The sequence below is a fragment of the Monodelphis domestica genome, chromosome 3, assembly GCF_027887165.1.
Source record: "Monodelphis domestica isolate mMonDom1 chromosome 3, mMonDom1.pri, whole genome shotgun sequence".
In the NCBI taxonomy this organism is placed as follows: Eukaryota; Metazoa; Chordata; class Mammalia; order Didelphimorphia; family Didelphidae; genus Monodelphis; species Monodelphis domestica.
The window spans coordinates 1,017,519-1,084,961 of record NC_077229.1 but is presented as its reverse complement, the minus strand read 5'-3'; the positions used below and the strand labels follow the sequence as shown (position 1 = coordinate 1,084,961).

Below are 67,443 nucleotides of genomic sequence, written 5' to 3'. Positions count from 1 at the left end.
TATTATATTCCTTTTGTCTATGGTTTAGATTAGATCGCTGCTAAGATCCCTATTTAACCCTCTCAAATTCTGTGATTCTATAACTTCTTGGCAGTATGTCCTAGGAGAGTCACAGAAATCAATCAGAACCTCAGTTTCCTATTTTATAACAGGTAGTAACTAACCTGTTGACCTCACCAGGGTCTTTTATCCATGGGAAAGATTTCTTTTGGTGTACCTGACTTTAGTCAAAATCATTGACATAATCCTTTATGGAGTGGCTTCTTATCCTTAGTATATAGTGGACACCTTTGGCCAGGTGGTAAAGCCAGTGGACCTTTTCTGAGAATCATGTTTTTAAATGCATGAAGTAAACTACATAGAATTTACAAGGGAAACCAATTATATTGAAATAATTTTTCATTTTTTTCCCATCCAAGTTCATAGTTTACAAAGGACATTTCTCTCAAGGCTCTAAACCTAAGGTTATAGTATAATTTGTTGTTCTTTTTATAATATTATAATCTTGTTTCTTTATAGAAGACACAGGACACAGGATTCCATATGTGTCAGGGGTATCATGGAATATTGGCTTGTTTTATTTCTTTCAGATTGGGAAACTAGACTTGAAAACCAAGAGTTAAATCCAGTGCTGGGCATATTTATGGAAGAACCTTCCAAGGGAAAAATCAGGAGGAATAGTCCTTATTTCTTAAACTTGAGAGAAGCCTGGGAATATAGTACCAGCCTAAAGAGTCTACAGAATCATGAGAATAAACATTCTAGCCAAGTAAAAATCACCCAGAGGAAACATTCCAATAAAGCAAAAGGCCACAAATATCACAAGAATGGCAGAAGCTCTGGTGTAGAATCAGTCTTTTCAGAATTGATCACTCCTAAGGGAAATAAGTATGGGAAATCATTTAGTAATCACTCAGACCTCATTGAAAATCACAGATTACATACTGATAAGAAATCTTATGAATGTAAGGAATGTGGAAAAACTTTCCTTTGGTTGACAGAACTTACTCACCATCAGAGAATTCATAGTGGAGAGAAACTTTTTGAATGTAATGATTGTGGGAAGCCCTTCCGCTGGAATTCACAACTTATTCTGCACCAGGGAATTCATACGGGAGAGAAACCTTTTGATTGTAAAGAATGCGGAAAGGCCTTCCGCCTGAGATCACAACTTGCTTTACATCAGCGAATCCATTCTGGAGAGAAACCTTTTGAATGCAACAAATGTGGGAAAGCATATAGGTTGAGCTCCCAACTTACTCTACACCAGAGAATTCATACTGGAGAAAAGCCATATGAATGTAAAGTATGTGGAAAGGCCTTTCACTTAAGTGGGCGGCTTACTGTACACCAGAGAATTCATACTGGAGAAAAACCTTTTGGATGCAATGAATGTGGGAAGGCCTTCCTCATGAGGTCACAGCTTATTGTACACCAGAGGATTCATACTGGAGAGAAACCTTATGAATGTAATGAATGTGGGAAAGTTTTCCGCCTCAGTGGACAGCTTACTGTACACCAGAGAATTCATACTGGAGAGAAACCTTGCGAATGTAAAGAATGTGGGAGGGCCTTCCGCCTGCAGTCACAGCTTACTGTACACCAGAGGATTCATACTGGAGAGAAACCTTATGAATGTAATATATGTGGGAGGGCCTTTCGCCGGAACTTAGAGCTTACTTTACACCAGATAGTTCATACTGGAGTAAAACCATATAAATGTAACGAATGTGGGAAGGCCTTTGGACATAGGACAAAACTTACTGTACACCAGAGAACACACACTGGACAGAAACCTTATGAGTGTAATGAATGTGGGAAGGCCTTTCATCAGAGTGGACAGCTTACTTTACACCAGAGAATTCATACTGGAGAGAAACCTTGTGAATGTAAAGAATGTGGGAAGGCCTTCCGCCTACAAGCACAACTTACTGTACACCAGAGAATCCATACTGGGGAGAAACCTTTTGAATGCAATGAATGTGGGAAGACTTTTCAGTGGAGGTCTTTGCTTATAGTCCATCAGAGAATTCATACTGGGGAGAAACCTTTTGAATGTAATGAATGTGGGAAGGTCTTTCGCCTAAGCTCACAGCTTACTTCACATCAGAGAATACATACTGGAGAGAAACCTTATGAATGTAATGAATGTGGGAAGGACTTTCAGTGGAGGTCTCTACTTACAGTCCATCAGAGAATTCATACTGGAGAGAAACCTTTTGAATGTAATGAATGTGGGAAAACCTTCCGCCTCAGTGGACAGCTTACTGCACACCAGAAAATTCATACAGGAAAGAAACCTTATGAATGCAATGAATGTGGGAAGACCTTTTGCCGGAGATCCCATCTTACTGGACATAAGAGATCTCATAGTGGAGAGAAACATTATGAATGTGATAGATGGGGAAAGGCCTTTTGAAACAGGATAGAACTTTACTGATCAGAGAATCTATATTGGATAGAAAACTAATTAATTAAGGTGGGAAATCTTTTTATCTTGAGCTCTGGGCTTTTTGATGCTCAGATAATTCATACTAGAGAAATCTTATGATTATAATGAATGTGAAAAGGCCTTCCACTGGAAATCCAATCTTACCATACATCAAAAAATTCATAATGAAGAAACCATAGAAATAAAATGAATGTGAGAAAGGCTTTTCATTGGAATACAAATCATACTTGGCATCAGATGCTACATATAAATGTGTGAAGACTTTTTGTCTAAAAAGAAAGCTTACTGGTCATCAGAAAATCCATATTTCATGGATGCAAAAGTATAGAAGAGTAATAAATATACATATACCTACCTTTGGAGCATGTTTGTTCAACATTGGAGAACTCATCCTGGAGATAAATCTTATAAATATAGTGAATGTGGAAATATGCTTTCCTTTGGAACACAGAATTTATCATCAATGAAACAGTTGAGAAATTAGTAATATTGAGGGAATAATATCTTTCAGAGCATCCACCTTAGGCTCCTCATACTTATGAGAAAACTATATAAATACTTTAAAAGGACCTTCATCCAGAATACTGCTGCAATCATATATAACTGCCATCATATAATATTTCAACTTCCAAAAATAAGAAAGCAGTAGTCCCTTTACAATGTGCACTGGATGAACCATATCTGTAGTATTATGTTTTGCTTGGATTCTCACAATTTAAGAACATTGAAAATATGAATAGCATTTGAAATATAGCAACCAACACTTCAGTGAGGCTCAGAAGGGCCTGAAGGTGTTTAGCATGGAGATGAGAAGTGTTGTGACAGTTGTCACGTGGAAGAGAGATTATACTTGGCCCCAAAGAGACAGAACCAGGAAAAACCAGTGAAAATTGCATTGGCAAGATCTAGGATATCAAGAGAATTAATGAAAAGAGATAGGGACCAAAAGAGGAATATATTCCCTCTAACCTCAAACTATATTATGAAGTACCAGTCATCAAAACTATCATATAATGATTTAAAAAGAGAGAGAGAGAGACATAAGGGGAGTCAACTAGGTGACTTAGCAGATCTAGAGATGGGAGTTCCTGGATTCAAATCTAGCCTCAGACATCTCCTAACTATGTGAATCTGGACAAGTCACTTAACCACAAGTGCCCAGCCCTTACTGCTCTTCTGCCTTGGAACCATTACTTAGTATTGATTCTAAGACAGAAGGTAAGGTTTTTTTTTTTTGGGTGGGGGCAAAAGGATAGTTAGGTAGCATGGTGGAAGAGCACCAGACATGCAATTAGGGGAATCTGGATTCCAATAAGGCCTCAGACACTTCCTGTCTAAGTGACCTTGGGCAAGTCACTTAACCCCAGTGACCCAGACCTTACTTATCTTCTTGGATATCAATACTTGGAATCAATACTTAGTACCAATTCTAAGATAGAAAATAAGGTCTGTTTTGTTTTTGGTTTTGTTTTTGTTTTTGTTTTTTAAAGAAAAAACTGGGAGCATATTTATTCCAAGTTTCTCTGATAAAGTCCTAATTTCTCAAATATGCAGAGAAATGATTCAAATATATCTGAATATGATTCATTCTACAATTACTAGTCAAAGGATATCAACAAGCAGTTTTCAGAAGAAATCAAAGCTATAGTCATATGGAAAATGCTCTAAATTGCTATGGATTAGAGAAGTACCAATTAAATTCAAGTTGGGAGCAGCTAAATGGTTCAGTGGATAGAGAGTCAAGTCTGGAGACAGGAAGCCCTAGGCTCGAATCTGGCCCCAGATACTTCCTAGCTGTATGACACTAGACAAGTCACAAGCTTACTTGCGCATACCTTACCACTCTTCTGCCTTGGAACAGATTCTTAGTATTGATTCTAAGAAGGTAAGGATTATTATTAAAATAATAACAACTCTTAAGGTACGAACTCACACCTATCAGATTGACTAATATGACAGAAAGGGGAAATGACAAGTTTTAGAAAAGACGTGGGAAAATTGAGACACTAATGCATTGTTGGTGGGGTTTTGAACTGATTTAACTCTGTATCCCAAAGAATTCAAAGGAAAAGAACCTGCAGATAAAAAAAAATTATAGCTGCTATTTTTGTTGTGGCAAAGAATTGGCAATTAAGGAGATGCCCAACAATTGGTGAATGGCTGGACAAGTTGTATTTTATGATTGTGATAGAATATTATTGTGCTATAAGAAATTATGAGCAGGAGAATGTCAGAAAGACCTGGAAAGACATATGAACTGATGCAAAGTGAAGAGCAGAACCAGGTGAATATTTTACACAGTAACAGTAATACTAATATGATGATCCATTGTGAATGACTTAGCCATTCTCAGAAATACAATGATTCATGACACTTCTGAAGGATTGACAATGAAAAATGATATCCACCTCCAGACAAAGAACTGATGGAGTTTGAATGCATATCAAAGCATACCTTTTTAAACACTTTTTTTTCTCTGTGTTTTCTTTCACAACATGGTAATAAGGAAACCCGTTTTTGCATGACTGCACTTATATATACATATATATATATATATATATCAAATTGCTTGCCTTGTTCAAGGAGGGGGGAGGGAATTTGGAATTCAAACCTTTAAAAAAACAAATGTTAAAAATTGTTTTTACTTGTAACTTGAAAAAATAAAATATAAAAAAATTAACATACCAATGAAACAGACTAAACAAGGGAGTCAGTAAATCAATATTCAATAAACTTAAATTATGTACTTAAAAAAAGAAACTCTATTTGATAAAACTTTGGGAAAACTGAGAGCAGACTTTCAGAAATTAGGTTGTTTTAGAACTGAATCTGTAAAATGGCTCCATTTGTCAGAATCTATTCACAGTGGTATACCAAATCTTGGAATGATCTCTTTCAATAAGATTTTGGCTAGAAAGCTTGATGTGTTTTTGCTAGATGGAAAAGTTTCTGGCCATCTAGTTAATTGGTCCACTATCACTAGTCACAATTTAAATTGTCCTGATTTGGGCATGTTGATACAATCTATTTGTAAATGCTCAAATGGTGTGTGAGCTAATGGATGACCACAAAAGCTTTTTGCTTAAATATGCTTTGATTGAATTGTGCACACACAGAGCAAGCTGAGCAGATCTTATTTGCCACAGTGCTAATTCCCGGAGCTATCCAAGTTCTTTTAACAGTATCAATTACTGCTTGTGTCCAAAAATGACCCTTTCTGTGTATTGCTTGACAGATGTAAGAGTAAAATGCTTTTGGAAGAATTGGTTTTCCCACTGATGCTATCCAAATCCCATTTTCTTTTCTAGCTCCAAAATTTTGCTTCCACTTCTGAACCTCTTTGTTATTGTATGCTTTTTCTAAATCCATGGTATCTATAACAGAGAGATTCCTAATGCAAGCTGGAGCATTTTGAGCAGCATATTGTGCAGCCATATCTGCCCTCTGATTTCCTCTGACAAGTCATTTATTATGACTTTCATTAAAGCAGTCAGTGGTGTCATAAGTTCACCATAATTAGGTATACATTGTCTGCAAAAACCTGTGGTTTCTAATATGGCTCCAAGTTGCTGTTTGGTCTTAGGGGCTCGCAGCTTTTGTATGTCTGCTACTCTCTTTTGGGAAATGGCTTCTGGACTCCTCAGCACAAACCCTGAATATTCTACACGAGGAAGACATCATTGAAGTTTAGTTTTTTTTTTATATTTTGTGTCCCCTCTTATAGAGCTTATAGAGCTTATACAGGCACACTTTTGCAGATGATGATACTAAAAGTAGATCACCTATTTTTTTTTCAGGTCTTTTTTTTTTTTAGAAAACAATGAAGGACTTTCACAGAATCCCTGTGGCAAATGGGACCATGAATGTTGATTTCCCTACCACATAAATGCAAATATCTTCTGTGAGTCTTTGTGTATCGGTATTGAGAAAAAAAGCAGAACATAAATCAACCACAGTAAAATATTTTGCATGATTTGGAATAGATGAAATGATGGTAGCAGGACTTGATACAACTGGGTAAGATTTTACTACATGATTATTAACAGCTCTTAAATCTTAAATAAATCAGTAGCTCTTAAATCTTAAATAAATCAGTAGATGATCTGTCCTTTAACACTAGCTTAGATTTTTTAACAGGTAAAATTGGGGTGTTATATTCAGAGATGCATGGTATTATTATGCCTTGCTGCAATGAGTTTATTTTCAGGGTGATCCCATCAATGGCCTCTTTGCTAAGTGGGTACTGTAGAATGCATGGTGGTGGATCTCCTTTAGTCAGTACTTTTTAACAGGGGGTGTTGATTTTAATAAACCTATATTTGTAGAATCTATAGCCCATAAGCCTTCTGGAATATCATCTGGTATCTGGTAGATGTTATTTCCTTCCCCCTCTGACTCTACTGTATGTGGGAATAATACAGAAAAAAAGTTTCAGGGATTCTTTTGGGAGTTTCACAGAAATATCTCCTGTTGGTGTACATACTATGGTTGCTCTCAATTTACAAAGAAGATCTGTAAAAATTAAAATTAAACCTCAATAATAAACATTATATATTTTAAGGGATTTATTAATGATCATTAGAAATCAAGGAATAAAGAGGATATCAAATAAAGACCACATACCCATGGCTAATCAACCCATTTAAAATCCCCATGCTTAGCTTACCACCACCAAGTTTGATGTCATCATGCCAAAGAGAGCCAGGCAGGACCACCCACTCAATATCTATCCTCCGTCTACAGGAAGTGCATAATGATAAGAAGTCAGTGGACTCCCGGAAAATGTAGTTCTTTTTTTAGGGTAACAGATTTTCAATTATACAGATCCCTAACCACTAGATTCATTGGGGAATCTGGCATTAAGAGGAAAGAGTGTTCTACACTTAGAGGTCCAAGCGAAACCATTCTTGGTTCTAATTTCTTTACTCTTTGTGATTTTCCAGTTACACCTATAACTACCATTGAACCCACTACTTTGCATTCTTCAGGGGATTTTTGCAACACAGATTTGATAGCACCTGTGTCCAAGACACAATCATAAACTTGGGTTCCTATTTTTAGGGTTAAATGGTGTTCTGTGCTATTTTTTAGAGAATGGACAGGTGTTATAGGAGCTAACATACTAGGATCAGGAAAATTCAACACTTGTTCCTGTTCCTCATTCTCTAATTCTTCATTGATTTCTCCTGTACTAATTTTCCATGTTTTAAAATTTTCTCTGTCATTTTCATTAGTTCTTATTCCATTGCCCATACTTCCTAGTCCATTTTCTCCATATACTAGATCTTTAACTGCATAGTCCTTGGCACACCTTCATAATGAAATTGCACCTTTTTGTATATCTAGTTTTTGGGGATTCCCACCAGCTACCTGGGAATGTTTTGGACAATCACCTGCTTTGATATTGTCTTGCATGGAATTCAGGTCTGGGGCTTGTTGTGAATTATGGTAATATCCGGTATTAAAATAATTTGAGGAGTTTGGTCTCCCATACTGGAATGTGTTATTAAACACATTATTGAATCTATTGTTAAACCCATAATTTCCATATCCATTTTTCCTGAATCCATCAAAGCAATTGCCTTGGTTTCCCCTGAAATTTTGTCCAAAGAATTGTCCCCTAAATCTGCACTCTCTCATGAAATTATCAGGTCTGTCACAAAGATAACATCTTAGGGCTTGTCTGTATTGTCTGGGGTTGTAGTTATTTCTGGGTTGTCTATATGTTCTTAGTGAAGCTATTATTTTTTTCCCGCACTTCATTGGATTTCAATTTTTGTTTAAGCTCTCTGATTTCTTTAAGTTATCAATTATATCATTTTTCTCTTCTGATTGCTTATCTTTCTCATCTTAGAAAACATAATTAGCAATTCTCCAAATTTCATCAAGGTTCATATCAAACCAATTTGGACAATTACTCTGAAAATAATTTCAGATCACAGGGCATACATTTTTCACAAACTGCCTGCGAATGTGATTTACATTTTCCTCTGTTAAAATATCCAACCCAATCCATTTTTCAGCACAATCATTTCTATCTAGGAAAGTGGGGGAAGTCTCTCCCACTTCCTGCTTTAGCAAAGTTGCAGGATACAAAATAAACCCACACAAATCAACAGCATTTCTATATATTTCCAACAAAGTCCAGCAGCAAGAGTTAGAAAAAGAAATCCCATTTAAAATCACTCTAAACAATATAAAATACTTGGAGATTTATTTGTCAAGACAGACCCAGGAATTATATGAACAGAATTACAAAGCACTTTTTGCACAAATAAAGTTAGATCTAAACAATTGGAGAAAACATTAATTGCTCATGCATAGGCTGAACTAGTATAAAAAATATGTTCTAAATCCCTCTTAATTAAAGAATGTAAATTAAAACAATTCTGAGGTATCACCTTGTAGAGTCCAGCTCTACAAAGATTTCTTGTGTGGGTTTGAATCACCTATGGAGGGAAGCTAAAGACTAGAAAGTAATGGGTGAAGTTTAAGAATTAGAGAGAGTGAGCCATAGAAGGAGCAGAGAGACAAGGAACATGGGAACAAAACTTTAGCTTGGTGTCAGTGGGTCAGCACTCCAGTGTCAGAGAACAGGCTGAGCAAGCTGCACTGTTTATTACAGGTTTCTAGGAAGGGGGGGGTTGGTTATGGGATGTTAATCAAACAAGTAAAACAACAGAAGTATTAACATAATATTGACAATCAATTGTGAGATAAAGGAATGGATAGCAAGAGCAATGGGGGGGGGGTAGGAGGGGAGTTCACTTATCAAACCTTCTTCCTCAGTTATAACATGTAATTGGTAATAAATAAACATTTTAAAAAATCAAAAATAAAATGTCTGAGACATAGACTTAGTAGTGGTAATGTTAGGTCAAAGGCTATATACAGTTGGGTTTTTTTTTTAACCCTTTCTTTCTGCCTTAGAATCAATACCAAGTTTTGGTTCCTAGGTAGAAGAGCAGTAAGGGCTAGGCCAAGGGGGTTAAGTGACTTGTCCAGGGTCACACAGATGGGAAGTGTCTGAGGCCAGATTCAACCCAGGACCTCTCATATCTAGGTCTGGCTCTCAATCAATGAGCCATTTAGCTGCCCCTGGTATACACAGTTTAAAAAACCTTGCCCTTTGGGCATGGTTCTATATTGTTCTCTAGAATGATTTCATTAATTCACAATTTCACACGCAGCACATTAGTGTCCTACATCTCCTCTAGCATTTATTATTTTCCTTTTTTTTGTCATATTAACCAATCTGACAAGTGTGAGGTGGTACCTCAGGGTTTTTTTCAATTTGAATTTCTCTAGTCAAGATCAATTCAGAGCATGTTTTCATGTAATCATATCTTCATCTGAAAACTGTTTATTATCAATTTGAGAATGATTGGTATTCTTATAAATTTGATTCAATTCTCCTTATATTTTAGAAATAAGGCCTTTGTCAGATACATTTGCTATAAAATTTTTTCCCCAGCTTTCTCCTTTTCTTTAAAACCTGTACCTTCCATCTTAGAATCAATACTGGGTATTGTAAAAAATAGACTTGAATCCAGGACTTTAATCCCCAGAAGCCCTTGCTCCACTTCCCCAGAATGCTTTGTAATCTCACTGAAAACCTCACCTGGGCTGAGAACGAGATGGGGTATTTAACCTGATTGCAAAGGCTTTTGTGCCTCTTTTCTTCCCTGTTTTCTGCTTACAAGCAGACATGGCTCTTTTCATAATGTAGGTGAGGTTGTGTCTAGGCCTCTCTCTGGCCTAGACACGTGCTTTCTTATCCTATATTTTCTGTAATCTTTAACCTTTAATAAACCTCATAAAAATATAATACTCCTTGTAGAGAGAAACTAATTTCTACCTGCCTCAGTCTCTTCTAAATTTTAATCTTTACAGTTGGCAACCTAATGGGAGAAAAGACTCATTTTTTTAAAGAAGGATAGCCTAGATAATGATTTTTAAGCCACATTTCTCCAAGATGCTTTTTAAGAAAACCAGCTTGATCAGCTCCTGCCTGCAGCCCCCGATCCTGACCTCTCTCCGTCCTCACCTGGTCCCAGCCCTGCCCACCCCGGCGGCCCGCTCCAGCTCTGGCTCCTGCTCCTGGCCTCTCACCTGGTTCCCGATATCCCGGCCCTGCCTGCCTGTTTCTGTGCCCCAGACCCACGAGCGCGACCCCAGCCCGCTCATCACCCAGATCCTTGGAGCAGATCGCTCAGGACTCATTTCTACCAGCTGGTAACAAACGGGGGTATTGGCTCCACATGGGCGGATCAGAGTGTAGGAGGGGAGAGAGAAAAGGGAAAGGAGAAGAAACAGACTTTTCCAAACAGGAACTTAAAAGCAATGGGCTATTTAAAAGGATACCTTTTGACTGTTGTGGTGATTTTATTGACTTCACCTGCGTACAACTTTGTCTCTGGTTGAAATCTGGCCTGAAACACTTCATGGCCGTGTGGCCCTGAGCAGATCGCTTAGACATTGCTTACCCCTTATCACTTTGCCTTCTGACAATAGACATTTAAATGGATAATTAATAATAATAATAAAACAACAACAACACACCTAAGGAACTTTAAAGGGACTAGAGGTTATAATTTTGAGGCATTTCAGACTCCAATGGTTTATACAAATCTCTGTATTTCTATTGCATTTTCCTGATTGTTTTGTTTAAGATATAACTTTGTGATTTTAAGTTCATATATCACTGGATTCAATATTATTCTGTTACACTGAATCAGTTTAATGTACTGAGTTTTAACTACTGTTATATTCTGTTGTTTTTCCCCTATAACTACAGTAAACAAATATCATTGTAATTAAGCCCATATATGAAAAAACAGCTTTTCTATTTTGACTTTGTAAATTGTCACATAGAGGATAGATGGACTTCATCAGAACTGGTTACAATTGTTATAACAACCTTTGGAAAATTTAATGTGCTAAATATCTCAACTGATTTTAAGGGTTTTTTAAAATGTGATTTTTGTAATTTTTTAAAACAATCTCTGGTTATTTTGCCTGCCCCTACCAGGAGGTGTAAGGCTCACTCTAGTAGCTGAAGTGAAATATATTTTATAACCCCCAACCTTCCCCCATTTGCAAATATGTGAATGGAAGTTGGGGCAGTTAATCTCAGGGCATTTGTATCCCTAAAAAGCCTCCAAAAAAGGAGCATCCCTCATTTATACTCTTCAGTTCATTACTTTACTTCCACCAGAATGATATATAGATTTCTTGATTATGTTCTTAACCCAAAATGAGTTTTACTTTGTTTAAAAATATGTTTAAATACCAAGGTTGAAAGATTGCTATGTTTGTAAAAACTTATGACAGATATCCATCAATTCATATGCTTTTAAAAATGCCATATAGCAACTTATGTGAAATATGATAGTGTGTTTGTTTGCTATTGTAATTAATTGGGCTATTGAGAATTTTGGGGATATTGATACCACATATTTGTACTACTGCTAAACTCATTTGCTTGGATCGTGGCCAGATATTGAAGAGGAAATGGATCTCATTTTTGGTGAGAAAGCCTTGCATTTTATATTTTCTTAGCTGACACAGAGTGTCAATGATTATAAGCTACATTTTTGAATTTTTAAAGCTCTTTTATTATTATATTTTCTTGCATGTGCAATATACTATTTCAGTGTTTTTCTCTCTCCTTTTATATTTGAAGCACATGTCACCAGCATTAAGATTTTCTTTAACTTTTTGATTCTGCAGTACTATAAGTTTAAGATACATTTGCTAATGCATGCCCTAAAAAGCTTGTGACTATAAAAATGATGCCACTAATTATTTAAATAAATTATGGGACTTTGCTTAATGATTCTGTCTGATTCCAGGACAAGATATACACCCAAGAGCCATTGCACAGAGCCAAAGAAAAGCCAATCCAGGATGGATTGATGCACTTCTAGGCCAATGCAAAGGTCTTGAACCTAGTGTGAAGACTCGAGGTTACTGTGTTTAACATGCTACACATAGGCTTTCCTTGTGTCCACACTCACTCTGGAGTATTCCCAAACTTGGCTCCTATAATCTGGTCCCTTTCTTTTCTGCCTCTCATAGTGTGGCAACTTTCTGTAGTCCTGGCTACTGACTGGGTAAATGCATCATTGCTTAGATCATTTTATTGGGCCCTAATTCAAGGACCTGTTATAGATTTATTTTTCTTTTACTTGGAATTTTTACACATAAGGCTTTGATAGTCTATATTTTCATCCAGAGTTTTTTCTTTTTTTATTTGGATTTTCTGATGTCTTTTTAATATCTCTTGCCCATTGATTCATATACCTCATAACTCAGCCGTGCATCCCAAAGTGATCCTGTATTTTTCAATCACCCACAACATGGGTAAATGTAAAAAAATATATTATTTAAATTGCAAAGTTTAAATTCTTTTTGAGAAGAATTTTAGGTAAAGATGATACTTCCCTGAATCCAAAAACTGAACTGTTGAAGATACCATGAAGAAGCCTCCAGACCACAAGTGCACAAAAATGAACTTTGGGTGTAGTTGATTGAACATTTATTTGTATGTATACTTTCATGCCAAAGGGGACTGATGTAAAAAATAGACTCGAATACAGGACTACAATCCCCATGAGCCTTTGCTCCACTTCCCCAGAATGCCTTGTAATCTCGCCTGGGCCGAGATGGAGAAGGTATTTAAGCTGATTCAAAGGCTTTTGAGGCTCTCTTGGCTCTTTTTGGACTTCCGTTTTGGAGCAGGCGGTCTCTTGCGTGATGTGAGGTTATTTTGTCTAGGCCTCTGGCCTAGGCACATGTTTCTTACTTGTATATTCTTTCATCTTTAACCTTTAATAAACCTCTAAAAAATATAATACTCCTTGCAGAGAGAAACTAATTTCTACCTGCCTCAGTCTCCCCATCTCCCCTAAATTTTAATCTTTACACTGACTGCCCCCTAACTGGCTTTTTGTCAATGCAACCAGCAATTACTGGTTTTGGTTTTTTTCCCCTCTTATCCTCACATTATTGTAATCTTTAAGTTGATTATGTTTTCATGATCCTTTTGGGGAAAAAATTAATTTCTTCCAAAAATGATCACATGGAGAAATGTAAAAAATAGACTTGAATCCAGGACTTCAATCACCAGAAGCCTTTGTTCCACTTCCCCAGAATGCTTTGTAATCTCACTGAAAACCTCACCTGGGCTGAGAACGAGATGGGGTATTTAACCTGATTGCAAAGGCTTTTGTGCCTCTTTTCTTCCCTGTTTTCTGCTTGCAAGCAGACGTGGCTCTTTTCATAATGTAGATGAGGTTGTGTCTAGGCCTCTCTCTGGCCTAGACACGTGCTCTCTTATCCTGTATTTTCTTTAATCCTTAACCTTTAATAAACCTCATAAAAATATAATACTCCTTGCAGAGAGAAACTAATTTCTACCTGCCTCAGTCTCCCTAAATTTTAATCTTTACAGTATTGGTTCCAAGGCAGAAGAGTGGTTAGGGCTTGGCAATGGGAGTCAAGTGACTTGCCCAGGATCACACAGCTGGGAAGTGTCTGAGAGCAGATTTTAATCCAGGACCTCCCATCTCTGGGCCTGGCTCTCCATCCACTGAGCCACCCAGCTGCCCCCTCTGCTTTTCTTCTAGTCTTTGTTACACTGGTTTTGTGATAAACTTTTTTTGTTTATTATCATCAAAGTTATCCATTTTATACCCCATAACACTATCTCTTGCTTTGTCATGAATTCTCTTATCCACAAGTTTGACAGGTAGACTATCCTATTCTATTTCTTGTCCTGGATGAAACACTAAATGACTATGGTCATTTATTTCTGTGTCCCATCCATCATTCCGCCACCTTCCCACCTCCAAGACCCCATCCCCCATGGGAGGCCGGCCCACCCCATAGCGAGCTACCATATCTAGCACAGTACTGAAGATAGTAGTGATAATGGTCATCCTTGCTTCACCCTTGATCTGGAAGGGATCTTGGGTATCTCCTTTACAGATGATATTGGCTGATGCTCTTAGACATATACTATTTATCATTTAAGAAATGTTCCATTAGTTCCTTTGGTCTCGAGTGTTTTTAATAGGGATGGACGTTGTATTTTGTCAAAAGCTAGTTTTGCTCTTCCTGGTTTAGGTATCAGCACCATATTTGTATTGTAAAAGGAGTTTGGTAGGATCCCTTTTTAAGGTATTTTTTTCAGATTGTTTACATGCTATTGAGATGAATTATTCTTTAAGTGTTTGGTAGGATTCATTTGTGAATCTATCTGACTGGGGATTTTTTCTTAAGGACTTCATTGATGGCTTGTTCAATCTCTTTTTCTGAGATGGGATTATTTAAATTTCCTCTTTTGTTAATCTAGCAAATTATTTTTTGGTAAATATCCATCCATCTCACTTAGATTATCAGATTTGCTGGCATATAATTGGGCAAAAGAGCTTTTAATCCTCTTCATTGGTGAAGTGCCAGGGACATCTGGAGTCACAAGAAAGAAAGACTGGAACATTATCAAAGCAGGAATAATGAATGTTTATTGTATGCAGCACACAAGATTTCAAGCTCTTCTCCAGAGGCACAATCTATCCTCCCCAGAGTGTGAACAGGGGAGTTAACCCATTCCCAGGATTTCTTGGAACTGTTTCTGCAGCCTTGAACTGAGATTTCTATGTTTTGGCGGACTCAGCAGGAATGGTATGTCACAAACACCTGGGAAGAGGAATTCTATTCCCATGAGGTCATGGAAGGTTCACTACAGTGAGGCATTCACTCTTTTCATTTCGATCCTGTTAATTTGGTTTTCTTCTTTCCTTTAAAAAAAAATCACTGGCCTCAGACACTTCCCAGCTGGGTGACCCTGGGCAAGTCACTTGACCCCCATTGCCTACCCTTGCCACTCTTCTGCCTTGGAGCCAATACATGGTATTGACTCCAAGACGGAAGGTAAGGGTTTAAAAAAAAAATCAGGGTCCCTATCGCCAACAATGACATCGACCTCATAATCAGAATTTCAGATCGTGGCGGGGGCATTGCCCACCACCATTTAGACAAAGTAATGGACTACCACTTCACCACGGCTGAGGCCAGCACCCAGGATCCCCGAATCAGTCCACTTTTCAGCCAGTCAGGACCTATGCATGGGTTTGGTTTTGGGCTGCCTACATCCCGGGCCTATGCAGAATACTTAGGTGGCTCTCTTCGGTTCCAGTCCTTGCAAGGGATTGGCACAGTTGTCTACCCAAGACTTTGTCACATCGATGGCAAGGAGGAGAGCTTCCGGATCTGACCCATCCAGCTCAACCTTTCCCCTCGGCCTTCACCCCCTGGGACTTACCAGGGGAAGCCATCTGCCTCTCCCCCTCTTCTCTGATCTCCTTCCGGGTCTTACAGCTTTGTCTGAAGTGTTGGGAGCCAGGAGCTTCCCTTAGGACCTTTGTTAATGGCTCTGCCTGGGGTCTCAAAACCTGTTTTCTCTGGCTGTTTGTTGCACCCTGGACTCTGGGCAATCAGATCCCCTCAGCCCACCAGTCCAGGGTTGGTAACTCAGAATTTCTACCCATCACATACTGCAATTCCTCCATTCATATCCTTCTTCCCTTTTCCTATCTTCTCTTCCTCTGGCTTTTTGGCCCAGAGCTAGGGAGGATGGGTGGGGAGAACCTTTGGGGGCCCCAGAGGCCTCCTGCATCATACATGTTTCTGGGGAAGTGAGTTTGGGGGTTCATGAACCCCCTTTCCTTCCTCTATCAACTGCTGTATTTGTAATATTAAAGTGCACATTTTGAAAAACAAAATCAGGGGCAGCTGGGTAGCTCAGTGGATTGAGAGCCAGGCCTAGAGATGGGAGGTCCTAGGTTCCAATCTGGCCTCAGACCCTTCCCAGCTGTGTGACCCTGGGCAAGTCACTTGACCCCCATTACCTAGCCCTTGCCTCTCTTCTGCCTTGGAACCAATACACAGTATTGACTCCAAGACAGAAGGTAAGGGTTTAAAAAAAATCAAATTACCAACAGTTTATCTATTTTGTTTTTCCTATAAAACCAACTTCTAATTTTATCTATTAGTTTGTTTTCTTGCTTTTGATTTAATCTCACCATTGATTTTCAAGATTTCCAATTTAGTGTGTAATTGGGGATTAACATTTTTCCCAGTTTTTTAAGTTGCATGTTCAATTCATTAATCTGCTCTGTCTCTATTTTATTGATGAAAGCAATTAGAGATAGAAATTTTCCACTAAGCACTGCTTTAGCTATATTCAATAAATGTTGGCATGTTGTCTTATTGTTGTCATTTTCCTTAAAAAATTACTGATTGTTTCTATGATTTGTTCTTTGACCCACTAATTCTTCAGAATTAGACTATTGAGTTTCCAGTTGATTATTAATCTCTCTTTCAACAGACCTTTACTAAATGTCATTTTTACCGCATGATGATCTGAAAAGAATGTATTCAACATTTCCGCTTTCCTTCATTTTGTTGTGAGGTTTTTATGCCCCCAGACTGTGGGGAGGGTGATTTAGGGATGGGACCAGATGGAGAGGTTTGGGCCAGGAGCAGCAGATTATCAGGCTTGGGAAGGCCAACAGAGCCCGGCTCGAAGATGACACACAAACCACTCAATGAAATAGGAAAGTGGGTTTTAATTAAAAAAAAAAAAAGAATGAGGTAGAAGGGCATGGGATAACCTAAACCCAATTTCCTGACTAATACCCCAGTGCCAGGGCCATCTACGGAGTCCCCAGAACGAAAGACGGACTGGAACATTATCAAAGAGGGATCATGAACGTTTATTGTGAGCAGCACCCAAGATTTAAGGCTCTCCTCAGAGGAACAACCGCCCCTCCCCAGAATGTGAACAGGGGAGCTGCCCGATCTCAGGAGTTCTTGGATCTGTTTATGCAGCCACGAACTGAGATTTCTATGTTTTGGTGGACTCAGCAGGAACAGTATGTCACAAACACCTGGGAAGAGGAACTCTAGTCCATGAGGTCATGGAAGGTTCACTGCACCCCAGGATCTACTATCTCTTCAGAGATTTCTTCAGTGACTTTCCCCTACTCTAATCCTCCCTAACTGCCCAAACCCCCAGTCCCTGATCTTGGCTAAACTACCCCCCCCCCAGCTGGGTTTAAGGAAAGGGTCTGTGTGAGCCTCATAGAGCCCAGGGGAGGTCTAGATCCCAAAGGACCCAGGCCTGGTCTCACAATCAGATGCCAGATGGTTCAGGATCGCCAGGAACTGCAGTGGATAAAACAGATCAGCAGAGAAGCAGAGCAGGCAAGGCAGCCAGACAGCAAGACAGGACAGGGAATTCAGAGTGTGAGCCACTAAGGAAAAGCAGCCCGAATCTCTAGGTGAAAGCTATAGAAAGACCCCGAAACCTCAGTGAACTGTCTCTCCCTTCCTTTCCTATTCTAGAATTCTCTCCGTTAGTCTCATACCTCTCCAAGCTTGCTCTAACCCCCTCTTCCTTATAACAATACATGGTCAGTTTTTGTGAAGGTGCCATATACTACTGAAAAAAAAAAAGATGTATTCTTTTCTATTCCCAATGAACTTTTCCCCAAAGGTCTATCATGTCTAACTTTTCTAAACTTTTATTCACCTCCTTAACTTCTTATTTTTTGATCAAATTTATCTAATTCTGAGAGGAGAAAGTTGAGGGCCCCCACTAGTTTAGTTTTACTCTCTTATTTCCTCCTGTAATTAATTTAATCTCTTCTTTAAAAATCTGGATGCTATACCACTCACTGCATGTTTATTACTGTTATTGCTTCATTGTCTAGGGTACCTTTTAGCAAGAGACAATTTCCTTCCTTATCTCTTTTAATTCAATCTATTCTTACGTCAGCTTTATCTGAAATTATGATTGCTACCCCTTTCTTTTTTTTACTTCAACTGAAGCATAAGAGATTCTACTACAACCTTTTACCTTTATTCTGTGTGTCTACACTTCAGATGTGTTTCTTGCAGGATTCTGGTTTTTAATCCATTCTGCCATGGACCTGACCTTTCCCATATATGCCCAACTCCCAAACCCTGCCAATTCAATGATCTGTCTCCTGCCTTTCCTGACTTCTGTATTCCTACTTCTAGGATCCTGCCAAAATTCCTCGCTATCATTTGTCTGGATCGTTGTAACGTTCCGAGTTTGCTTTTTTTTTAGTTCCTCTTGGCATCTGTGTTGACATTCCAATGATTTTACCCAGATAAGATTTCCTTAGCAGGGATAATTGGAAGTCATCTATTGAGAATATACTTGTAAAGCATGCTACAGACCTGAAAGCACTGCGTAATGCCAACTCGCATTATCTTTCAAGCATTTACCAAGCACCCATGTGACATTGTGCTAGGTCCTAGAGCTACAAAAATGAAAGCCTCTTTTCCTCTAGGAGTTTATGCTCCATCAAGAGAGATGTCTATTCAGAATAAATACAAATTAATAGAATGTAGTTGGGAGAGGAGGCATGAGTTGGGAAGACCAAGAGAGGCTCTACTTAGACCTTGTGGCATTTGAGTTGAGGCTGCCTGGAAGGAGGAGATTCTGTGGAGAGGAGGTGAGAGGAGTGTATTACAAGCATGGCTGACAGCCAAGGAATGAGGAGGAAAGTGGGGTGTTGTGTCTAAGGGTTAGCAAAAAGCCCAATCTGCCTAGACCACAGGGCTAATACCAGAATATACCTTGTTCATTGGCCGTCTCCCATGCAGGAAATGCCTTTCTTCCTCACTTTCCCTTCCTGGATCCCCTGGCTTCCTCTTCTTGCAAATCTCACATTCCATTGGAGGCTTTTTCCAGTCCCCTTTGACACTAGCACCTCCCCCTCTAAGACTGCCTCCAATTTATCATCTTATCTTGTATGGGGGCAGCTAACTGGTGCAGTGCATAAAGCACTGTCAGGCCTAGAGAAAGAGTGCTAGAGGCAGTAGGGAGCCATTTGGGCATCGTTTATATTACTGAGTCAGGGCTTTTCAGAGGTTCCTCATCTTTGCTTCTGACATGGATACCAGTGTCTTGGGTTTTCCATGAGAGTTAGCTGACAGGGATCGTATTCACCCACTCTGGGTATGGAAAAGGAAGAAAGGAAGACTATGGGGTCACTTAGGGCAGCATGAATTTCAGGTTCTAATCAGGGACTTATGGGAGAACATGCTATTTAAGGGAGTGGAAAAATGAACCAGCAAAGAGGCTAAAGAAGCAGTCACAAATGAAGAGGGAAAACCAGGATGGGATAGCAGCAAGATTTCTGGCCTAGGAGTCAGGATCCCTGGGTCTAAATTCCACAACAGACTCTCAATAGCTACTGACTCAAAAGCAAGTAAAAGTTGGAGGAGAGGAAGCATTCAGCAAACTTTAACAGTATCACTAAAATCCAACCAGTTATTATTTACTATGAGATTGTGTGAAATAAATATCTCAGGGGTGGCCTCCATTCCAGTCCATTTCCAAAAGACACACCCCAGTGAATGGACAGAGGAGTCACAGAGTCATGTGTCTGATACAATAACATGAGAGCATCATGGAAACCAGATGGCAAGCTTTTGCCTAATAGAAGGTTTGGGGGGAGCGCAAGGGGAAACTTAAGTTTGAAAAGTCAGCATGAGAAGCTGAGTTGCTTTGTTTGCTCCCCTTTTTCTCCTTGAACTGACTCTATCTGGGCTTGCTCTTTCTCTGAGTTCTTATCTCAATCTTGCAGTCTCTGGCAAGCTGCAGCACAGAGGGAACCAAGTCAGGCTGGAAACCAGGACCCGATCCTACTTGTTAGAAAGGTGGGAAATCTTATTTCTCTCTCTCTCTCTCTCTCTTTTACTAATAAATGCTCATAAATCTAGCAATAAGCCTCCAAGATTATTTTTTATTTAAAACAAGAGCATGGCATTTTGGAATGTGGGAGAACACAGAGTATCCAGATAAAAGGATGATCAGTTGTAGCAAATATTTCATAGAAGTACAAGGGTGACCAGGAAGGCCACTGTACTCTGCAATTAGTCACTGGTGTCTTCTGCACTTCAGAGGAGTTGGATAGAAAGCAGACTGCAGATAATAATGAAGCGGTGAGATTATGAAGGTTTAGGAGTAGCTATATGACAATAGACAAGTCACACATTTCCCCATCTTTAAAGATAACATCATGCCTGCCATCATTTCCTTGTAAGATTTATTTTTGGTGCTATCTGGTAATATAATATAGGTCAATGTAGTTGTAAACTTTCAAGTGCTGTGTGAATGCTATTTATAATTACTGAAAATCAGAAAAATATTCAAGAGATTTGGCTGTGAAAAAAGAGATAGGTTATTGACTGGATGGGTAGAGGTTTTTTGGTATAGTTGTTTTTTTGGAAATTGGGAAACTTGAACACAAAACTCAGAAAGAGCTAGTGGGAGAGGCTTAAGATGCAAGGGAGGCAGGGATGACTGAAGAAGTAATATCCTGGACTAAAAATGAACTGGTAGCATTAAAAGGGTAAGCAAAGGAATCAGTCTTCAGAAAGGAGAGGGAGGTTCTGCTTTGCTATGGCAATAGGAAGGAGAAAGTAGTTCAGAATTCTGAGCATTTGTCAGTAAATACAGGAAGTTCCTTTTGTATTTCTACAAGTTCCTCAGTAATTTTGAAAATACTTTTTGTCTTGGAATCAATGCTGTGTATTAGTTCCAAGGCATAGTGGTATGGGCTAGGCAATGGAAGTAACTTGCCCAGGATCACATAGGTAGGAAGTAACTGAGATCAGAATTGAAACCAGGACCTCCTATCCCCAAGGCCTGTCTCTCCATCCACTAAGCCATCTACCACCCCCTTCCTCAGTAATTTAAAAGTGTACAACCATATCTGCTATGAAGTGTGGGAAGTAGCTTTAGGAGAGTGAAAAAAATTAGAATTACAGTGGGGAATTAGGCATAGATTTGCTTCATCTATAGGGTTTTGCTTTAGTGTGAATTAGTTAGATTTCAGTAAAAGGTTTGCTCTGTCTACAGCCCTTCTCACATTCACTGTATTCATAAGGACTTAACTTTATAAGCTTCTCTACAGGAGATATTTTGTGGTGCTGAATAAGTAGTTTCTATGTGTGGAAGGCATTCTCAGATGTGTTATATTCAGGCGGTTTCTCTCCACTATGAATTTTCTGATGTCGAGTAAGCTGTGAGCTCCAGCAGAAGGTTTTCCCACACTCATTACACTCATAAGGTTTCTCTCCTGTATGAATTACCTTGTGTTGAGTGAGTTGTGAGCTCCTGCGGAAGGTTTTTGCACAGACCGTACATTCATAAGGTTTCTCTCCTGTATGAATTCTCTGATGTTGAATTAGTCCTGTGCTTCTGTGGAAGGCCTTCCCACATTCATTACATTCAAAAGGTTTCCATCCCGTATGAATTCTCTGATGTTGTGTGAGTCCTGTGCTTCTGTGGAAGGCCTTCCCACATTGGTTACATTCAAAAGGTTTCTCTCCTGTATGAATTACTTTATGTCGGATGAGTTGTGAAGTCTGATGGAAGGCTTTCCCACATTCACTACATTCATATGGTTTCTCTCCAGTATGAATTATCTGGTGTTGCGTTAGTTGTGACCTGCGGCAGAAAGCCTTCCCACATTCATTACATTCATAAAGTTTCTCGCCAGTATGAATTCTCTGATGTTGATTAAGCTGTGAGCTCCGGCAGAAAGTCTTCCCACAGTCATTGCATTCATAAGGTTTCTCTCCTGTATGAATTTTTTGATGTTGGGTAAGTCCTGTACTTCGGTGGAAGGCTTTCCCACATTCTTTACATTCATAAGGTTTCTCTCCAGTATGAATTCTCTGATGGACAGTAAGTTGTATTCTCTGGCGAAAGGCCTTCCCACATTCATTACATTCAAAAGGTTTCTCTCCACTGTGAATTCTCTGATGTTGAATAAGCCGTGAACACCAGTGGAAGGTTTTCCCACATTCGTTACACTCATAGAGTTTCTCCCCTGCATGAATTCTCTGATGTACAATAAGTTGGGAACTCCGGCTGAAAGCCTTTCCACATTCAACACATTCAAAAGGATTCTCTCCGCTATGGATTGCTTGATGTTGAGTAAGTTCTGCTAGCTGGCAGAAGGTTCTCCCACATACGTGGCATTCATAAAATTTCTCCACACTATGGATCCTCTGATGTTTGGGAGGTCTTATGCTTGAGCAGAAGTCCTTTTCATATTTATGGGATTCATTGGGTTTCTCTCCAATATGTATTTGCTGATGTTTAGTCAGATGAGAGCTCCATTGGAAGCCCTTGCCACATTTGTTACATTCATAAAGTTTCCTCCCGATATGAACATTCTGATTCTTAGTAAGGTCTGAATTATAACTGGCAGGTCTCCTACATTCATAAGATTTAGAAAATATCTTCTTTGAGCTGATTTGATTCTGTTTTCTTAGCAATGATCTAGAATGTTTCTCTTCATTGCACTCCTGCCTCTCTGATCTGGCTTTACAATCCCTGGCTTCCAAGTCTTGAGTCGACTCCTCTGTGTCAGATCTATTCTTCCAACCTGAAACAAAATGTTTCAAAAATGTAAGTCTCCAGGCTTCCAGTGGAATGCTATATTCTATCTTCTGTCTCTTCCCTCAAGAAAAACAATTGCCAGACTTTACCGGAAGAACAAGAAAACTCACTTTAGAATTGCAATGAGGAAAGTAGTTCCCTATGTTTCAAACACTACATAAATGGGAATCATTATGACTGTAGTCATACCTATATTAGATACAGAAACCACTCAGTACTTGTACTTTCATTCCTTCTACATATGTTTGGATACTTATAAAGAGCTTTTACCTTTGAACTCACTGTTCCCTCCATGATTCTATTTCTCCAAAAGAGGAAACTGAAACTTACCTTGATTTAGTGTCTCATCCAAGATCATACGTGTCCAAGTTAGAATGCGAATCAAGTCATTTGATTCTTAACTAATACTGCCCTTTCCTCTATCCCCAGAGACTCTGCCAACAGAAGGATACTAATTTTGTTGTATTTAGTCATTTTTCAGTGGTTTGCTATTTTCTTCTCCATACTAATTTTAAGTCCTTTAAAAGGGCTGAACTAGAACAAATAAATGCAAGCTACAATGAGTCCACTCAAACTTAAGAATGGATATTTTCACAGAGTACCCGAAAATCAAATGGGTTATTTAACACAATGCTAGGTACATAACAGACCTTGGAATTCACTTAGTCTTATCCTTTCATTTCAGAGATGAAGAAACTGAGGCCACAAAGATAAATAACTTCCATTAGGTCACAGATGATTATCAGAGGGGTCTCCATTCCCATGGGTCACAGAAACAGAAACATTGAATTATGGAGATGGAAGAAATCTCAATAGTCACTGAGTTGTGAAGATTAAATCAACTCCCCTGCCCATTTTTAGATTTAATCACCAAAAGTGTACACATCCCACTTAATCTTTAAGTGGGGCAGGTCTGTGACCCACATGTGCGATAGTGGGTGACGAATCAGAATCGATTGTTTCCTGAGCAGTCCTAAGCAAAACTATAGACTATATTTTGTCCATGTAAAAAAGTAGAGGAAGGCACAAGAAGTGATGCAAAGAAGCATCTTTAAAAGGAGTTAAGGGGGCAGCTGCGTAGCTCAGTGGATGGAGAGCGAGGCCTAGAGAAGGGAGGTACTAGGTTCAAATCTGGCTTCAGACACTTCCCATCTGTGTGACCCTGGGCAAGTCACTTAACCCCCAATGCCTAGCCCTTACCACTCTTCTGCCTTGGAACCAATACACAGTATTGATTCCAAGACGGAAGGTAAGGGTCCTTAAAAAAAATAATAAATAAAAATAAAAGGAGTTAAAATTTCCTGTGAAGGGAGGTTCTCTCATTCTTCAGAGTTCTGAGTTCCAGTTGGAGACTGGTGAAGAATCTGCTTACTAGATCTGAAACCTTGGACTTGGTGAGACTGTTCTTAAATTTTTCTCTTTGGACTGACACGTGGTGAGTGAAAAGGGCTGACTCCTTTCTTGGATTTTCTGAACGGACTAGCCTCAGGACAGGCCTACCATCTTGAGAGAGGCTCCCTGCCTCCCCAGGTCTTCAGCTCAAGGCCGAAGCTTCTCTGGCTAAAGACTAATTAACCCTGCCTGGGTTGAGCCGGGGCCGGAGCAAAATACTTAGTGCTTAGGCTAGATATCTTACCCTGTCCTCTCTCTGATTTCTTACTTCACTCTTCTATATTTTATAAATAAATTGTTAAATAAATCTCTTTGGAATTTCATAAAATTCCTGGTGACCCCATTCTTGAATAATCCAGTCCAACCTTTTATATAAACTCCTCACATTTCTTCTCCTTACAGAGTCCCACTCGTAGCCATAAAGGAAAATCCTCCGAATTTTTCACCAAACAAGCAGCCACCAGGCCTTGAGGACAAGGATTGGGTCACTTTTGTTTCTGTGTCCCCAAGGCCAAAGACAATCCTTCTCAAGGCAACCCTTCACAAGCCTAAATATGCACCTCTACAGCTTCTAGTCACTGGTTCTAGCTCTGCCCTCTGGGGCCAAACCCAACAAATGTGTCCTTTCTGCTAGTGCCAGCCCTTCAAGTGCTGGCCGTCATGGTTCCCGAGTCTTCTTGTCTCCTGGTCCTTCAGTTCAAAGCCTTTCACTACCCTGGTTGCCTTCCTTTGGTACGCTTTCTAAACAGCAAGGCCCAGAACTCATCCCAATACATGGGCTGTGTGTGGCCAGAAAAGGGAGAGATTATCAACTCCCTGCTCCTGGTAGAGGTAGAGCTGCTTTTCTCTACTCCTTTGTGCCTGGCCTTGGCCCAAAGCTCCTATTCAGGAACTAAACCTAGATAGGTAAGAAAACCCCAACCAATATCAAAAATGATTGTAAATCTAACTTCACAACAACTGCAGTCAGAGACTCAAACTGTAAAAAGTGGATTTTCTACAAGGATTACATCAGGGGAGCTTCACTTTTTGGTGTTAGAGACCCCTTTGGATCCTTTCTCAGCATAATGTTTTTGAGTGTGTAAAATAAAATATATGTGCTTACAAAGGAAACTAGCATTGAAACAGTGGTCAGAATATGAAAAACAGCCAGATATTCGTAGTCTTGGATTCAAGAATCCATGGACAACATGAGTACCTAGAAGAAATGAAGCAGGAGGGTAAAGACGAAGTCTGAAGCCCTGCGGAAAGAAGAGATTAATTAACTCAGAAGAGAAAATCATCGGGGGCAGCTGGGTAGCTCAGTGGATTGGGAGCCAGGCCTAGAGATGGGAAGTCCTGGGTTCAACTGTGGCTGCAGACACTTCCCAGCTGGGTGACCCTGGACAAGTCACTTGACCCCCATTGCCTAGCCTGTACCGCTCTTCTGCCTTGGAGCACAGTATTGACTCCAAGGAAGGTCAGGGTTTAAATTTAAAAAGGAAGAGAAAATTGTCAGCCTGATCCAAACAAGACTAAAGACTAAAAGCTAGAATAGACTAGCCAGAAGCGAAAGGGTCCATAAGGCCATGAGAAATATTAGGATAAAATCAAGAGGTCACAGAAATAGAAGAAAACGTAAAGTATCTGAGTCAACTGGCCTGGGAGACGGGTCAGAGACATCACGTCGGGGGCATCAGACTGCCCGAAATCACGACCCTCCTCGCGCCTCCTGAAAGGAGACTGCTCGCAGAGCAAGCGTCCAGGCAAGAGCAGTCCCAGCACCGAGGCCCACGTGCCCCCGAAGCACTGACCCTAAACCAAAGGGGGCTATGAAGTAAATGGCCCCAAAGCCACAGAAAGCCTATGACCAAGACCAGCCCATCCTGCAAAGCTGAGCCTAGTCCTGTAGGGAAACGACTCCACGGAAGAGCCCAGAAGGACAATGTAAGAGTGGAGAGAAAGCCAGGGTGTTTGTGAGGGTCAAATGAGATCCTATCTGTTAAAGCTCCCAGCACGCTGCCTGGCACCGAGCAGACTCCCTTGCTAAGGAAGGCAGATTAGTGGAGAAATGACAGAAACTGCATAGGGCTTTGGTACTAATATTCTAGGCAGGGCCCGGCAAGCGTGCCTAACAGAAGGCAAAGACTGTCTTGGGCAGAGGCTGGTTCAATTCTAAGGGCTTCAAGTGGGGGAAGGAGGAAGAAGGGTCAGCCTGGTTCTGGGAAGGAGGGAGGGAGGGAGAGATGTCAATGTTTAATTTGTTTAACCCTTGTTTTCTGTCTTAGATTGATGCTGAATATCGGTTCCAAGGCAGAAGAGCAGGAAGGGCTGGGCGAAGGCGGTGAAGTGACTTGTCTGAGGCCAGATTTGGACCCAGGACCTCCTAGCTTCAGGCCTGGCTCTCTATCCACTGAGCTACCTGGCCACCTTGACATCACCATGTAATTAGGGTTTTCTTGGCCAAGATCCCCGACCTGTTGGCCACTTCCTTCTCCAGCCATTTTCTAGACCAGGAACTGAGGCTGACAGGGTGAAGTGACAGCCGCTCCGGGTCTGAGGCTCCCTGATTCCAAGCCCCAAGCTCTGTCCGCTGCTTCAGCTGTCCCAAGCTGTCCCCCCTGGACGTGGGGCAGGACCCAAGGGCACCTTCTGGAGAACAAGGAGGGTGGAGGGAGGCCCAGGAGTGGAGAGGAGGCCAGGCACGCGGCAGGGCCTCTGTGGGCAGCTCGGTGTGGCTGCAGGAAGGGAGGAGGACGAGGGCCCCATGGGAGGGCTTGTGGCCGGGGAGGGAGAGGAGGAAGCGGAGGCCGCGGAACAGGAAGGATCGTGCAGCCGCCACGGGCTGCTGCAAGCCTGGCTCCACGGAAGGCAAGCTTCGCTGGCGGAGATTCTTCAGAAGCCGGCCAGCAGGGCTGGGAGCCGTGAGCGCGGGAGGAGCCCACCGGCCGCCCGCCACTCCGTGTGGATCCTGAGCCCGAAGGCGCCACGTGCCACGTGAAGGCAGGAAAGGCAGACCGGCCGCCCGAGCTCCCGCCAGTGCTTCCCAGGCCGCTGGCCCTCGCGGGCGTGGAGCGGCAGCTCACCTGGTCGGCCCCTGGCCGAGGCTCGTCTCTCCCCTCCGTCCAGCTGGGCGCTCACTCCGGGCTTGGGCACCGCCAGGCCTGCTCAACGGAAATGGGGACACGCTAGGGTCACGCGCCTCCCCGGAAGTGAAGGGCATTCTGGGAAGACATCCCAGGCCTCCCGGGGCGGGGCTCCTCACCCAGGCACACCAGGGTCCGGTAGGTCTCCAGCATCACCTCCCGGTACAGCTCCTTCTGGGCCGGGCCCAGGCGGCGCCACTCCTCCCACGTGAAGTCCACGGCCACGTCCCGGAACGTCACCGAGCCCTGGAACACCAGAGACCCGGCCTAGCCTGGGGCTGGGGGAGCTCTTGGGGACAAGCCCAGAGACCAGTCCGATCTCAGCCACTTCCCGGCTGGGTGACCCTGGGCAAGTCACGGAACTCCCACAGCCCCGCCCGGACACAGAACTGCGTCTAAGACAGAGGAGGGGCTCAAAATGAGAAGCCTTTCCCAAGGCCCCGCCCCTGTCCCTCGGGCCCACGTGATCCGGGCCCCGCCCCTATCCCTCGGGCCCGCGCTCACCGGCCCGGGCGCCGGGACCAAGCCGACTTTGCTCATTCTCTCGCTCGCTCCCGCGGCGCCTCCGACCCCAGATTCACCCGGGAGGGCCCGGGGCGGGACCGCCATTCTGCACACATTGGTGCCCTCTGCACCTCCCCCCAGAGCCGACCTATGAGAAAGTCTGTTCGCGAAAGGGGCGGTGTGAACTGCGCGCGCGCGACTTCCGTCAGCCCTGGACAGGCTGATGGCCAGAATGGGCTCTGAACGCAGGCGCGAGGAGGCGGAGCCGCACGCCCTGGAAAGGACCCCCCAGACTTCCAGAGGCCTTCTGGGAAATGGAGTCCGCAGGACTGGGAGGTGGCCCTTTCCTCCTGGAGCGCAAGCGCGGAGGTGACACACAGAGGCCTCTTCCCCCATGAGGCCTTCTGGGAAATGGAGTTCGCAGGACTTCGCCAGGGCGGTCCACTTCGGATTCCTTGCCCCTCCAATTCCCCCTTCCCCGCCCCCGGCACAAACACCGCCACCCCCACAGTCCTGAAACCCCTCCCCTCCCCCACAAAGGACTGCCACCCACACCGGCCTCCTCAGGAGCGCCCCAACAGCTCGGCTCGCCTCCCCCTTCCCAAAGCCTTCCCCGGAGCGCACAGAATGCCCAGGGGATTCTGGGTGGGACAGGCGTGGGCAGCGCCCAGACCCCTCAGGGCCGACCCTGGGCGGACCCCAAGACCGAAGGGGAGGGCTGAACAGAGACTGACAGAGAGCTGGAGGGGCGTGCCGGGGTGTGAGGGGGCGGGGCCTGCGGAAAGTGCCCTGCCCACCAGCGGAGAGCGGGCGGGACTTCAGCCCAGGGGGTAGCATCCATCCTAAGCCCCGCCTCCCCATCCCCAGAAGGCAGCCCTGGGTACAGAGGAGAGACTGCAGGATCTAGCCTAGAAGCCCAGAGTGCCAATCCAACCTCAGCCCTCCCCCGCCATGTGGGCCTGCCTCCTGCCCAAGCCAAAGAGATTTTCCGAAGGGCAGGAGCGAGCCCGGGCCCTCCCCCACTCCGCACCCCCCCCCAGGAGCAAATGCGGGGCCCTCCCAGCTCCCCCCTCCCCAGACGGTGAGCTCCACGGTGGCAGGCTCTGACCCACCTAGCCTAGTGCCCAGCACACAGTGGGTGCTGTGTGAATGCCCAGGCCTGGCACACAGTGGGTGCTGTAGAAATGAACACCCAGGCCTGGCACACAGTAGGTGTGTGAATGCCAAGGCCTGGCACACAGGGGGTGCTGTAGAAATGAACACCCAGGCTTGGCACACAGTGGGTGCTGTGTGAATGTCCAGACCTGGCACACAGTGGGTGCTGCATGAATGTCCAGGCCTGGCACACAGTAGGTGCTGTAGAAATGAACGCCCAGGCTTGGCACACAGTGGGTGCTGTGTGAATGTCCAGGCCTGGCACACAGTGGGTGCTGTAGAAATGAACACCCAGGCCTGGCACACAGTGGGTGCTGTAGAAATGAACACCCAGGCCTGGCACACAGTGGGTGCTGTAGAAATGAACACCCAGGCCTGGCACACAGTGGGTGTGTGAATGCCAAGGCCTGGCACACAGTGGGTGCTGTAGAAATGAACGCCCAGGCTTGGCACACAGTGGGTGCTGTGTGAATGCCAAGGCCTGGCACACAGTGGGTGCTGTAGAAATGAACACCCAGGCCTGGCACACAGTAGGTGTGTGAATGCCAAGGCCTGGCACACAGTGGGTGCTGTAGAAATGAACACCCAGGCCTGGCACACAGTAGGTGTGTGAATGCCCAGGCCTGGCACACAGTAGGTGCTGTAGAAATGAACGCCCAGGCTTGGCACAGTGGGTGCTGCGTGAATGCCCAGGCCTGGCACACAGTAGGTGCTGTAGAAATGAACGCCCAGGCCTGGCACACAGTAGGTTCTACGTGAATGCCCAGACCTGGCACACAGTGGGTGCTGTGTGAATGCCCAGGCCTGGCACACAGTAGGTTTTACGTGAATGCCCAGACCTGGCACGCAGTGGGTGCTGTAGAAATGAACACCCAGGCTTGGCACACAGTGGGTGCTGTGTGAATGCCCAGGCCTGGCACACAGTAGGTGCTGTAGAAATGAACTCCCAGGCCTGGCACACAGTAGGTTCTACGTGAATGCCCAGGCCTGGCACACAGTAGGTTCTACGTGAATGCCCAGACCTGGCACGCAGTGGGTGCTGTGTGAACGCCCAGGCCTGGCACACAGTGGGTGCTGTAGAAATGAACGCCCAGGCTTGGCACACAGTGGGTGCTGTGTGAATGCCAAGGCCTGGCACACAGTGGGTGCTATAGAAATGAACACCCAGGCTTGGCACACAGTGGGTGCTGTGTGAATGTCCAGGCCTGGCACACAGTGGGTGCTGTAGAAATGAACACCCAGGCCTGGCACACAGTAGGTGCTGTGTGAATGCCCAGGCCTGGCACACAGTGGGTGCTGTAGAAATGAACGCCCAGGCTTGGCACACAGTGGGTGCTGTGTGAATGCCCAGGCCTGGCACACAGTGGGTGCTGTAGAAATGAACACCCAGGCCTGGCACACAGTAGGTGTGTGAATGCCAAGGCCTGGCACACAGTGGGTGCTGTAGAAATGAACGCCCAGGCTTGGCACACAGTGGGTGCTGCGTGAATGCCCAGGCCTGGCACACAGTAGGTGCTGTAGAAATGAACTCCCAGGCCTGGCACACAGTGGGTGCTGTGTGAATGCCCAGGCCTGGCACACAGTAGGTGCTGTAGAAATGAACGCCCAGGCCTGGCACACAGTGGGTGCTACGTGAATGCCCAGGCCTGGCACACAGTAGGTTCTACGTGAATGCCCAGACCTGGCACACAGTGGGTGCTACGTGAATGCCCAGGCCTGGCACACAGTAGGTTCTACGTGAATGCCCAGACCTGGCACGCAGTGGGTGCTGTGTGAACGCCCAGGCCTGTCCGATGGACAGACTCTCAGTGTGATGGCGGTCCTGGCAGAGGGAAGGGGCCCCTCTGGAGTCAGGGATCTGGTGGGGGAGGGCCTGGGCTCGGGCTCAGAGCAGTGAGTCAGAAGGTCTCCCAAGAGGTCTCCTGCTTGTGCAGGCGGAGGGGGGATCCCCCGGGGTCAGTTTCCCCACAAGGCCCCACCCCTTTGTCAAGGACTCCGTGGGGGAGCCAGGAAGTCCCAGCCGCAGAGCGGGGTTCAAGGAGGGCCTCCCTGGCCGGGTGGGGAAGGAGTTCTGGTTGGCAGCAGAGCCCAGCCTGGGCTCGCCCATCCCAGCTGCCTGTTCCCCTGGCTGGGGAGGCTGACGGTCTTAAGCAGGGGGCTGAGAAGTCCTCCCCCCAAAAGGCGGGGGCCTGGATTCAAATCCTGCCCAGGCTGCTTTGGGGAGAGCCCCCCCTCCGATTCTGCGGGGGCTGGACGGGCTCCCGGGCTCTGGCGCCAGGCCGCTGGCTGAGCTCGGCGAGGCTGTGGGAACGACCCAAGGGGGGCTTCTCGGCAGGCCACAGTCCCCAGAGAGCGTCAGCTGAGCAGCAGCTGGCTTTGGGCAAGGGGAGTGTTTGCTGGGAAATTCTGGGAAAAGCCAGAGAACAAAGAACAAAAGGGGCCAGGCAGCCCCCAGAGCTCCAGCTGGGCCCAGGGAGAGGGAGGGGGAGGAGGGCCAGGAGGAAGTCTTGAGAAAGGGACCCTCCTGGGGGAGCCTCTCTAGTGCGGCCAGCTCGGGACCCCACCCCCACCCCCTCCTCGGCCCCTGCTGGAGAAACAGGCCCATTTGTCTGGCAGGAGGACAGGCAGGAGTCCCCCGCGAAAGGGTCCTGAAAGGCCAGCCTGTGCTGGCTCGCCTGATCGAACCTCAAGCAACAACAGATGTCTGAGGGATGGCCGACAGGGAGGGAGATGGATCTGGCTCCCGGGGCAAACCCTCTCCGGGGCCGCATGTCTAGGAACCCCCTCATTCGAGGGTATCTTCCCAGAGGCCCCCCCACATTCCGGCTGCCCCGTTGGTCGCTCTTGCGTCTCCATCATTCCATTTCACCTCTGTGTAAAATCCTTCTCTATCACGGCCCAGGGGCTGCCCCTGCGCGGTCCTGCCTCCCCCTGGGCTCTCACTGGGGGGAGGGACCCGTGGCGGCCCGCAGGCGCTGGGGCCCAGCCAGCCTGCCCGTCTCCTCGGTGGCGGTCCGGGCCAGGAACGCAGGAAAGAGACGAGAGCTCCGGCCTCGGCCCGCCGCCTTTCTGAGGCTCTGAGTGTCCTGCGCTGCCTGGGGCTCCGCAGTCCCTCTGAGCCCTTCTGGCCTCCCCGGAGGAGGTAGATGGTGCCAAGCCCGTGAGGCTGCTGAGTGGGGCGTAAGACCCTGGGAGGAAGTCGAGGGCCCTTACTGAAGAGGAGGACAAAACCACAGGAATGGGGGGCGGCACATGGGGGTTCGCTCGTTCCATTCGTCTCAAGACTTTCTCCACCATCTTGTCCAGCCACGTAGGGGCCGACCAGGTCCAGCCTTTGTCCTCGGCCCGGGAGCACGAGCTGGGCCCTTCGCCTGTGGCGTGAGGGCTGTCCCTGTGGCCGCCCCAGGGCCTCGCGCGCTCTCCTCGGAGCCCGGCTGCTCCCTCCTCCCGGGGGTGCTTCTGTTCGGGGTGGGCAGCTCCGAGGAGGGTGGGGCGGGGGCCCTCTGAGCCCCGACAGTCTCCTTCAGCCGCCCTCACAGAGCCTGCTCAAGCATTCCTGGCGACCCCCGAAGGGCCCCACTCCGTGTCTGGAGCCAGACGTGCCTCCTAAAGCCGTCGCTGCTGCCGCGTGACCTCGGACACGTCTCGTGCCCTCTCTCCCGCCCCCACGGCGTCCAGGGAAGGACAAGGCGCGCCTGGGCAGCTGCCTTCCCCCAAAGGAAGGTGCTGGAGGCAGAGCAGGAGCCCGAGGCCGGGGGAGCCGGAATTAGGCAGGAGAGCTCCCGGCCCAGGGCAGAGGGCTGGGACCCCCAGATCTTTGTCGTGCCGGTGGCTGCCTCAGTTTCCCCAGCTGAAAATGGTGGCAGGAAGAGTTCTCGGCTCATGTCCCCCCTCCCCCATGTAGCTCCCTTGCCGGGTTGTCTCTCTACAAGCCCGGGGGCCTGCTGAGTGGCCATCGACAGCGAGCACAGCCTCAGGGAGGGGGCACAGACAGGCCATTGGCCCATCCTGCGGGTGAGAGGGCAGGATTTCTTGGCCCCGCCCCCTGCGGCCCCTATCTGGGGGGGGGGGGGCACAGCCCCTGCAGTTTCCTGAGTCCAAGGGTGCAGGGTTCCAGTCTGACTGGGGCTGCCCGGTGCTTTGAGATCCTCAGGCCCTTCTGTACCTCCGGCCTGTGCTTCTGGGAATCATGGGAAAAAACGCCACGTGCCTCCGAGAAAGGGCAACCTGAGTGCAGCCCCTTCCTCCCTCGCCATCTTAGTAATAAGCCTAAGGACAAGGACTAGGCAAATGGGGTGAAGTGACTTGTCCAGGGTCACCCGGTCAAAAAGTGTCTGGAAGCAGATCTGAACCAGGACCTCCGGGGTGCTCTGTCCACCCACTGCGCTACCCAGCAGCCCTGGGAGCTAAAGTCACTTGGAAGGACTCCGGCCAATTCCTGCCTCACTCCCATCTCCCATCTCCCCACCTTTGGCCGGGCTGAACCCCCCACCCGGAGCACTCTCCCTGCCTGGTGCTTTTTAGCCTCGGCCTCACCAGAAGCCTCAGCTTTGTTCACCCTCTCTGGGCGGCTGCCTCGGCGGCTCCGCGGCTCTGGGTTCGGGTCCCAGTCCCGAGCTCCCTTCCATCTCAGACTGGACGTGCCGCAGACCAGAGTTCGGGGGAGCTCGTGCAGGAGGAAGAGGCAGGTGGCTTGGTGCAGAGCGTCTGGGTGAAGATCGAAGGAAGGAGCCCCCGCAGGCAGGAAGCTCTGGGCTTTAGTCACAAGCCCGGGTTCAAATCCTGCCTCTGCCCAGGGCACTCCCCAGGCCTTCTGCTCCCAGGTAGAATGATGGGGCTGGCCTCGGAGGTGGTGACTTCCTGCGGAAACCTATCCCCAGCCAGCTCGTCCGCTCCAGGAGGAGCCTCTGCTTCATCTTCCCTCAGGGAAGAATGAGCTTTGGAGAGAACTGGGTGGACAGCCTGGAGGAGGTGCCACACTTCCATCCAAGTACCAGGAGGAGAGCCGTGGAGAGCTGGGCCCGCGGGCCTTCGGCTGAGCAGGAAAGTCCAGGGAGCATCCCAGGAAAACGATGCTGCCAGGCGCCCAGTCAGTGAGCACTTGTGAAACACCTACTGCGTGCCAGCCGGGCCTGAGCCCCGGGGCAGAAGAGGACCCTGGAAAGAAAGAAGAGGCCAAGAGAGGGGGGACCTGGAGGTCTGTGATGGGCCTCTCGGAGCCTCCTGAAGAGGGGCCTGGGCTTCCCCCGGCTGGGGGGTGAGCTGGAAGGATGCAGGTAAACTGAGGCTGGTGATGAGTCCGAGGCGGAGACAGTTCTAGACTGGGGGTGAGGTCAGCCCCGAGTGGGTCACAGTGTATATTCTGGGGTGCGCGGCCCCTCTCTGTGTCTCTGCACACCAGGGGAGCCCTGGAATTCCGTTCGGCATTCAGGGCCCCCTTCGGACTGTGGGGGCCTGGCCTCCAGCTCGGCCCTCCCTCCTCCTCACTCTCCCAGCACCCTTCCCACAGCCCACCAGCTGAGTGAGAAGGCCATTCTGGGCCACCTGGGGCACCATCCCGGCCTCAGCGAGGGTAGAGTCGGGAGCCTCCACTTCCTCAAACAACCCCCTCCCAGAAGGCCTCCAGGCTTGCTAAGAATGAGGAAGGGCTGGGCAGTGTTGCCATCGGGCTGCAGGGGGCCATCCTCCCCATCAGGGAAGGTAGTGAGCTCCCCATGGGCAGGTCAGGGAGGAGCCAGGGGCACTGAGAGTGGACTCCATCCCTGTGCCCATTTCACAGATGCGTTCCAGGCAGTGGTAGGGCGAGAGCCCAGCAGGGGCTCACACCGGGAGCTCACTACCTGCACTCTCTGGGGCACGGTGGAGTCCCCCCCTCCCCCCAGCCTTAGGTCCTTTCTGGGCTGGAGCTTGTGGTCCACTGACTTCCCGGATCCTTTTCAGCCGATCCCTGCTCCCCTTCTCGGCTGACCTTGGCCTCGGCTGCCGGCGGGGGATGGGATCTGGGTCCACAGCCCCGCCCCCCGGCGCAGGCCCCTCCCAGCTGTGCTGGCTCCCGGGAGCGGGGCGCCGAGCCAGAGTCACTCGGAAGCGGAGCCCGCAAGAAGCGGCCATGGCCAGGCCGGGGGGCCGCGCCGTCTGCCTCATCCTGCTGGCCGCCGGCCTCCTGGCCGCCATCATCGCAGCCGCCTGCACCCTGGGCCGCGCCGCTGCCACGTGCCCCGCCGCCAGCTACCGGACGGCCGCCGTGGCCGCCGACACCCCGCGCTGCTCGGCCATCGGCAGGTGAGCGCCCCCCGGACCCCGGGATCGTCTTCGGGAGAGACTACCAGGAGAAGGGGGCGCCGGGAGCCTGCCAGGGCCGGCGCTGACGGGCTCCCCCCCCCCAGGGACACCCTGCGGCGCGGCGGCTCCCCGGTGGACGCGGCCATCGCGGCGCTGCTGTGCACGGCGGTGCTCAACCCGCAGAGCATGGGGCTGGGGGGCGGGGTCATCTTCACCGTCTACAATGGCAGCACAGGTAAGTGTGGACGCCCCTGCCCTGGGCTCGGTGTCCCCCGAAGGGAAGGCTGACCCCCCGCCCCCCCAGGGCAGCTCGAGGTGATCAACGCGCGGGAGACGGTGCCCAGGAGCGCCCCGCGGGGGCTGCAGCAGCGCTGCTCCACCGACCAGCCGCTGGGCCGAGGTGAGGGGGCGGGGCGGAGCTCAGTGGGCGAGGCGGGGGCGGAGCTCGGCTCCTGGGGCGCGGTCAGGGGGCGGGCGGAGCAGAGCTCAGTGGGCGTGGCGAGGGCGGAGCTCGGGGCGGGGTAAAGGGCGGAGCTCAGCTCCCGCGGGTGAGGCAGGGACAGAGCCCACCTCCTGGGGCGAGAGGCAGAGTGGAGGGGAGGGGAGGGGAGGGGGCGGAGCTCAGCTGCTTGGGCGAGGGGAGGGGGCGGAGCTGAGCTCCGGCGGGCGTGGCGGAGCGATGTAAGGGGCGGGGCTCGGCTCAATGGGCGAGTTGGGGGCGGAGCTCAGCTGCTTGGGCGAGGGGAGGGGGCGGGGCGATGTAAGGGGCGGGGCTCGGCTCCTGGGGCGCGGTGAGCGACGGGGCGGAGCTCAGCTCGGCGGGGCGGGGCCTCCTCCGCCCAGCCCAGCCCAGCTAGCCCGGTCCTCGCTCCCCCGCTCCGTCTACCCCAGGCGCCTACTGGATCGGCGTCCCCGGGGAGCTGCGGGGCTACCAGCTGGCGCACCAGCGCCACGGCCGCCTGCCCTGGGCCCAGCTCTTCCAGCCCACCATCCGCCTCCTCCGGGAAGGCCTCCGGGTGCCCCGGGTCCTGAGCCTCTTCCTCAACAGCTTCCTGTCTCCGGCCATCCGCGGCTCCTCCCTGGGGTGAGCGCCCGCTCCTGGAGAGCTTCCTGGAGGAGGCGGCATGGCATCCCTGGGGGGGGCAGCCCCTCTCCGGGCTTGAGCCCCGCCCACCCTCCGCTCCCCTCCCCAGCCGCCTCTTCTTCAACGGGAGCCGCCCCCTGGCGGAAGGCGAGCCGCTGCCCTGGCCCGAGCTGGCGCGCACCCTGGAGACGGTGGCCGAGAAGGGCGCCGACGAGCTGTACACCGGGGCGCTGGCCGAGAGCCTCCTGGCTGACCTCGGGGGGGAAGGTGCGGCCCAGGCTGGGGGCGGGGCGGGGCGGGGCGGGGCCACAGCCGGGGGCGGGGCCGCTGGACTCACCCGCGCTTCTGCCCTCAGGCGGCACACTCACCAGGGAGGACCTGGCGGGCTTCCAGGCGGAGGTGGCCGAGCCCCTGACTGTGAGCCTTGGGAACTACACCCTGTACACGCCCCCGCCGCCCGCCGGAGGCGCCCTCCTGGGCTTTGTCCTCAACGTGCTCCGAGGTAGGGGAGACTGCCCCATCCTGGCAAGCCCTTTGACTGCCCCGTGCCTCAGTTTCCTTGCCTGTAGAACAGGGCTGATGGCGGTAGTGCCGGCATGAGCGCGAGCCAGGCGCCCCCACCTCTGGGTGCCGGCCCCAGGAGGCCCCGGGAGGCCGCCTGCACAGCCTGTTGGGGAAGGCTTCCTGGAGGAGGCGGGCTTCACGTCTGGCGGGAGGCATCTCGGGCTGCCCAGGGGGCAGGTAGTGAGCCTCCTGCACCCTCCCTGCCCTCCAGGCTTCCGCTTCTCCCCGGACGGGAAGGTGGACACGTACCACCGCGTGGTGGAGACCCTCAAGTTCGCCAGTGGGCTCAAGTGGGCCCTCCGGGACCCTCGGAGCCACCCTGAACCCCTGGTGAGGCCCGGGCGGGGGGGGGCACCGAGGCTCGGAGCGGCCCCCCCAGCCCTCGTCCCGAGACCAGGCTCTGTGGCCCCCCCGGCAGGGCGGCCGCCTGGACCTGCTGAGCGAGGAGCTGGCGCAGAGGGTCCGGGCCCTCATCGGGCCCCGGGGAGACCGGCCGGCCGCCCACTACAACGTCAGCCTGCCGGGCGCCGGCGGCCAGGAGACGGGCACCTCCCACGTGGCCGTGCTGGGCCCCGACGGCAGCGCCGTGTCCGCCACCAGCACCATCAACACCCCGTGAGTGGGGCCGGCGAAGACCCCGGCCTCCAATCAGGGCGGGCTTCCCGCAGGAGGCGGCGTCCCAGCCTCGCCCCACAGAAGCGGGCGGGCGAGGGCTGTCCTGCAAGGGGGGGCAAAGGGGTCACGTCGAGGCCTGGAATGCCAGCACAAAGGCCTGGCCTTGGCGGACCCCTGCGGTGCCTGAGGGGGGAGGAGGGCGAGAGGCGCCCGGAGGGCAACTGACGGGCCTGGAACGAGCAGCGGAAGAGACGGGAGGCCGGGCAGTGCCCTGGAGGGTTCCCGGCCGGGAGGTAGAGACGGGGCAGCCCCGGGGCGGGAGGTAGAGACGGGGCAGCCCGGGGCCGGGAGGTAGAGACGGGCAGCCCCGGGGCCGGGAGGTAGAGACGGGGCAGCCCGGGGCCGGGCGGTAGAGACGGGGCAGTCCCGGGGCGGGAGGTAGAGACGGGGCAGCCCGGGGCCGGGAGGTAGAGACGGGGCAGCCCCGGGGCGGGAGGTAGAGACGGGGCAGCCCGGGGCCGGGAGGTAGAGACGGGCAGCCCCGGGGCCGGGAGGTAGAGACGGGGCAGCCTGGGGGCCGGGAGGTAGAGACGGAGCTGAGCCCGACACCAGCCCGAGTGCCTGCTTGCAGTGGCCCCCTCCAATGGCGCCCCCTGCCCGCGGGCATCACCCCCTTCCCAAGCAGTGCCCACTGGCATTGCCCAGTGCTCACCCCCAAAGGACGGCCCAAGAGGCCCAGGTGGAGGGGCCGGTGCAGCCCGGGAAGGGCCGGGGCGGCAGGGCCCTCGTGTGGCCGCCCTGCCCGCAGGCCTCGGGAGGCAGGGAGGCCTGGCGACGAGGTCCCGGATTGGAGGAGCCCAGAGACTTGAGGCCGGGGCCCGGGCGCCCGGGCTGGGGGACGGATGAGCCCAGGCGGGTTCTTCTCTGGCGGCTGGGGAATGGCGGGAGTCGTCTTGAAGGAGGGCCTCCAGGAGGCAGAGGCCGGGAAGGGGCGCTGCTGGAGGGACGGGGAGACCCCACGAGCAGAGGGAGAGCCGCCCGGGGAGGCAGCCCGGGAGCGGGGGGAGGAGGAGGGAGGGAGACGCCCCCCAGCGGGCCCTCCCCGTGTCCGCCCAGGTTCGGCTCCATGGTGTATTCCCCGAGGACTGGGCTGATTCTCAACAACCAGCTCCTGGACCTGTGCTGGAGGACGAGGCCAGACTCCGGCGAGCTGCTGGACCCAGGTAAGACGGAGCCCTTCCTGGGACTGAGCAGGAGGGACGCGGCTCCCCGGAGGAAAAAGGAAGCCTGGCGGAGGCCATTCGGGGCTCTTTGGAGAAGCCCAAACCAAGTGGCCTTCCAGGACGGCCATCTTGGTCTGCTCGGCTGCAGGGCCCCTTCTCTTAGGGCTCCCCACTCAGCAGGGTCTCCCGGGAATGGCTTGTGCAGCTCCCGCCGCCATTTTGCCCCTGGGGAGCCTGTCTGCTCTCACCGAGATGTGGCGGCAAACCATGTGGGGCGTTACTCAAAGGGCCCAATGGGAGCACTTCCTCCCTCCTGGGGGAACACGGCACACCGTCGCTAACAGGTTCACCATCACTGGGGCAGGTGGCCCTGCTGGCATCTCTCAGAAGTCTAGTGCCTCTGCCTGGGCGAGGGGAGAACCCCTCCTTGAGAAAAGGACCGGTGCCCAGCCAAGGAGCTATGGTCGTGGTCCAAAGGAGCCACGCACTAAGGTTTGCCTGCTGACTTAGGGACCCCAAGGAGCCAGCCTCAAGCACCCTGGGGAGCCCCACCTCTCTGAGCAGCAGACGGGTGATACAGTGGATAGACCTCTGGGCCTGGACCTGAGTTCAAATCCAGCCCAACACTTCTAAGCTGTGGGATCCTGGGCAAGTCACTTCACCTCGTCTGCCACCATTTCGTCCTCTGTCAAACAATCCAGGGAAGGACATGGCCACCCCTGCGGCATCTGTGCCAGGAAACCCCAAATGGGGTGAGAGTCGGATACTGCTCACACACACATACACATACACCCCTTGGAGGTTTCTCTCGTGGCTAACATTCTTGTCCTGTTGAAGGGGGAACCACAAACTCTGTTTGGGCTGCTCTTCCAGTGGAAGGAAATGAAGGGCTGCCAAGTCCCTCAGCCACCAGAGCCTCACCCCCTCTCCCCCTCTCCATGTGGCTGCAGCCTTCTCTAGCCCATTGCACAGAGGGGAAAACAGGCCAACAGGGTGAAGTGACTAGCCAAGGACGTGTCTGGGGCTGGACTTGAACTCGGGTCCTCCTCTTGCCCTGGACACTTCCTGAAACTCTTCAGGACAAAGGCCTGGAACGACTCACCAAGTCCTGGACTGTCTGGGGGGCCAGTGGTCAGTGGTGTGGGGAGAGAGGCCCAGGAGGCCAGTGACTGGAAGGGACCCAGGCCTGACCCGGCTGGGATACCAGGGCAGTGTCACCAGCCTAGAAGGGAGGACACAGGGCCTGGGATTTGGGCTGTCAGCCTTGTGACAAAGGCACCCAAGGGCTTTGCTGTTTCCTTCCGGGTGAGTGGGTCCCCATTTTGGAACTGAGGAACTGAGGCAAAGAAGGGCCAAGTGACTTGGCCAGGCTCACCCAGCCAGCAAGTGTCTGAGGCCAGATTTGAACCCAGGTCTTCCTGCCTCCAGGCCTGGTGCTCTATGGGATGTACCGATTGCCTAGCTGGGCCAGGAGGAGGGCACGGTTGGTCTGCCCCCCCCCCCAGCCTTCTCCTGGGGCCCAACTGCCCGGACATATGGCCCAGGGTTCAGGAAAGGTCTAGGGGGGCAGTTTTAGCCAGAGAAACAGGGGCCTGTCCCCCCCAAGAAAAGAGAATCTTCCCATTGGCAAGTGCCGGGGGGGTGGGGATGACAGGCCCCAGCAGCCGCGGGGGGCCCTCATCTGGAAGCAAGCATGGCGGCTGGGAAGGCCTCTCTGGACGCACCGGGGCCCCCCAGAAGAAGGCCGGAGCGGCCCCGGGCGTCTCAGCAACGTGTGTGTGTGTGTGTGTGTGTCGCAGCTCCAGGGGAGCGGCCCCCCTCCCTGATGGTGCCGTCCATCCTCCTCTCCCAAGACCGGAAGGCCAAGCTGGTGATCGGGGGCTCCGGAGGGGAGATGATCCTTCCGGCCACAGCCCTGGTGAGTGCCGCGGCCCATCCCACGGGCCTCCCGCTGCCCAGCAGCCCTCTGCTCACCCCGGCTCTCCCTCCTGCTCCAGGCCATCATGAACAACCTGTGGTTTGGGCTGGACCTTCACGAAGCCATCAAGGCGAAGATCCTCCACGTGCGGCCCACAATGGAGGTCCTCTTCGAGCCCGACTTCGCCCAGGTGAGGCTCCGGCCCCTCCCCGGGCCTCGACTTCCCTGCCAGGGCCCGGGCCTCAGCCTCACCTGGGCCTTTCCTGCCTGCTGCCTTCTGCTGCAGGAGGTCCAGGACGGGCTCGTTAGCCGGGGACATCAGCGGCAGGAAACCAAGTTCTGGCTGAACGTGGTCCAGGCGGTGGCCCAGGATGCCAGGGGCTGCATCTACGCCGAATCAGATGAGAGGAAGCTGGGGGAGGCAGCTGGCTACTAGGCCAGAGCCGGGCCCTGGGAAGCGGGAGGGAGGCCACTGTAGCCAGAGGCAGTGGCGGCTCTCCCTGGCTCGGCCTCCCAGTCTTCCTTGTTCCTTCCTCGCTGTCCCTGGGCCTGGGGGCTGGGACGAGCCAGCAGCCAAGGCCCAGGAAGGAGCGAGCTCTGCCCGTGGCCCTGGCCTCTTCCTCCTCTGGGTTCAGGCAGGGCCTGAAGGCTGGGAGACCCCCACAGGCTGTGGAGCCACCACAATAATAAGTCCACGTTTCTGCGGTGCTTACTGCAGGCAAGACACAAATCTCCACTCACTTCACTTGACCCCGGAGGCCGGCTCAATTCTCTCCCATTTCCCAGATGAGGAAACCCAGGTGGAATGACTGGCCCAGGGTCACACAGCCCCATCGCTGCCACCTAATTGCCTCTAGGCTCCCCTCCAAAAGCATCTCCTTGCACTTGCATCTATCCACTGTTCCTGAGACTCTCCACCCCAGAACCCCGTGGGGTATGCCTGCTCTTGGCCCAAATTGGCCCTCAGCAATTCTCATGGAGCTCATTGTCCAAGTGGGCCCAGTTAATAAAGATTGCCAAGAATTACAGTGGGCTGCTGTGCAAAGTCTGGAGCTTCCTCAGCCCGTAAGTGTCTGTCAAAAGAGCTGACCCGTCCCCATCCCCATCCAGAGCACTCTGGAAGCAGCTCTGCTGAGGCTGAAATCCTGTGCCCCCCCCACCCCAGCTAGGCCGAAGTCCCGTGCTCCTCCACCCCAGCTAGGCCGAAGTCCCGTGCCCCCCCCCCCACCCCAGCTAGGCCGAAGTCCCATGCCTCCCTGCCCCAGCTAGGCCGAAGTCCCATTCCTTTTGCCCCAGCTAGGCCAAAGTCCCAGGCCTCCTACCCCAGCTAGTCATCAGACACATCCTCCTCTGGGATGAAAGCACTCAGGCTCAGTATGGGCCCCACCTAGTCATTGCCTGCATCTCTGGTTGTGCCATCCCCCTTTGGCTCCCCAGTATGTGGTGTCAGGAATGGGCACAGACACGCAGGAACCAGGGCCTGGGCTGGCTCCTTGGGCCAAATTCTGGATCAGCCCACTTGTGCAGAACAATATCTAGGGATATTGGGTCTGGGTTAGCTGGACTGGCCCCAGGCCTACAAGCCTGAAGGGCCCCCACAGGCAAGGAATGACCAGGGTAGGCTAACCCTCTAATTCACTCTTACTCTTGGTGCCCAGCCCACGGGTCTCTAAGGATGCCCCAGGAGCTCCTCCAGGGAATCCCTGGTTTCCCATGCTTCCTGTCCTCCCTCTAGGAAGCATGTCAGACACCCTCAGGGGCACCCCGCCCCCCCATGCCCAGAGTCCTTCCATCCCCTCTCTCAGGCTCAAGGCCTCAGCAGGCTGGAAGAATAATCCTCTCCCCTGTCTGGGAAAGCGTCCAAGTGACCAAACATACCCAGCAAGCTGGGCTGATCCAGGAGGTTCAGGAGTCAAAGGCTGAGGTGACTCAAGGCCTCTGGGGAAGTTGAGAAACGCTGCAAGTGCACATCCTGGGCCTGGGGGTCTGGGGATGAGCCCCCCCTAAGCTGAGGAAGAGGGGTGATCGGGCCCTCTGGGTGCCAGTGTGGGCAGCCCTTCTCAGGGCTCCTCCTCTGGCGCCTACCAGCCAGCCTGTGAACCACCTTGGCAGCTTGGCTAAGCCAGGGCAAGGGCGTCTGCCCCAGACATACAAGAGGATGTGCTGGCGAGTGCTCTGAGCCCCACCAGACACTAGATGCCTTGGCCTCTGTCCCCTGCAGCCCAAGCCACTGCTCCTTGGCGAGCCAGCTCGCAGGGCCCTTAGTTTGTTCAGGTCGAATATAACCTGGGAGCAGTGGATAGGGCAGCAGGGCCTCCTCAAGTCGAAGGCCAACCAACAGCGGCAGAGAGGAAGCCTCCTGTGGTAGTGGAGCCTCTCCTGCAGGGGAGGTCCTGCCCTCCCATAAGGACGTGCACTCATTCACTAGCACAGTAAGCCCTACACAGTGTGGCAGGAGGTAGACGAGGTCCTTCTGAAGGCAAACAATGGGTGTGGAGTTGAGAATGGATGAGGTGGCTGGGAACAGCATAGGGAGCTAAGGTGGGGGTGCTGGAGCTGTGCCTTGAAGGATGTGCCCAAGTGGAGGACAGGGTGTCAGGTCCTCATTCATGCTCTGCCTGACGGGTGGTTGGGCATTGATGACGCATCCAGCAGCCTCCCTAGCTTCCATCAACCTTCAGGGAAGGGCACTTGCTAAGTCATCCAAGAAAGGACATTTGGCCCAAAGTATCCACTCCCAGGTTCACAGGCCAAGATAGGCCACTGAGAACTCCCTGCTTCCCTGGGGGAACGAGGATTTCCTGACCATCTCTCACATATGCCTCTGCCAGGCTCCAGGCTCACCTCTTGGCTGCCCTAAATGTGCCCCCCTACTGTGCTTAGCTATCCCCCTCAGCCATGTCAGCTCCCACTTGCCTGCTTCCTCCCTGTCCCTCTGGCTAACAACCAGGGCCCTTCCAGCCTTCTTTCTCACCCTCCAGCTCCAGTATGGCGCCAAGACCTGGCCATTTTCTGAGACATTCCTCCTGGATTGCGCCCTGCAGCCTCTCGTCTGGCACTGCCCATCTTCACCTCACATCTGGGAGGCTTGAGGGCAAAGCTCACTCCCATTCAGCCACCAAACGGGGTTTGCCCTCCCTCAATAAACCTCAGTGGCTCCCTAGCACCTCCAAGATCACATGTGAAGAGCTCTGCTTGGCATTCAAAACCCTTCATGCCCTGCCCCCTCCTCCCTTTGCAGGCACTCTTCATTCCGGTGACTGGCCTCCCAGCTGTTCCACAACCAAGGCCCTCCATCTCTCGGTTCAGGGCGTTTTGTTTTTTTTCTGGCTGGTCTCCGGCTGTCCCTCCTCTTCCTAGACTGCTGACCTAAAATCTCCCCTCCTCCAGGAAGCCTTCTCGAGCCCCTCTTCAGCCTAGTGCCTTCCTCTGTTCATTGTTTCCTGTTTCTTTCTGGGCAGCTTGCTCTGTGCATGTGTGTTTGCATGTTGTCTCCTCCATAACTGGGCCTGGATGGGCTTTGGGGCATTCACACAGTCCCTGGCACATGGACGGCACTCAAGCGTTTGTTGATTAATGGTGGTGAGGCACTTGCAGTTCAGTATATCTGACTCTTGGTGACCCCATTTGGAGTTTTCTTGGAGAGATACTGGAGTGCTTTGCCATGTCCTTTCCAGTGCATTTGACAGATGAGGAAACTGAGGCAAACTGTGATTTACCCAGTCACTCTCTGAGAAGTGTGAAGCAGGGTTTGAACTCAGATCTTCCCGACTCCAGGCCTGGTGCTGTCTACTCCACCACCGAGCTGCCTCCCTTCCATAAGAGCTCTCTGTCTCTAGCTGGAGGCTCAGTGCCCTGGGAGAGCCCAAGCCCCGGCCTTCGGGATAGGACAGGGGGAGGAGGCTGATGGAGGGCAGGCCAGGGGTAGTGGGGAGGGAGCCACGCATTCCCTTCAGACCCCTTTTCCCAACTCTCCAGGAAGAGCCTCAGGACCACCTCCCTGGGCGCCTGCCATCAAGCCTCTCGCCTGACCTGCCAGAGCCACCGATGGCTTCCCCCAGGCAGGTACTTCCTGAGGGACAAACCTTCCCACCTTCCAGACTGGGGGAAGTCCCCAAGTAGTTTGCACCTTCGATCCATTGCTTTGGTCTAGCTCTTTGGCCATCCAAAGCTCGGATGGAACCTATGCAGTCATGGGGACAACCTAGGCCAGTGATGGTGAACCTTTTAGGGGCTCCATGCCATACCCATCCCAGACTGCTTCCCATGTTCTGCCCCCCACTGTGTCCCCCCACCCCTGCTTTGGGGGTGGGGCCAAGTTGAAGGCTTCCTCCCTCCCTCCCTCCCTCCCTCCTTCCCAGGGCTGCCTGTGGAGCTCTTTCATCAGAGCTTGGAGTTCCACAGAAGTATTGTGAGATTGAAGTGGCCAGAAGGGATGAGTCACTGGATGAGGGCTGGGCCATGACAGCCCCAGAGGGATTCAGATGGGGAATGGGGGGGGTGGCTAGGATTGAGGCCAGGCTGCCCAGGGTCCCTGCCCAGTGACTGTCTGACTGCCTGCTCTTTGGGGGCCTAGACTAGGCCCCCCCCCCCCAGCACTCCGGAGAAGCCTGGCTTGCACCATGAATGGGGGCTCTCTGGGTAGAAGTCAGAACCATTCTTGGCTGCCAGGATGTAGTCACACAATATGCCATATGTGCCAAGGCCTGCCATCTCTGGTTCTGAGGTCTGGCCTGATTCCATCCTCTTAGCTCTCAGCCTCAGAGGAGGGCCAGGGTGGGCGTCCTTGACCTCCCTGGGGCCAGCCCCTTCTCACTGGCCCTCTGCACCCCCAATTTCCCATCCATCCCTTCCTGCACTCTCCATCCCAGCCAGCTGGCCTAGGATTCCTAGCAATTCCTTATGCAGGATATTTCACCTGCTGCTCCCGAAGCCTTTGCCTAGGCAGGCCCTTGGGTCCCTCCCTTCTCGCCTCCTTCCAAGCACAACAAGCCTGCTGCTACTTCCAGGTGAGGCCTTGCCTGATGCCCTCTTCTCCAGGGAGCTTCGCCCAGCTTTGAGTTTATGCCCCCTCCATACCTGGTGGCCCCAAGTAAGCCAAGGCTGGCTCACTTTGGTCTGTGTGTGTGTCCCCAGGGCCAGCAGCCAGTGTAGTGCCTGCCACACAGAAGGGTGGTAATTTCCATGACTCCTGTCCAGCCTAGCCTGTCCCATTCCACCCAAGGTAGGCTCCTTTTCCCTGCAATGACATAGCAATCATCCTCCAGGACCTCTCTGACCCGGCTTCTCCGATCTGTCCAGGGGAGTCTCCCCCAAAGCCAGCCCTGCCCATGTGGCTCTCCTTGGGCAGCACCCTCCGGGTCACCCCTCAGAACCTCAAGTGCCTCTCCTCAGTTCTAACTTGGTTTTTCCAGGCTCCCATGCCCACTGAGGCACTGCAAGCAGCCTGGGTGGGGGCTGGCTACCAAGAGCCCCGTCCTTTGGAGGAACAAGCTGATGCCCATCTGCAAAGTGGACTTCCTAAGTGTGCCCAGCCCAACCAGTCACTTACTAAAGGGTTCTACCATTCAGAAGGGAAGAGTGACCGGGACAGCCCCAGACTAAGCTGATACTGGCCTCTGGCCAGACCCTCGCATCTCACTAATGGGCGCCGAGTTCACTGGTGTCCAGGCTCATGAGTCAGGAAGACCCTGGCTGATGTCGGGGGAAAGGGAGACCCGGGTCAGATGGCTCTGGCCCCCGACTTCAGGGATGGTGAAGGCAAAGCCCCCAGTGCCAATCCCGGCTTCCTCCACTTCCTGCCCACTTGACCAGGACCAGGTTCCTGCCATTTGGGCATGGCCCAGCTCCTTGGAAGGCAACTGTGTTGGGCCTCCTGCCTTTTGTGGTGGATCGTCCCAGGTTCTTGGTTCTGCGAAGCTCTGGGAAGGGGATTCCCCTCAGTTCTGCCTCCCTGGTCAGTGCACAAGCTGCTGCCCACTTCCTGCTTTCACCCTCCACAAAGACCCCACGTACCGTACCCAGTCCTGCTGTGCATGTATGGGAGGGGCGTCCTGGGCCGGGTCAGGGAAGGGGCAGCCTGCAGCCTGGCACCCCTCCCTCCGTCACATGTGCTGCTTCCCCAACAAGCCCACAGCACCGCCAGAGGGGGCAGGACTGGCAATGCCAGGACAAGGGATTCTGTCCACAGGCCTACCTGCCACGTCAGATGCTGGAGGGGCTTCTCTGACCCTGCAAGGCCCCGGGCTCGCAGCCTAGCTTCAGTGCCCCTCTGGCTGGCAGCAGCCCTCAAGCCTGGGGGCGGGGCTGGGCTGTCCTTCCACAAGTCATCCTAATTAATTATTGCTGCTGCTCTTCTAACTACCCTGAACCAGCCGGGCCAGCTTGCTTCTGCTGGAGGAGGCTGGCTGCCCCAGAGCCGGGAGGGGCGCACTCGGTGGGCATCCGGGATGAGCTCAGGAGAGCTGGGGGGCCTCGTCTGGGCTCCCCCGCCTTTCTAGCCCTCTTGGACCCCATCGTCCTCTGAGACTGGCTACTCCTCCTGCACCAGTCAGTCCCTCAATATTTATTAAGCGCCTACTGTGCACATGCCAGGGGCACCCGGTCCTGCGCTTCCATCCTGGGTACCTTCTCAAGCTCTTCTTGGCCCCTGGCTTCCTGCTTGAAGCCCCCTTTTTGCACAAAGCCTGTCCCCTTAGTGAGCGGCCTTCCCCTGGGGTTGGCTCAGTGCTGACTGGGTGTCCTGGGGCAGGCACAGTCTCAGTGGGATGGCGGAAGGGCCATGGGACCGGGTAAGTTGGGGCATTGCCTCCCGAGAACCCAGTGTACCCACGCTTTCCTCTGGGCAGCAGGGGAGCCATGATGGACAAGATAGGCCAATGTGGCCTGTGGGGCATGAATTCCATGGCAGACTTTGCCTCGGGAGCCCTAGAAGCTTCTAGAGTAGGAGTGTCACCTGAGATCACTCTTCTAAAAGCCACCCAGTAGCCACCCAGAACAGCCAAGTGTTGCTCCCTGGAGTTTGTCCTCCAGAGTCTGTGTGCTTTGAGGGGCTTGGGGGGACCCCAGAACTCCCCTTTAGGGCTGGTTCCTCCCATCCAGTCTTCCCATGAGTCAGTAGGGTGGGAACATCAGTCATGGGAGACCAAGAGGTCCTCCAAGCCTGCCCACTGTTAGGCTCAGGAAGCAAGTAAAGAGGACAGCAGAGGAATGCAGCACAGCTTGGGTGGGAGGTAAATAGGACTTCCAAGCCCTTCCCAGGCCCAGGGGACCCTCTCCCCACTGAGCACCAGTGGTAGTGTGCCACAGCCAACAGCCCCTGTGGGGGATTTTGTGCCAGTTGAAAGCATGGCTGAAAAGGGGGGCCAGGAAGCAGCAGAGTTGAGGAGAGCCATTGAGAGAAGAAAGGCTCAGGGCCCACATGGTGCCTGGAGCTCCTCCAGCAGGGTTGTGGGGCCCCTCTCTGGGCCATCCTGCTGTTCACTTGCCTTCCTTCTTGGCTCCGGCTTGGATCTGGGGGGCTGGACAGTGAGAAGGGAAGAGGAGAGGGGGAAGGGTTGGAGTGCAGGTGCCAAGTTCCAGAAGGCTGAAGATGGGGGAGGGGGGGCATTTGCTACAGAAGGCAAGATGGAGTAGCAGAGGGATGGCCCTGGCTCAATGCTATGCAGTCTAATATGATGAAACAAAGGAGGGAAGAAAGAGGGGCTCAAGGCCAGAGGCCACCATGCTCCAGAGTGGGGGAGGGATGAGTGAGGTCAGGAGAGCAGGACTGCCAGGGCCTCTGCGGCAGTGGGGTGGTCCTGTCCCAGTGGGCTCAGTAGCAGAGGCGCAGGACCAGAGGGGGCAGGAGGGGGGATCCAAGGCTGGGGTACTGGGCTGAGGACATCCCTTCCTGGCCTTCACCACACTTAGAAAGGCGGCTTAGAGCCTGCCTTTCCTTTATGGTGCAAGTCACAAGCAAGAGCCCCAAACTCAAAGAGCCCTGTGGGCCTGAGCTACCAAATTTTGGGGCTCCTTCTCCATGTGTGAGACTCAGGTCTCCCCCCTTTACTGCCACTCCTGTCCCTCATCCAGGGGGGCTATCAAGTTTCTTCTTGAATACCTCCGGCGATGGTAAGCTCACCACCTTCCCAGGAGGACCATCTCGCTGTAGGACAGCTCTCATTAGGAAGGTTTGGCCTGATTGGGACTCTGGGATCCAGCAAGTGCCAGGTCCCCCCTATCTGGGGCCCTTCCTCACATTTGGACCACTGAGTGGTGGCCAGGCCTTTCCCTGGGAGAAGCAGTTACCCGCCTCCAGCCACTTCAGTCCCCTGATTCACCCCTCATGTGCCAGCTCTCTCTGGGATCAGCTACCCTGTGGGGTTGTGCACTTTTCCCCTGGCCTCAGCAAAGGGAGACTTGGGCCGCTGGGCCGGGAACAGCTTTATTGTAAAAAACCAGTGGCCAAATGATGGCCTGGGATGGGCACTGTGGAGCCCGGGCACATTCAAAGAAAAGTTCCAGTAGCAGAGGCTGGCAGGGCAAGGGAGGGGATTCTTGATGAGGCCAAGGGCCGCCCCAGCTTCCCGCTCCCCCTTGGCTGGGGCACCCCACTGGCTCCTGGGTCCTGCAGGGTCCTGGCCTTCTCTCCTGGAAGCAGCCTCTGTGCTTTGGAGTTCAACTCCTTTCCACAGGCCCTCTGGGGCCGGATCGATGCCCACTCTGGGAGTGGGTAGCACACCGGAGACCCCATGGGGGACGGGTATGAGGCTGCGGATGGGGTCCGTGCTGGGGGGAGGCTTGTTGTATTGGTGAGGAACACCGGCTCCACGCAGCGGGGGGATGGATGTGCTTCGAGCTGGGGACTGACGTCCAGGCAAGGATGGGGGGTGGGTGCCCAGGTCGTCACAGGCCCCCTGGTGGGGGGCAGACGCCATATTGGCTTTCTGAGGCTTCTATGTTCTCCTCTTCCTCCTCTTCACCAGCTCATAGCCCAAGCCAACCAGAGCCAGGACCCCCAGAATCCCAAAGAGGATTCCCAGGAGCATCATTTGGTCGGGCTCTTCAAGGGGAAACAGAGAGAGAAGGCTTAGGGGGCGTGAGAGGCTGCTGGGGCCCCCCTTCCTCAGACTCAGGCTCTCGGCCTCCCCTCTGGAGACGCCCTGGGCAGCTGCTGCCCAGCTGTGGGCTGGAAGACAGGAGCTCTGCCCCAGAGCCTTTCGCCTGGCTGAGCCTCTGAGGGTCACCCCACAGGGTCCGCCGCCGCCACCACCGGACCCTTCCTACCTGGCCTGCATTGCGGCGGACTCCCTGACCACGTGCCGTCGGGCTGGCACTTCCGCTCCTCGGAGCCTCTCAGTGTAAAGCCTGGCGCGCAGCTGAAGAGTACGGAGGAGCCCACAAGGTACCTGGTCCCGTTCTTCTTGCCGTGTTTGGGGGGAGGAAGCCAACCACAGCAGACCACTGAGAAAACACAGCCGGGGCATGAGGGGCCTGTCAGGAGAGCCCAGAAGGCTTCCTCTCTGCCTTACAATGGGTGCTGAATGTCGGGTCCCACAGTGAGGAAGTGAATGAGGTCTGATTTGAATCCAGGCCTGGCTCTATCCACTGAGCCACCTGGCTGTCCTCAGGCCCTGAAACACCCTTATCTGGCCCAAAGCTGCTGTTGTCCCTGCTTCCTCCTGCCTCCCCTTCCCTAGGCCCTCCAGGGGCTCTCCCAGGCACTGGCTACACATTCCTCCCGTCCCGGCTTCAGCCAGCCCAGGCCCTCCTGAATGAAGGTGGGGACCTTCGTGCTGCCATCTGGCCTGGGCCCAGCAGAGTGACCCGCTCGCTCCCTCCCTCCTCTCGCGGCTCAGGCCGCGTCTCTCACGCTTGACCGGAAAACGGCGGCCGTCTGGCCTCTGCCTCGCCTCTCACTCCCACCCTCCTGCCCCCTCTCCTCACTCCCCACCTTTCCCAGGACGGGGCAGCCTCAGGGTGCCCCGGAGGGTCCTGCAGACAGCCTCCTCCTGTGCCCGGGGCCCACCGTCCCTCGGGCTGGGGAGCCTCCCAGCGGCCGGAGGATTTCCTGTCCTCCATCGCCCTGGAAGACCGCCTTCGGGCCTGTGCTGAGGCTGAGCCCCAGAGGGGCCGGGTGGCCTCCATCCCCGTCGTCTCCCTCAGGTCGGCCCTGGGTTCTAGGCGCCCGCGGCAGGTCTGCTCAGCCTCCGGAACCTCCCAGCCTCGGGCACAGGTTCTGCCCCCGCTCTGCTCACCTGGTTGCAGGCTCTGCTGAAGCTGCTGGTGCCTCTTGTGGGCCGCTTGCGTGGCGTTGCCCAGGTCCAGCCTCCCAGTGACGAGGGCATCGAACTGGCAGAAGGAGTCGTTCTGGCAGAGGGCGGCCACCGCCGGGCTCAGGGGCCCAGGGGCGAGCGTGGGCAGGAAGGTGGGGTCGTGCTTGGGCCCCAGCAGGTACGCGTCCACCAGAGCCCGGGAATCGTACGTGAACAGGGAGGAGTCGTTCCGGATGGCCCCTGAGGAGACACGGGGAGGGGCTGCTGGGGGCCGGGCCGGGCCCCCTCCAGGAAACCGAGGCAGGCAGAGATTGAGCGACTTGCCCAGGGCCACGCGGCTAGGCCAGATTTGAACCCAGGAAGAGGTGTCTGAACGGTCCCACCGGCACCACCTCGCCAGCACACAGCGGCATTTAATAGGTGTCTGCTGATGGGCTGCCAGGGCAAAGGTCAGCGGGAGGGGGGCGGCCTTGTGGGGTATCCTGGCTTTAGAAGGGATCTATAGTGACGGGGGGGGGGGGGGGCAGCCGGGCAGATGCCAGCAGCCCTGCCTGATCTCTGGGCCTCGGCAGCACCAGCGTCCACTCCAAAGGGAGCCAGCACAGCCTCCGACCGGCTCTGCGGGCCACGCGTGGCGGCCCTGCCAGACTCTGCTTGAATCTCCCCTTGTTCTGCAGGCGGCCATCGTGACATGCACCATCCGTCCATCTGTCTGTCCATCCATCCACCCATCCGGCCGGCCGGCCTCCCACCTGTGCTGCTCCAGCCCATCCCAGGCTTCCCTGGAAAGGCAGGGAGCCAGGAAGTGGGGGAGGGGGGCTCCTGCCCGGGGGCTAGTCAGGGCAGAGGGTGGCTGAGTGACGTCCGGCTTGTGTCTGCGCCCGCAGCGGAGCAGAAGCCCTCCAGGGTGTTGGGAGAGAAGGCTCAGGTGTCTCCGAGGACTCACAGGCGCTACTGAAGCCGGGGGGGGGGGGGGGGGTGTCGAGAGATGCCCTCGAAGGAAGGGGCTTTGGGGAAAGCCTGGAGGACCCTCTGGTGGAGGTGAGCCCCTGTTGCCACCTTCCTCCGGGAGCCATGAGCCCCGCTCTGACCTTGGCTTCCTCTTGTGTCAAACGGGCCGCCCCGCCGCCCCCCTGAGGCCGGGGTTACTCACAGTCGGCCCCAAACTCGAGCAGCTGCTGGGGCCTGGAGGCAACGTCGAGGGGCAGGACGCTCCCGTTCCTCAGGGTGAAGTCGTCGGCCGAGAGCCCGTTGAGGGTCCCCAGGAGGCCCCAGGTGCGAGCCAGGAACTTGTCAGGGAGAAAGACGCTGAGGCTCAAGAAGGCTTCGTGGGCCTGGATTTCCAGGCCGGCCCCAGAGTCCAGCATCACCGATGCCTTGTGGGTCCCGGACATGGACAGGAACATGCCTAGGAGAGGAGCTGAGGCTTGGCCAGGCCCAGCTTTCTTCCCCCCCTTCCCCCCCTCCCCGGGCCAGCCCAGGAGGAACCAAAGAAGCAGGCCAACCAAGCTCCATCCGTGCCCTACTGCCTCCTGCAGGCCTCTGTGTCTAGGCCAAAGGGGAGGAGGGAGGGAGGAAGGCCTCCCTTTGCGCAGTGACCAGAAGCCCTGGGAAGAGGTAGACTGCGGGACTCCCTGGTGATGGGCCGCCTCAGCAGGCCTTGGGTCCTAGAGCTCCCACTCAGCCTCCCAGAGAACCAGACTGGAAGCAGCATTTGAACCCTGAACCCTGGACTCCTGGTGCCAGTCTGGATTGCTCCCCCGGAGCATCCCAAGCAGAGGCTTTCCGGCTGTCCTTCCAGGCCCTTCGTTCAGACACGTGGAGGGCAGAGGCTGCTCAGGGTTGGGCATCCACAAGGGTATCCGGCTGCCAAGTTATTCTGACTCAGACTAAGGAGGAAGCAGCTGATGTTTTTGAATGTGAGGCAGGACAGTCAGATCAAAGATAAAGCTCAGGGGAAGGTGGGACCCTGCATAGAAAGACTCCCAAAGGACTTTGACCCTTCACAGAGAAGTGAAGTGAAAGGGAAGCTCCAGAGAGCATCAGATAAGTCTGAGCTGGGAGGGATGCACACAATACAGGTCAACCAAGGAGGCGCCTCTTTTCTGGCGAGCCAGGAGGCCTACCCAGCCCAGAGAGCACGTCACCAGACAGGCCTGTCTGTGGGCGCTCACTGAGGCCTTCCTGGGTTATTCCCGCTTTTCCTTTACTGTGAGTGCCCAGAAGGCCATGCGTGGAAATGGAGCGACAGCCGTGGGGTCTCCAGAGCTAAAGGCATCCCTGGACGCTGGAGAGTCCGAGGGAGACGATGGAGCGGAATGGGGAGCAGGAGGGCCTCCACGTGCCCGTGACTCCCTGCAAGGGCCAAGGCAGGCCCACGAGAGCGGGGGGTGGCGGGGGGCAGAGCACCCCGGCCTCCCCCAGATGGTGATCCGGGGAGAGCAGGTGGCTGAGCCTGTGGCTCTGACGCCTCCCCACCTCCTCAGCCGGGGCCTTCCAGGTGCTGGTTCCGCCATGCCCTGGGCCCCTCCTCCCGGGAATCTCACCTTTCAGGTCCATCCAAGGCTGCTCGGAGAAGTTCAGGAGCCTCTGATTCAGCAGCACCTCGAGGGGCCTGGCAGGGGTGTCCCCGAGCCGGGCCTCCAGCACGTCCGAGGTGCCCTCCTTCACCGCCACCGCCGAGATGCCCGTCGCGGAGGCCTGGGCACCTGGAGGGGAGCCGGAGCCTCAGTGCCTCGGGCAGTGCTCTCCGGGGCCCTTCCCACGAGGGCCTCTGGGGGTCCTGCCTGCCCCCACTGGCACCCCTTGGCGGGTGGGCTTTGGAAGGGGCCCCGGAGCTCACCGTCGGCCCTGCTGGCCGCCCGGGTTCGAGCCTGCACCAGCAGCTGCGGGAGCTCCGACTGCACCAGGACGTACTCGCCGCGGCCGTTGAACGTGAAGCTGACGCCGTCGAAGGTGACGAAGTGAGGGTCCCCGAAGGCCGAAGCTGGGCACAGGACAAGAGGGGTTGGGGGGCTCCTCGGCGGGCACCCGAAGGCCCCCCACCCTGGCAAGGCAGGCTCCCAGCAGCCCCTGCAGGCCCCCCCCCAGCCCTCACCCAGGTGGGGCGGCCGGTAGCTGCGGCAGTCGCTGGAGGGCCGCAGGCTCAGGTACGAGAGACAGTTGTCCGACCACAGGCAGCAGTAGTAGAAGGTGATGACGTCGTTGAGCCAGTGGGAGAGGCCGGGCACCCGTGGGGGCCGCCCGTAGGGGGGGGAGCCCCAGTCGTGGCCCCGGTCTGGGGTGCTGCCGCTCGACGTGTCTCTGGTCAGCACCTGCGTCCCCTGGGCCGAGTAGCAGCACTGCTGCCCCGAGGCGTAGCGGGGGCTGGGGGGAGGGGAGGGTCAGGGCCAGGAGGGCCCCCCCAGGTCCCCTCCCCCCGTCCGACCCAAGGGAGTGGGAGCACGTGAGCCCGGGGGACAGGTGGGGAAACTGAGGCCCAGCGAGGGCAGCGCCGCAGCGGGCTCCTACCTGGCCTGGATGCTCCGCACACAGTGCACGGCCTCGGGATGGTAGGTGCACACGCTGTTCTGCTCTATGTCACAGCCGTAATCGGCCTGAAGGAGAGTCGGCCATTGGCACGGGTGCCCCTGGCGCCCCGCCCCAGCCGGGGCCTCCCCCTCCCCCCGCGGCACTCACAAAGAACCTCCCGGTGTCGGCGCGAGCCTGGGCCAGGGTGCAGGGGCAGTCCTCGATCTCCTCCAGGAAGTTGGGCAGTCCTTTGTCCAGCGCGGCCCAGTGCAGGCACTTGGCGGAGGCCCAGGCAGCCGAATCCCGACGGAAGTCCTCGCCCAGGTGCCAGGCCAGCGCGTGCTCGTTGCTCCACACCGCGGGCACGTCCCTGCAGGGGAGGCAGACATGGCACCAGCGGGCAGGCTCGGGCCTCCCCCTCCCGGAGGGGAAGCGGGCCCGGCGGCGGGGCTCACCTCTCTCCAGCCGCACGGCTGCTCCCGGTGACCCGCAGGGCGCCCACCTCCCAGCTCTGATACTGGGGCTCAGCCGGCTTTGGGACGAAGGTGAAATTGCTGCCGTTGGGGAGGTCCCTGACCAGGGTGTACAGGTACGACCACTCAGCCTTCCACTCGTCAGAGTAGGGCGTGCCTAGAGGGGCCCAAGCATTTCGGGTTGGCCTGACCCCTGAATGCCCCCCCCTCCCCACCGCACCTGCCTGCAGTGTCCTGGCCAAGAGGACATCCCTGCCCGCCCTTTCCTAGCTACCTCAGCACCCTCCTGGCCTCAGTTTCCCCCTCTGAAAAATGAGCCAGTCAGCCTTTATAGTCTCTAGGCTCCCCCCTTCAGACCTGTGCCTCCCCTCCCCCCAGCCTCACCCGTCTCTTGGTAGCCCCACAGCTCGATGTTGACTTTGGCATCAGGCAACAGGAGGCGGTTCCAGGAAAGGGTGAGGGTGCCGTTGACCCCGGGGGTCCCGTAATACTGCCACTTGGTCTCATTGACCAGCTCACTCTTCTCAGTGGGGGACACTTTGCTGGGATGGACTGGGGGGAGGGGGGAGAAGCATTGCATGAAGAAGATGGAGACAGAGGAGGGCCTTAGTGTGGCAGCCCCGGGGGCTGGGAGTGCCCAGTAGGTGCCTCAGAAAGGGACCAAACACCAGGAAGGCAGGCCCAGAGGGCCCCCTCTCCCTCTCCCTCTCTCCTTCCTGGCCCTGCAGCCACAGGGCTCACTCAGGATTTCCTTTGTCTGCTGCCCCCCAGAAGTCTCCTCCCTTGGGCTGACCTGGCAAAGGGATAACCTGTGGGCAGAGGCCTGGACTGTGAATTCCAATGCTGCACTACAGGGTCTAGGAAGGGGGCTCAAGCCTCTCCCTTGAAGGGGCAGAAGTTCTCCCTCTGGAGAAGCCAGGGATGTCCACACTGGCCCGGAGGGTCCCTCTGGCTCCAGGGCCCTGAGGCCCTCCCTGCAGGGGCACTCTCTGTCCAAGATCTCCACCTGTTCTCATCCAGCCCTTCTGGCCTTGTGGGTCTCTAGCATTCTTGTCTTGAAATCTTAATTACCAAGCAACAAAGCTCCAGCCCCCACAGTCAGCATGTGCAACCCTGGATGCCATCTGATGGAGCAATGGGCTGGGGATTTGAAGACATTTTGTGTTTGCTTCTGGAGACAATAGGGAGCCACTGAGGTGATGTGACAGGATCAAATCTACCCCTCAGGAAAATCACTTTGGTGAACTGGACAGATGGGCTGCAGCTGAGAAGGACCACTTTCCCCCACCAAGAGATGGGCCAGAGGTGAATCGGGCAAGAGATGGAGGAGAGGTGAAATGGACAAGAGATGGAGGAGAGGTGAAATGGACAAGAGATGGAGGAGAGCTGAAATGGACAAGAGATGGAGCAGGTGAAATGGACAAGAGATGGAGGAGAGCTGAAATGGACAAGAGATGGAGCAGGTGAAATGGACAAGAGATGGAGCAGGTGAAATGGACAAGAGATGGAGGAGAGCTGAAATGGACAAGAGATGGAGCAGGTGAAATGGACAAGAGATGGAGGAGAGCTGAAATGGACAAGAGATGGAGGAGAGCTGAAATGGACAAGAGATGGAGCAGGTGAAATGGACAAGAGATGGAGGAGAGCTGAAATGGACAAGAGATGGAGGAGAGCTGAAATGGACAAGAATAGGGCAGAGGTGAAATGGACAAGAGCTGGGGGTTCCAATGGTCCTCACCTAAGGCCCTCCCACCTCACCTAGGGAGTATGCACAGTCAGGAAATGCCAGGTGCAGCTGGGAGGAGGATGTCTTTGCCCCCTCACCTGGCCGCAACCCTAGAGCTGAGATCAGAGGACCTAGCTGCCATCTGAGAAAACAGGATCACAGAACAGAGGCAGCTTGAGCTCAGGTGCAGAAGCTCCTCCTTTGATAGATAAGGCCAGCTGGGAGCAGCCGTAGGCCGGGACCCTCGCCCTTCCCCTGTGGGGCTCCTTTCCAGGACCAGGCCGAGGGCTGGTTTGACAGGAGAAGGTGTGGGGCAGGGAGGGGCAGCAGGAACCAGACTGCTGTGGTTTGGCACCCGGGCCCTGCTCCCACTGTGGCTGAGTGCCTTCGGGGGCCTGGCACTAAGGGGCAGCCTGGACGCAAGGGGTGGCTGCAGATGAGCTCTCTTGGCAGCCCCTTGCCAATCTGGGCCCGGTCCAGGGCAGAGGGGAGCGCAGGAGCAGGGAGGCCTCCGTTCTAGAGCAGGCCCTCTCTGGGCCTCAGTGGTGCCAAGGCAGCCCCAGAGCGTGGAGAACAGTGCGGAGGTCAGGCTCCAGCACTGGCCAGGGGAAGAGGCTGTTACCTGCCAGCCAGGCCCCAGAGCTGGGGAACGTCCTGCCGCCGTCCAGGGACACGCCAAAAGGAATCCAGCCGCTTTCGTACAGGAGGGGCGACACGCAGTGGATCCTGCCCTCGCCGTCCACGTAGCCCCGAGTCTGGACGCTCTCTCGGAAGCTGGAGCCAAAAGAGGCTGCAGAGGAGGCTCCGCCGGGGGGCCCCACCCTGGCTCTCCCTCCCACAGAGCTTCGCCCACCCGTACCCGTCTGACGGGGAGAACTGGCATTGCCCAGGGCGGCCCTCCCCCGGCACCCCTGGGGTCCACCCAGGCTCACCGGCAGAGCACGGAGGTCACCGAGGCGGGGGGCAGCCAGGGCTCGGCCCCCAGCAGCACGAAGTCCTTGCCGCCCATCACGGAGCCCGAGTAGGGCAGGATCTCGGGGCAGAAGCTCCTGTAGTCGGGGCAGCAGGAGTTCAGGGATGGGCAGGTCACGTGGCACGAGCAGTTGGCCCTGGCCAAGCCACAGTGGCTGGCACAAGAGTCCTGGGTGGCTGGAGGAGAGAGCCCAGAGTGGGGGGGGGGGGCAGGGGCAGAGGGAGGGGGCCCAGGGGAGGGGGGCCAGGGGCCATGGGGAGGGGGGGGAGGGGCAGGGGGGCCCATAGTGGGGGGGCCAGGGGCAGAGGGCCATGGGGAGGGGGGGCAGGGGGAGGGGGCCCAGAGTGGGGGGGCAGGGGGAGGGGGCCCAGGGAAGGGGGGCAGGGGCAGGGGGCCATGGGGAGGGGGGGCCCAGAGTGGGGGGGCAGGGGGAGGGGGGCCCAAGGGAAGGGGGCAGGGGCAGGGGGCCATGGGGAGGGGGAGGGGGGGCTGGGGGGCAGGGGGCCCAGAGTGGGGGGCAGGGGCAGGGGGGGCCCAGAGTGGGGGGGCCAGGGGGGCAGGGGGAGGGGGCCCAGAGTGGGGGGGCCAGGGGGGCAGGGGGCCATGGGGAGGGGCAGGGGGGGCAGGGGCAGGGGGCCCAGAGTGGGGGGGCCATGGGGAGGGGGGCCCAGAGTGGGGGGGCAGGGGGCCCAGAGTGGGGGGGCCAGGGGGAGGGGGCCCAGCGCCACCACCTGCAGCCACATGGGCCCGGGGTTGACCTCTGGCCCCGGCCACCTCCTTGGAGGCTCCCCGGGAGGATGCTGGCCAGAGCGGCCGGCCCCCCCCTCCATACCTGCAGGCAGCCAGGGAAGCCCGCTGGCCAGGAGCACGAACCACCACAGCAGCATGGCAGCTGGCCTTAGTCTTCCCGCTGGAGCAATAGGTCGGAGGAGGCTCCAGATGCTCCCTTGGCCTTGGCAGGTCTGCGGGGAAGGCGCACCAGCCCAGCCCTTGAAGCCCCCGCAGCCCCGCCCCAAGGCCGCCCTCAGAGCCCCGCCCCCGCCCCACCCCACCCAGTCCCGGAGGGAGGGAGGGAGGCGAGTCTCGTGGCCCGGAATGGGGCTGGCTTGGGGGGGAGGGGGCGGCAGGGCCCTCCAGGCAGGGGAGGGCCAGCTGCAAAGCCCTGGATCCAGGCTGGTCCCCCTTACAGATGAGGAAACTGAGGCCAGCCCAGCCAGGAACCCTCAGTGGAGCAGTAACGGGGAACCAGAGCAGTTGGGTAAGGGAGGGGCCCTTTGGCAGCTGGGGCTGAGCTGTCCCTGGAGGGTCAGTCCCTAGAGGTCCCAGAAGGGCAGCCGGGCAGTGAGTCCCAAAGAGCCGAGTTTAAGTTCTGCCTCAGACACTATTTGGGGCAATCCTGTGGAAGGCTGCCTCTGCCTCAGTTTCCTTATTGGTAAAGTGAGGAGGATGGGGGAGGGGGCAGAGGGGGAGGGGGAGGAAGACTTCCCACACAGGTGGGGCTTGACCTTCATCTTGGGGGAATGAAGGACTTGAAGGAGTCTGGGAGACACCACTTGAGCCCGGAGGCCTGGAGGAAAGAATCCCCAGCATGTCTAGTGGGGCCAGAGCAGCAACACCTCTGTGTGCACTTGGGTGGAGCCACCTCCTGACTCTCTGTGACCAGCAGCCTCACTGCAAGGTCATAGTTTCCAAAGGGGCCCAGGGAGATCCAGGAGGGCTCCAGGGAGGAGGTGGCTCAAGGATTTGAGTTGATTTTATTTTAAAGTATTCTCCAGGGTTCCATGACTGGGGTTGTCTCTACCCCTCCTCCCCAGCTGCTGGGCACCGCCCACCCCTGGGTCCTTATCAGTTCATGCCCTGTCTGTCCACTGTATTCATTTTTGTCCTAACCTTTGAAAGCTGAACCCCGAATCTGTCCCAGGCTTTCCTTCTGCTCTCTGCTCCCACGGTTCTTCCTCAGGATGTGGAGAGCAGCTGCATTCTTTCTCCTCAGCCCCTTGGGGTTGTGCTGGGTCATTGCACTGCTGCTAGTAGGGAAGTCAGTTACATTCGATCATGCTACAATGTATCCGTCTGTGTACAATGCTGTGGTTCTGTGCTTGTGTCACTTCCTGGAGGTCGTCCCTGTTCACATGGAATCCCTCCACTTTATTATCCCTTTTAGCACAGTAGGATTCCATCCCCATCAGATACCACAATTTGTTCAGCCATTCCCCAATTGAAGGGCATCCCCTCGTTTTCCAATTTTTGGCCACCACAAAGAGCGCAGCGATGAATATTTTTGTACAAGTCTTTTTGTCCATTATCTCTTTGGGGTACAAACCCAGCAGTGCTATGGCTGGGTCAAAGGGCAGACAGTCTTTTATCGCCCTTTGGGCATAGTTCCAAATTGCCCTGCAGAATGGGTGGATCAATTCCCAACTCTACCAGCAATGCATGAATGTCCTGACTTTGCCACATCCCCTCCAGCATTGATTATTCTGTCTGGTGAGCCAATCTGCTGGGGGTGAGGGGATACCTCTGAGTTCTTTTGATTTGCATTTCTCTGATAATAAGAAATTTAGAGCACTTCCTGGACCCAATGAGGCATCTTGAGGGCAGAAATCCTCCCTAGTCCTGCCTCTGTGCCCCAGCACCCAGCATGGCCTCTCCCAGGAGACAAGGCTTTGCCAACTGCCCCATGATGGATGGGTGGGAAGAGAATAATGAGGCTCTGATGAGAGGAGCCCAAACCCAGGACCCCAGTACGGTGCAACTGGGGGAGCTTTGGGCCTTGCTGAGGGTCTGCAGGGCTCCACATCTCCCCTGGTTGAGCCTTCACCCAGGGCCCCTGAAGGCACAGCCTTGAGGGGGGCACATCTCACTGGCACTAAGGGAGCGCCCTCTGCCCACCTCTTCCCCAGGCTGTGCTGCTGAACTCCTCTGAGGAAGGGCAAATGGGCCCTGGCGCCTGGACACGTCTGGCACAGTCCCTGCCGGAGGGGCTCACAGAGCAGAGCCAGCCAGCTCCCCTAGGCAGAGGATGGCAGCCAAGCTCAGCCTGCCCTGTGACCAAGCAGGGGGCAGGGGAGGACAAGTGCGAGAATGCCATGAATGCCAGATTAATCCCAGGGCCTACATCTGGGGAAGGGAGTCAGCCTGAGAGGAAGCCCTCCCAAAGCCCTATAGGAAGCCAGTGGAGGAGGAGGGGGGATGGATGTGGGGAGGGGGGAGATGGGGAAAGGAGGAGGAGGAGGAGGAAAAGAGGGGATGGAGATAGGGAAGGAGCAAGAAGGGGAGAGGAGGGGCAGAGAGGGAGGGGGAGGAGGAGGAGGAGGAGGAGGAAAAGGCAAGGCGGGAATCTCTGCTTAAGAAGCTTATGTGGACACACAGGGAGCTCACCAAGCAAAGGTGCTTACTGAAGAAAACCAGGGAGATGTGGGACTCATTCAGCTGCTAAAGTAAAGCAGAGTAAAGGTGGTGTGGGACAAGGTTTGAGCTCCAGAGGGCTCAGAAAGTTCTTGGTGGGGGGAGGCTCCCAGAAGGGCCGGGAGACTGTGTGGAGGAGGACAGGATGGCACCTACTGACTGACAAGTCTGAGAAGGTGGACGGCTCTGTTGTGATTCAGCCTCTGTTTTCTCGGCCAGGGAGCTTGAGCAACCTTTACTCTCTGGAGGACAGAACCAAAGTGACTCACTGGGCTGAGCCCCAGACAAGTGAGGAGATAGGAAGAGGGCCCTGAGAGAAGCTGAGGCCTGCTGCCCCCCCCCCCCCACCCCAGCCAGCTCTTCCCTTGTGGCTCCCCAGAGCAGGAGAGCAGGGTGGACAACGGCTAACAAAGGGAATGGCTCCCCTGCCAGAGCAGAGCCTTGGTTTCCCTGACGCAGCCCAGAGAACGTGCTGGCGGCTCATCAGCCCTCGCAGAGGCTTTTGGGGCTGTTCCTCTCCCTGCTGGGTCTGCCCCAAATCCCTCAAACAGACCATCCGGTGGGATCTGCCGAGTTCTTCCACAGCCCTGAGAGGTCCTCGGCCAGGTCGTGCCCCCCCAGTGACCCCCCCGGCTTGAAGGAAGTGGGGGGCAGAGGAGGGGGCCGAGCCCCCATCTGGGTCATTTGAAGGGCTCCAGGAAGTAGAAGGGCCTCCCGGGGACAGGAAGAGGGCAAAAGGGGTCCCGAACTCGGCTTGCTTGACTCTGGCTCCTGGAGGGAGTCCAGGGTGGGGGGAGGGGGAGCTGCGGAGCTCTTGGGAGGGAGGCCTGGAGGTCACTGGGGGGAGGCCGGGAACTCCAGAGGGCAGGGTTGAAGTTTAATAGGGAGCCGCGGGAGGCCTTCTCCTTGGGTTCAAAGGACAGGCTGGGGGGGTCCCCGGTTTATTTAGTTTCAGTGTAGAAACCCCCGGCTTGGGCCTTGTCACGGGAGAGGCTCCCCCTGAGGGAGGGTCTCCCTTCCCTTCCGCAGACAAGGGGCTTCCTGGCAGTTTGGGTGGGAGCAGCTCAGCCCACCCAATGTGGAGCAACCCTCTTGTCCCGATGGCTCCCCCCAGGCTAAGGTCCTCCTTTTCCTTTCTTACCATTGTGGAGTCAGTCAACTGTCCCTCCCTCTGGCTCCAGGCCCCCAGGCCGTCTAGAGGCTCCCGAGCCCACTGGCAGGGGTCAGTGTTGGGCGTGCGCACTTGGTGCAGTCCCTGTTGTGGCATTAGCAGCGCTGAACCCCTTTTCCCTCGATTAAGGAGGGATTTGGGCCATTTCATAGGTCTGCGCTTTTTCTAGTTGACAGAATGGAGGCCCCACCGAGACCCGACGTCCGGCGGCCTGAGCCCTCCTGCTGACGAGGACCCCAGGCGTGAGGTGCCCACACAGCCCGCTTGGCTCTCGGAGGCAGGACTCGCTCTGATGGGGGGACCCTTGGCCACCCGGCGCTGTTGGACGTGGGCGACAGCTTGTCTGGTGGGGCCGTCGGCAGCCCGAAGGACCACCTCGTGACGGGCTGTTTGGAGGTTTGAGGAGATGAGAAGGCGGCCGAGTCCGGCCCCGACGCGTATCGGGCAGCACGGAGTCTGGTTCGACCTGGCCACCATCTTGGAGCTTACTTGGATTGTGGGTGCCTGTGTGAGGGCGGGAGGGCAGGTCAGAGGCATGAAAGGTCGGCTGAACGCTTCGAATGGGAAGTTGGAGCTGGCGTGTGGGAGCCACAGCGTCCACTTGAGGGTCTGAGTAACTGCTTTAAGTGGACTAAAAGAGAGGAAGCTTCTTTGTGGATGGAGATGCCTTGGCTTGAGGTTTAAATGGTGATGAAGTTTTGGGGGGAAAACAGCCTCTCATAGAAGCTTAAGAACTTCAGTGCTGGGTCTCTTCACATTTTTTCTGTGCGCTTTTGCTTGTATTGTCTGTCTGCTGGAGACTTCGCTCATAACCTCAAATGCTGGTGATTTAGACGTTAGCCAATAATGCCTGGAAGTTGTTCCCAATGAATTCCTCCCCAAAGTGAACAGGCGAGCCTGGAGAGACGGGAATAACCGCCAGGAGGCAAAAGGAGGGCCAGAAATTCTGAACTTGAAGGCCTCACTTTTCTTCCCAAAGTTCTGGTCTGGTTCATGTGTGAAATATTGTGTCTCAGGCGCAGTTAACATTGGTGACGAGGCGCGGTTTGTTCTAGGTTCTAACCTGGTTATTTGGGGGCTCCAATTTCTTAGGAGCCCAAAGCCTGGACCACACTGTTGCGCAGCCTCGAACCAGGAGGATTCCTGAAGAGGAATCTGTGGGAAATCCGAGGGAGCCCCGAGGTGCTGGATCCGGATGAGGGTCGTTCCTCATCATCCCCACTGCCTAGAAGTGTTTCTGGAGCAGACCTGAAGCTGGCCATTTGGCTTCCCCTGAGCCAAGTCCCTTTGAGTAGAGAGCCTGGAAGGGACCGAGCTAGTCCCCAGACCCCGGCGGAGTGGGGAAGTTCCAATAGGTGCGTTGTCCCGGGTTAAGAGGCTCGGAGGGCACATGTGTCCATTGGAGAAGCCGCAGCAGATGCCAGAGTGCTGGGTTGTCTCAAGGAAGCATCAGAAGAACTTGGGAAGAGATGGCGGAGCCAGAACTGGCTGTTAGTGAGTGACACAAGATAAACACTTCAGTCTGGAGCCTGGTTCGAGAACTGCCATCGAAGGGTGAATTGTACGGGAAGGTGATGGGGAAAGCCAAGCGATGCAGGAAGTTGGTTACTGACACAGTCACAAGGGCGAGTGGAAGGGCGGAGCTAATGCCAAGTTCTGCGGGAGGGAGACGCCGATTCTCCCCCATCTGACGTGACTTCCCGCTTCGCTTCTGTTAATTTTCCGTGTGGTGCTCGGAGCACAGACTATGGGAATTGTGGGGGCAGATAGAGCAGCAAATCAAGGAGGTCCCTTTTCTTAAAAGGAGGGTTTAGGTCATGAGGAAAAGCTGGCAAAACATCAGGGCCCAAAGGGGGAGGCCAGCACATGAAGAGCAGATTCTCGGCAGCAGTTTTAATAAACAAGCTTGTGCTAGAACACTGAATGGCTCCCCAGTACCCGTCAAGTTTGTACACTCTGGAGCCTCGAGGCAGGAAACGGGGGATAAGAAGAGCAGCCTCGTGACCGGGAAAGCCACTCCAGTCACCTATAGATTTCGGCCGAAGCTCAATGGTAAATGAGCCCTTGTTGCCAGTGAATAAATACTCAGGAGAACCAACACTAATTTAAGGAGACAACCCAGGCCAATCAGGAGAATGATTTTAACAATTTTTATCTACAGGCTTTACATTAGCTGACTCAGTTGCCACATTGTTTCCATACTAGGCAACAGTTAATAGGAGTAAAAAGCCTAAGCTATCTGAGCCTGGTTAGGGCTGTTCGGTAGTTAAAGGGGAAGGAAAACCGTTGCAAAATCCCCAGTGTGTGCGGTGTGTGTGAGGTTTTAAAATGAAGGAGAATTGGAAGCATTTGTAATCGTGAGAATTCTTGGAATCCATTTCAATAGTGAAACTGAAATTTGACTCTAAAAACAGTTTGGAGGCTGAAGTGGCCAGGCAGTCATTCCAGTGCGGTTCTGGATTCGGGGTGACAGAATATCTGGCTAGAATGTGACTTGGTGCTAAACAGCATTAATTTGTAGCCACAAGCAGGAGGCAGGACCACTTCCAGATTGAGAAAGTCCTGAATAACCTGCGATGTGGACGTTGTTTCTGCTTTTCTACTTCTGTAGTTTGTCGGGGGGGGGGGGGGGGTTACATTTAGGTAAACTGAGGCAATCTTTCTGATCAAGCATGTAAACGACCTAATTGTATAATTTGTGTGGAGAAGGCAGCACTAGAATACAAAGAGATGGGGCGCAGATTCAAGGTTAGCAGCCCGGGAAATCCTTGTCGGGAGTGAGCATTTGGGCGGGGATCAAGACCTGTTAAAGAATGTGTTTATGCGTTTCTCTCCCAGCAGCAGCCCGAGGAAGCCTGAGGAAGCCGGCTGACACCAGAGCAGGCGGAGGCCGAAGGCATCATCAGGACCCAGCAGACGGGACGACTCGAGACTTTGGGGAATGGGCTCGTGTTGGATGGTCAGTTACTCTGCCAAAGGCACACTGCCGGCCTTCCTGGCTCCAATGTCAGTGCGCCGGAGCCATTGGGGAGGCCCCCAAAGGCCACTTCCCCAAAGCGGTATCCCCGAGCTTGCCCACCATTAGGGATGGAGTCCAATCCCATATAGCGTTACCCATTTGTCCATTTGGTTGGTCGGCGACGGCCGGTCTGGACCAAAAGGGGGGAGGGGTGTCAGCATGGGATCGAGGAACCCCAGTCTGTTTGGTTTCAGCGTAGAAACCCCCGGCTTGGGCCTTGTCACAGGAGAGGCTCCCCCAGAGGGAGGGTCTCCCTTCCACAGACAGTGAACTTCCTGGCAGTTTGGGTGGGAGCAGCTCAGCCCACCCAATGTGGAGCATCCCTTTTGTCCCGATGGCTTCCCCCCAGGCTAAGGTCCAGGACCAGACTGGGCAGTCTTTCCCTTTTGTGTCCACAGTAGGGCATCAGCCCCTCCCGTTATTCCAGTCTGGAGCTCCTCCTTTTCCTCACTTACCTTGTAAAGTCAGTCAACTGTTCCTCTAATCCTAACCGCCCCAGGCCGTCTAGAGGCTCCCCAAGTTCTTCTGTTCCCCAGAGTCCCCCCTGAGTCAGTGGCACTCCCAGGGGTCAGTGACCAGGGCATCATGGGAAGTCATGGGAAGCAGCTCTGCTGTCGCATTAGTAGCGCTGACCCCTTTTCCCTGAATTAAAGACTGATTTGGACCATTTCATAGTTCTGCGTTTTTTCCAGCTGACATCACTTTGCCTGAAAACAAGGGCCGAGGAGGCAGCCAGTTCTGGCTTCCCAGACCCCAACCAAAGGCCCAGACAGGCGAGCCAGGATGAGGAAGTGGAAAATGCACAGTCAGCAATCCCTGCCTGTCTCATTGAGCATGCTCACCCTCCAGTCTGGGGGCAGCAGCAGGGATGGGGAGGCGGCTAGCCTTCCCTGTAGTTGGGAGCTGGAGCTCAGAGAGAGAGAGGGAAAGACAGGGAAAGAGATAGAGAGAGGGAAAGACAGAGAGACAGAGAGAGAGACAGAGAAAGGGAGAGAGGAGAGAGAGAGGGAGAGGGAGAGAGACAGAGGGAGGGAGAGAGAGAAATAGAGGGAGACAGACCAGGGGATCTGAGCAATCATTAGCTCTATAATGAATGCCCGCATCCAGAAGGAATGCCAGGCCACCACCTGCCCAGGATGGGGAGGTCGGGAGCTCCAAGCCCGCAGCAGCTCCGGCCATGATCCCCTGAAGGCCAACCACTGCCAGGCTGCCATTCAGCGCAGAAGGGACAGAAAGCCCAACACCAGATCCCAACGGGGGGTGGGTGGGCAGGTAGCTGGCTGCTGCCCCCTCAGGACTCAGTTTCCCCAGCAGCCCCACTCCCTGGCCAAGCCTGTGTGGCAAGAGCAGAGGGGTGCCAGGAGCTGGGAATGGGGAGGCCAGCACAATGCCCAATGCTGCCCATCCCAGGCAGTCGGAGGCCGGGCACTCGCCCACATTCCTGCCCACCAGCTCCTCACCCAGTTCCAGCCCTCCATCCAGGGCCCAGGCAGGGAGGGGGCCACAGGGGGTGGGGCTGGGAGTGCCCGAGGAAGGCGGGGCCAGAGGGAGCCACTGCAGATATGGAGGGAAACGAAGGGGTCAGATGAGGCCGGGCGGCCCTGAGCCTGAACCTTTCCTTAAAAGAACAGAAGCAAATGCAGCATCCTTCTCTCCGTCTGCTATAGGGGCTGGGCAGTGAGGGTATGTGACTTGCCCAGGGTGACATGGCTAGGAAGAGGCCAACCTTGAACCCAGGACCTCCCATCCCTAGGCCTGGCTCTCCATTCACAGAGCTGCTCCAGTCCTTCTTATCTTTTCAAATCCTGTCTCAGACTGTTCTGGGTGACCTTGGGCAAGTGGCTGCCCCTGTCTGTGCCTCAGTTTCCCCCTGGATAAAATGAGGGGCTCAGGCCTCCAAGGTCCTGTCTCGCAGTCAGTACCCATCGAAGCAGGCCTTCTCCTAGAGCTCCCCGGCTGAGCTTTTCCAGGACGGGCCCCAGACGTGCCCCCATTTACCCCAAAAGGCAAAGGCCGGCCTGGGAATTCCTGGGCCGCTCATACGATCTCTAATATGAGGTGGGTCTCCTCCCTGGTCC

General features: G+C 53.7%; 4 protein-coding genes and 1 long non-coding RNA gene across 10 annotated transcripts in view; 3 read left to right on the top strand and 2 right to left on the bottom strand.

The window, feature by feature from the left end:
• LOC100012004 (zinc finger protein 345-like) overlaps positions 1–13,327 on the top strand; it is a 16,569-nt gene extending 3,242 nt beyond the window's left edge. The window contains exon 4 of the mRNA XM_007490075.3: positions 591–13,327. Coding sequence (XP_007490137.1) covers positions 591–2,419 — 1,829 coding nt within the window. The 3' untranslated portion in view covers positions 2,420–13,327. The remainder of the gene's footprint in view (positions 1–590) is intronic.
• A 6,951-nt stretch (positions 13,328–20,278) lies between these two features.
• On the bottom strand, positions 20,279–28,910 carry LOC100619424 (zinc finger protein 883-like). 3 transcript variants are annotated; one of them, XM_056821181.1, is made up of 5 exons: positions 27,989–28,417; positions 27,604–27,730; positions 27,425–27,502; positions 25,465–25,557; positions 20,279–22,953 (listed from the first exon to the last, which is right to left on the bottom strand). In XM_056821181.1, exons 1-5 carry the CDS (start codon positions 28,382–28,384, stop codon positions 21,503–21,505), a joined length of 2,145 nt encoding a protein of 714 aa, XP_056677159.1. In that variant the 5' UTR covers positions 28,385–28,417; the 3' UTR covers positions 20,279–21,502. The 3 variants fall into 3 exon arrangements, with proteins under 3 accessions (XP_056677159.1, XP_007490135.2, XP_007490136.1); XM_007490073.3 differs by lacking the exon at positions 25,465–25,557 and having other exon boundaries at positions 27,989–28,910; XM_007490074.3 differs by lacking the exons at positions 25,465–25,557; positions 27,425–27,502 and having other exon boundaries at positions 27,989–28,413.
• A 4,527-nt stretch (positions 28,911–33,437) lies between these two features.
• GGT5 (gamma-glutamyltransferase 5) lies at positions 33,438–41,857 on the top strand. Of its 4 annotated transcripts, XM_056821188.1 has the most exons (12): positions 35,106–35,425; positions 35,530–35,660; positions 35,730–35,825; positions 36,317–36,509; positions 36,619–36,776; positions 36,865–37,011; positions 37,285–37,403; positions 37,492–37,688; positions 38,805–38,911; positions 40,711–40,829; positions 40,909–41,019; positions 41,116–41,857. In XM_056821188.1, the coding sequence occupies exons 1-12, from the start codon at positions 35,136–35,138 to the stop codon at positions 41,263–41,265; spliced, it is 1,818 nt and encodes a 605-aa protein (XP_056677166.1). In that variant the 5' UTR covers positions 35,106–35,135; the 3' UTR covers positions 41,266–41,857. The 4 variants fall into 4 exon arrangements, with proteins under 4 accessions (XP_056677167.1, XP_056677168.1, XP_056677165.1 ...); XM_056821187.1 differs by having other exon boundaries at positions 33,456–35,425; positions 40,909–41,857; XM_056821190.1 differs by lacking the exons at positions 40,711–40,829; positions 40,909–41,019; positions 41,116–41,857 and adding an exon at positions 39,422–39,611 and having other exon boundaries at positions 33,445–35,425.
• A 7,378-nt stretch (positions 41,858–49,235) lies between these two features.
• Positions 49,236–61,095, bottom strand: SUSD2 (sushi domain containing 2). The gene is made up of 15 exons (XM_056821168.1): positions 59,658–61,095; positions 58,600–58,729; positions 57,727–57,943; positions 57,417–57,568; positions 55,453–55,620; positions 55,051–55,225; positions 54,764–54,965; positions 54,596–54,681; positions 54,183–54,451; positions 53,928–54,071; positions 53,632–53,793; positions 52,239–52,493; positions 51,068–51,325; positions 50,097–50,273; positions 49,236–49,872 (listed from the first exon to the last, which is right to left on the bottom strand). The coding sequence occupies exons 2-15, from the start codon at positions 58,652–58,654 to the stop codon at positions 49,766–49,768; spliced, it is 2,427 nt and encodes an 808-aa protein (XP_056677146.1). The 5' UTR covers positions 58,655–58,729; positions 59,658–61,095; the 3' UTR covers positions 49,236–49,765.
• Positions 61,096–61,106: 11 nt separating this feature from the next.
• On the top strand, positions 61,107–66,035 carry LOC103100358 (uncharacterized). Its single transcript, XR_008917232.1, has 2 exons — positions 61,107–64,398; positions 65,185–66,035. It is a non-coding gene; the product is annotated as an uncharacterized LOC103100358 (long non-coding RNA).
• Positions 66,036–67,443: the final 1,408 nt, after the last annotated feature.

Coding starts and splice junctions, on each gene's coding strand:
- GGT5 (XM_056821187.1), top strand. CDS start 35,136: ATGGGATCTGGGTCCACAGCCCCGCCCCCCGGCGCAGGCCCCTCCCAG. Junction 35,661..35,729: donor CGTCTACAATGGCAGCACAG/GTAAGTGTGGAC, acceptor CCGCCCCCCCAG/GGCAGCTCGAGGTGATCAAC. Junction 37,689..38,804: donor ACCAGCACCATCAACACCCC/GTGAGTGGGGCC, acceptor GTGTCCGCCCAG/GTTCGGCTCCATGGTGTATT.
- LOC100619424 (XM_007490073.3), bottom strand. CDS start 28,849: ATGGGGAGGCGGGGCTTAGGATGGATGCTACCCCCTGGGCTGAAGTCC. Junction 27,731..27,988: donor TGGTCCCGGCGCCCGGGCCG/GTGAGCGCGGGC, acceptor CTGGTGTTCCAG/GGCTCGGTGACGTTCCGGGA. Junction 27,503..27,603: donor CCGGACCCTGGTGTGCCTGG/GTGAGGAGCCCC, acceptor TCCGTTGAGCAG/GCCTGGCGGTGCCCAAGCCC.
- SUSD2 (XM_056821168.1), bottom strand. CDS start 58,654: ATGCTGCTGTGGTGGTTCGTGCTCCTGGCCAGCGGGCTTCCCTGGCTG. Junction 57,944..58,599: donor GCTTCCCTGGCTGCCTGCAG/GTATGGAGGGGG, acceptor TCTCTCCTCCAG/CCACCCAGGACTCTTGTGCC. Junction 53,794..53,927: donor GGCGGCCAGCAGGGCCGACG/GTGAGCTCCGGG, acceptor GCTCCCCTCCAG/GTGCCCAGGCCTCCGCGACG.